The 72,089-nt window shown below is 34.6% G+C and overlaps 3 protein-coding genes, 2 non-coding genes and 1 pseudogene across 5 annotated transcripts; 2 read left to right on the forward strand and 4 right to left on the reverse strand.

The window, feature by feature from the left end:
* The first annotated feature begins 6,116 nt into the window (after positions 1-6,116).
* Positions 6,117-8,621, forward strand: LOC126726968 (uncharacterized). Its single transcript, XM_050432405.1, has 2 exons — positions 6,117-6,882; positions 7,753-8,621. The coding sequence occupies exons 1-2, from the start codon at positions 6,429-6,431 to the stop codon at positions 8,268-8,270; spliced, it is 972 nt and encodes a 323-aa protein (XP_050288362.1). The 5' UTR covers positions 6,117-6,428; the 3' UTR covers positions 8,271-8,621.
* A 12,703-nt stretch (positions 8,622-21,324) lies between these two features.
* LOC126728667 (uncharacterized) lies at positions 21,325-31,968 on the forward strand (annotated as a pseudogene).
* LOC126732035 (small nucleolar RNA snoR109) lies at positions 26,409-26,515 on the reverse strand. Its single transcript, XR_007659221.1, has one exon. It is a non-coding gene; the product is annotated as a small nucleolar RNA snoR109 (small nucleolar RNA).
* A 19,070-nt stretch (positions 31,969-51,038) lies between the features above and the next one.
* On the reverse strand, positions 51,039-52,376 carry LOC126728668 (uncharacterized). Its single transcript, XM_050434460.1, has 3 exons — positions 52,265-52,376; positions 52,068-52,138; positions 51,039-51,971 (listed from the first exon to the last, which is right to left on the reverse strand). The coding sequence occupies exons 1-3, from the start codon at positions 52,374-52,376 to the stop codon at positions 51,039-51,041; spliced, it is 1,116 nt and encodes a 371-aa protein (XP_050290417.1).
* Positions 52,377-53,560: 1,184 nt separating this feature from the next.
* LOC126728669 (uncharacterized) lies at positions 53,561-54,454 on the reverse strand. Its single transcript, XM_050434461.1, has one exon. It carries the CDS (start codon positions 54,452-54,454, stop codon positions 53,561-53,563), a length of 894 nt encoding a protein of 297 aa, XP_050290418.1.
* A 12,359-nt stretch (positions 54,455-66,813) lies between these two features.
* Positions 66,814-66,920, reverse strand: LOC126732033 (small nucleolar RNA snoR109). Its single transcript, XR_007659219.1, has one exon. It is a non-coding gene; the product is annotated as a small nucleolar RNA snoR109 (small nucleolar RNA).
* Between the last annotated feature and the right edge of the window lie 5,169 nt (positions 66,921-72,089).

Below are 72,089 nucleotides of genomic sequence, written 5' to 3' on the forward strand. Positions count from 1 at the left end.
AAAATTGACAAACGAAGTTATTGACGAAACTGAACTGTAACAAAGATGTTGGAAACAATGCCATTGAAATCATAGTAGGTTTTGTTATGGATTTACTTGTCACAAAACTTATTATTAAATTGGCTTTGATATATGGATGTGTGAGATTAATGATTATTTGGTGGAAAGTGAAAAATGAAGAAAAGAGCTCAAGTTTTAGCCATTTGGCATTTTCATGTTTCTTTGTTCCTGCTTTTGAAGTGGAGCGGGGCTGCCGAGAACACCCACCTCGCTCTCGGTCTCTCCCTCTCGATCTTTCATTTATGATTCTTTGGTTAAAATAGATTAAAAAAAAAAAAAAAAAAAAAACCTTCTTACATGTTTAAACTTGGTAAGTATCTAAGAGCATTTATACAAGCCTTCATTTACTTGTGTACCAATTTCTCAAATTTATTCATATCTAATACGTGTTAGAAAATAATATATATCCTTTGTCAATACAATTTTTTTAATTAAGTAAAACAATATTAATTATATATGTGGAACATCAAAAAAGAAAATTATGTATGTGGAGTGAACATTAAAATCAATTCTTTCTCATAAATGTTTAGACTATATATTTATATTTATACATATGTTTATGTTTATGATAGATATTACTTACGTTATGTAACGTTTAAGATAGATGTTTATCAAAACCAATTATCATAATCGATTATTACTAGAATAATGTTAATTAATCAAATAATAAACTCCTTTTAAGTTTCTTGAAACTTTTTGGCTATTGAGTTTTAATTGGATAGTATTTCAAATTTCTAGAAGCTTGCGGTTTAGAGTTCCACTTAGAATAGGATCTACTAATCATTCTAATGTACTTATTGAGTGCAAATAGAAAAAGTACATCAAACAATGTATAATGTGTAAGTCATATTATGCACGTGCAACATGTGATATGATACAAAATGGTGAAAATGGAAGATTGACATCAAAAGAATTATGGTATTCTATATTTTATTTGTTTTGGCTAAATTTTAATTTTGCTGTGTTACTAATTATTTCAATTTTAATTCATATTATTATTATCAAACAAAATTAATTAGTATAAACGTTCAAACAACCTATTTAAGAAGGGAACATGTACGAATATTTTGCGAGTAAAAAGAAAAAGACACAAATGTAGTATAAGTCTTATATATAAATTAAACTTAGCAATATACTATAATAATTCAAATTGATATTATAGAGTTTCAATTTTTTATTTACTAGTCAATGATAGGATCAGATCACCTGTAATTTATTAAGTAAAAATGTTTTTTATTTTATTTTATCTAAGATAAAATTCTAAAATATATATATTTTTTAAAATTTTAAGGCTTTTAAAAACTGATTCTCAAAAAATACACTAATGTTTTGCCCTATCAGTGTGGCCTGTGTAAAAAGTACTTAAGCAATGTTAAGTAGGGGTGTGCGCGGTTCGGTCGGCTCGGTTTTTTCTCAAATTTATCACCGAATTGATAGAGATCGGTTTTCTCATAATTAAAACTGACGCATACTGCTTAGGGTCGGTTTTCCGACACATAACAGTACGGTTTTTTGCGGTCGGTTTAATCGGTTTGGTCGGGTTAGAAACATTTTTTTTTAGACAACACAAACACAAAACTAAAAACTAAAAACAACATCACAAATAATTTTTCACAACTAACCTGCCATACACAAAAACATATTCCAACTCATACTGATACAAATTAAACTCAATTAGAAAATCGGTCCAACAATGAGAAAGCCAATACAATGAGAAAACCCCAGATTTAATTTATTAACTAAATAAAATAAATAAATAAATGAAACCAAGAGCAAAAGGTATAGTTCACAGATGCCAAAAATCAAATTGCTGAAAAATGCCAGAAACAAAAAAGGTTAGACAGATCATAGTTCACAGATGGACTTGGACGGTTGGACTCAAAGTGAGAGAGAATCTTTAAAATGGCAAGGTGAGAGATGGAGAGTGGAGACATGGAGTTATCGGTGGAGTGGCTAGCGGCCACGAGGCGGTGAGCTAGTGACTAGTGAGGCAATGAGAGAGAGACATGTCAGACAACAACTCAAGGAGAGCCAACACCCAACAAAGCCAAGAGGCAAAAGAGAGACTGAGAGAGTTAAGAAGGAAGGTCTGAGAAAATAATGAATTTATGACTCGCGTTTTCATTTTTTTTTTTTTTTAAACTAAGTGAAACAATGTCATTTTGTTAAAAAAATAAAAAGAAAAACTATGGTAAACGATTCCGTTCTGAGGGATATGTATATATATAGTAGATTTATCGGTCGGTTCGGTGCAAGAATCGGTTTCAGATTTGCTTTCCGACTTTTGTACCACACCGGCATCGGAATTGGGGTTCCCCTCCGTTCATCGGACTCGGCTCCATCGGTCGGCTTCAACGGCGGTGCAGTATTGTCGGCGCCGGTTGGTTGGGTCGGCCACAGTCCGGTTGTGCACACCCCTAATGTTAAGCTGTGGCCCAAAGCTATAAAGGAAATCTTTATTTTTTTATTATTATACAAACATGTGACCCAATTTCGTTCTGGGCCTAAGTATGAACCCAGATTTTTGGATTACTTTTTGGGTTTGTGAAAGAAATGCATGTGATCATCCAAAAATGGAAAAGGAATTCAATTTTTTTTTTTTTTTTTTTTTTTATGGAATTAAATAAGAAGAAGTGGACAAAAAGTATAGATTAGGAGGATGTTATATATATATATATATATATATATATATATATATCAATATTATAATTATGAAACAATGGCTTAATCATGGACTTCTTCCGCTGATAGCAAAGGATCAAGTCAGCCGCCAAATGAGTAAAAGAAGTGTTGGAATGTATCTAGCCCTAAAAATGGTTATATGCTCATTCTTGAAGCTGATTAGTTCATTGCAATTAGTAATTTGGAAAGTGTATTTTAAAGAAATTGACATGATTGATATAATTAAATAGGGATGCAATAGTTTTTAGAAAATTGACCTATTATTGATTCTAATTTTATTATACGTTAATAAAATACATGTAACAATTGCGTGAAATTTCGTGACAGCTAAATTTATTGTTTTTTTTTAGAAAGAGCTGAATTTATTGTTGAATAAGAATTTGAGCATATTCTATTTACAATAGAACAAATAACCCCATAATCTTATTCTATTGGTAGGATGTAAATGAAAGCTCCTTGATGATTTTCAGTATATGATAATGATATTGACCAATGGACAATTCACATTAGTCACTCTCACACAAGCTGTGCTGTGGAAACAATATATATATATATATATATATATATATATATATTAATAGACTTCCAATCCTAAATATGTGTATGTTAGTAGACTACAAAACAAAATTTTCTAAAAAAATAAAAATAAAGACTACAAAACAAATTATGTGCAATGTATCTTCATCGAGGTATCCTAGTCCCTAATAATATGAAGAGTGAATGTTTTCTCTTATACTTTAATCCCAAAAGAGAAGAAAAATTCAAAAAGGCTTGCTCCTTCTGGCCCCTAAACAAAAAACATATGCCAATTTTAAGAGTACATTTCACAGCCTTGAACCAAGCAATGCATTCTGTCTTGAGATATTTTGCAATAAAGTGAATCAAATTTTTTTTTTTCTATTTAATAATAATGACAGTATGGTATTTTACTACCTACTGTGAAACACATGAACCCTTTATAAATAAAGAAGGGGAGAGCCATCTTAAAGTTGAATATGTTACTATGAAAAGGACATTAACGACAAGCTTCTCATACTTATAACTTAAAGAAGTTATGACATTGTTACACTATGCTCGGAACCTTTCAGTTTCCTTTTCAATTACTTGTTCAAAAAGTCTAGTTATATACGATTTGACATATACTTTGCCACAACTTGCTATATGTGAATTAATAATTGAAGTGCTTTAAGTAGTGGACTAATGTGCAAGTGAAGCAGGGGTGGCTCCATGTTATGGTTAGGGTATTCATTTAAACACACTGACCTTGAAAAAAATTATATATAATTTTTTTGATTTTTTTTTACCATAAATAAAAATTGAACACTATAAAATGCAATTACAAAGACCAATAATAATAACAGTAACAAAAATCAATAAGTTGAGTAACAACAAAAATTCTTATCTATTTTAACATAAATTTTTTTTTTAATTTTACATAACCACTTTTCAAAAAAATCTACATTAAATCATCTATTTTACACTACATTTTATAAAAGTATTATTTATTTATCAATTTTTTACTACTCAACCAAATCATCTCTCTATATACGAGTAAAGAAAGTGTTAAAAAACAAATTTGTATATGAACAATTATTGTAACTACAAATACATTTTATACAATAATACACAAGTTGATGTGGATGATTTTTGTGGTTGGTTGTACAAAAGTTGGCCCTTATACCATTTTATAAAGATCAATATGAATGTTCTTAATGACTACATTAAAAAAAAATACTAAAGTTGTCACTGAAGTGAAGTAATCCAACCAAAGCTGATTGTGGCAAAATGTGTACAAAATGTTTTGTTACTAAAAAAAAAAAAGTCAATTATTTCCTTCTTAGGGGTGAGAGAGTGGCTGCTGGTTAGGACATAGCATAATAGCATTGCTAATTGTACACATTTTCAGCAAAAGTAATATTGACACAATATATAAAGGACAAAATTAAGATACAATATTTATATGTTGTTTTTTATATTTTCTTCTTAAGATTCAGCTATTTGGCTTTTATCTCATAAAATAGAAATTAATTTTTAGTCAAATATAACCACATGACTGAATCTTAAGAGTGGAACTTAAAGAACAATACTTAAGTTTTGCCACTTTCAACCGATGGACTGATAGGCTCACTATTATTTTAGTTTTTCTCACCCACTAAACATAATTTGTTATTCTCATACGTGGTGGAAAGTGTGTAAGATTTATTATTTAAGCAAAATTCATTCACAAACAATGTCTGTTTTTGGCGTAAATTATTCAATCAGAAAGAGGAAAAAAAAAAAAAAAGATTCAATGAACCTAGACACATACAAGGTACACTGAACCTGGTCTTTTTTTTTTTTTTTTTTTAACTCTAATAAACTCAAGGCACTTTGGACGCCAAAGCGGACTCCGCGACTATTTTCCACATCAAATCCAAGTCTAACTTAGTCAGTGTGACGTGGGAAAACCGATAAAAAATCAACCTATCAATTTAATGCAATCACCACGCGTAAGCCTGTGCTGGTGAGCTTAGCTCACGTTTGGTCACACATGCACACACATTCATGGCATGGCTTTCTTATCTACTTTTGCATTGGTTACCAAGTAATGTTGACACCGTTGAACAGCGTCAAATGGAACAAAGTTATTGTGTATCACCACACACAGATTGATAGCTGTGCACTACCCAAGTGACACACATCAAGAACCGTTAATCTTAACTTGGTCAACAAAATAATGATTTTGAATTCGAGTGGTTACTTCAAGTGACACAAAACCACAGATTCAGGTGGTTACTACTTAAATATGTGGTTTTGTGTAAAACTAATGGTTTTTAGCATAAAAGAGGTATATGCCAATCGTTTGTAACTGAATCACTGATAAAGTCTGGTTTAGTATTCTAAAAAAGAAACATAAGAGAATTATGCGAATCTTAGAGATTAAAATTCTTTAATTTTACAATCTATAATGCGCTTTTTCTTTTCTTTTCTTTTCTTTTCTTTCTTTTTCTATGTTGATGAGACAGAATTATTTAGGGTATATTTTAAATGTGCTAAAGAAGCCAATTCAGATAGCAAAAAACAATTTGTCATGGAACACTTAACCCCACCAAACAAGACCAATTGAGGTCCACTCAATTAGTGAAGCAGTATTAATTAATTAATTAGCAACATTTGCTTAACCGTACACAACCCCAATGTAATTCACAATAACCCAATACAAAAGCTCGAACCTAGACACAAAACCATGCCATGTTCATTTATAAGAATCTTAAACTAGCCCACATACATGTTAACTAAAAATTCTCACAACAACACTCGCTAGCTCACACCTCCTCTACCTCTCTCTCTATATATATATAACGCCGTTAACATTACAATTATACAATTATAACTCCATCTGTTGTCATCTCTCTCTTATTCCAAAAAAGAGGTTGTCTTTTATGTACACATCATATCGCCACAATCACAACATAGCCACACCATACTTCCAAAGCCTCATCTCTCTCTCTCTCTCTCATTCTTTGTTTTTCTATATATTTAACCCATTAGCCTCTTATATTCTCTGTCTTCTTCACATATCGTTCTCTCTCAAAAGAGCTTCTTATCGGTAGTGATCCATTAAAAAAGAGAAATTTTAGACAAAAGGGTATTGGATATAAGCAAGTGTTTGGGGGTTAGTTTTTTTTTTATCAAACACATTTACAATGGCTAGAATTCCTGTGAGGTTTGAGAGGGTAGCAGCTGCATTCAACGACGCGTCTTCACGGGTTAGACTCTGCGAGAGCAGTGGGAGCGAGCATTCACCAGCGGCAGAGAGTCTCACTGATTTATCAGATCTTGTCAAGTCGTTCATTGAAAGAGATGGCAGAGTAGTTTTTTATATGGATGATGATCAAGTTGATCATCAGCAAATGGAAAAAGACCAACATGAGCATTCGGATTGGTCTGATTCTGAAACAAAGGATATGCTTCAGAATCTATTTGGTTCCAATGATGATGATGATGATGATGATGATGATGATGATGACAGTGATCGTGATGTGAAGCAAAAAATTCGTGGTGAGGTTGAATTTGCTATTGGGCTTATCAGTGACATGTCGTCCACTGGGTTTAAACGACAACTGATGGCTCGTTTACGTGACAGCGGTTTCGATGCTGGTTAGTACCGTATGAAATTATGGATTTTCCTCTTGATTTTTCTTTTCATCTTCAATACCTCCATTGACACAAAAAATTTCAATCTTAACAAAAAAAATCACAACTCTTTTTAGGAACTATTGGAATAGTTTTTTTATTTTTTATTTATTTTAATTCTAAGATTATTATTTTACAATATGATAGTAGTAGCAAACGCATGTAAAGTAGAATATTATTAATCATAACTTGTTATCATTGCAAAAAAAAAGTCTTAGAAATTTTTTGTCTTCAAGCTACCTTTTTTAACTTTTCTCCTTTAGATAACTTAATCATGATTAATAAACAATTGCAAGTTACAGCTAAGGGGCCCATTAAAATCCGGGTTCTTAATTAGGTAGTGTTTACTTTTCAGGGATAATGTTAAGAATATTTGGATGAGTTGTCAATCTTGTGTATCAAGAATGGCATCGGTCTCGTGAATTTGTGATAGAATTTAGTAACGTTCTTAATTATCATGAGGCACAGCGCCATTTAGCATCATTAAATCTGGGCTTTTACTTATAAAAATAGTTTCATATGTACGCAGGAAAATCGCGCAAATTAACTTATGATTATGATTATATCAGCTGAGTTGTCTTTATGTATCATCAAATAGGTCTTATCTATGGTGATAAAATATTAAAATTTAGTGACTTGCTTTTCAAATTGATGAATTAACTTTTAAATACAAGAAAAACAAAACATTATTAAAAAAAATAGTTATTATATAATTGATTTGGCATATAATTATGTATGTTTTTAAGTCTTTACTCTTTAGTAGTATATGCACTATGCCGTATTGGTATTGCAGTGTTGTTATATGTTCTAATTACATGAACCCCATTTGTGCAGGCCTTTGCAAATCCAAGTGGGAGAAAACTGGACGATTCCCATCTGGGAATTACGAATACATTGATGTTAATGTAAATGGAAACCGCTACATAGTTGAAGTTTCACTTGACAGACAATTTGAAATTGCTCGTCCAACTGATCAATATGCCTCATTGCTCAATGTTTTCCCAAGGATATTTGTGGGTAAAGTGGAAGAGCTAAAGAAGATTGTGAAGCTGATGTGCAGGGCTATTAAAGAGTCCATGAAAGGCGTGGACTTGCATGTACCACCGTGGAGAAGAAACGGTTACATGCAGGCAAAGTGGTTTGGTAATTACAAGCGGACCACCAATGAAGTTCCTTCAAAAAATGCACAATATGGTGAGGCTGTTACTGGAAAAAGATCAGTTGGATTTGAGGCCAAGCCATCAATATCTTACTATTGCAGAGAAGATTTTGCAAGCAAGGTTGGTTTAAGAGTTGGACATTTGACTGCTGTGTTTAATGGCAATGTCAATGGCATGGGCTTGCAGTTGTAGCAATGTGAAAGAACTAGTAGGATTGCTTTCAATTTGGAGAGCGGTTTAGGGTGTTAAATTTTTTGGAAGAGATTAGATTGGATTTTGAAGCCTCCGCCAGCCGCATATATATATATGTTCTTAAATTATTCCATTTCCTTGTTGATTTTTTTGCACCCTTGTCTACCGAAAGTGGAACTTGTAGCATACAGTTGTAGTATATTTGGCCTTTTTGTTTATAGGCATGCATTTGTACGTAGGTAATTGGAACTTGTAAAGAAAATTTTGGAGGATTGAGGTTCTGACTAAGGACCAATTAAGGTTTACCTTATTTGAAGAAATCTCTAATAAAGATCAATTTATCATGTTGTACCGTGAGTTTGATCAATACATTATTTAAGTTTTAGCTTCAATCTTTGTGTTTGAATGCAGTTTGCGGATTGTTTATGTGCTGTAACCGAAACAGGATATAATTAAAAGTGCATTTGGCAAAGAAAAATAAGATCTGCTAAGCTTGAAATCTTCTTGTTTTAGTTGTTATTGTTCAAATGCAAACTTCTATTAGCAATCAAATAGAGTAGGATAGTGTGTATCTTTTGAAATTGTTCATAACAACTCTACTTAAAAGTCAGTTAGCCAAAGCTATTTCAATCAGAAAAAGAAAAAGAAAAAATCTAATTGTTATGAACAATTTATTATCAACTTTATTTCAGGACATGCTTAATAATAAGCTAAAAAGAAGATTGTTCTCTAAGTCAATTGAGAGGATGAAAACAATATATTACCATTGGAACCCATGTCAAAAAAAAAAAAAAAAAAAAAAAAATCATGTGTAGGTATATTTAATGATTGATTCTCAAACCATAACCATATAATTGGATAAAACTTAAGAAAATTAGCTTAAACAAAAGACAAAAGATACACAAAACCTATTCAATTTGATGGGAAAAAAAATTAGTATAAAAAAATACATACCTACAAGGTTGTAGGTAGAAGAAGAGAAGAATTATGAAAAAGAACTATATGGTAGGTATTCATTATGAATTATTTGATATATATATACACTCTACATTGAAGAAGTTGATATGAACAAAAGTCTTATATTAGTATAATTTGTGGAGTTAATGTTAGTCTAATTTGTGGAGTGTGAAGCTAAAATCTAAATCTTTAAAAATGTGGCATGTGAACAGGAAATCCAAAAAAAAAAAAAAAGAGTCACGTGTTAGAAGAGGAAATTCAAAGAATTTAGTGTTTCATTTAAACTCTAAAAGTAGTTGAATACATTTAGTAATGTAATTTTTTTTTAAATGGTTTGGATGAAGATTTTGGATTGTATTCAAATTTAGATTTTTTATCAATTTATAAATTATAATAATAAAGGGATTAGATAAAGAGTTTGGATTGTAATCAAATTAATATTTTTATCAACTTAGAAATTATAGGAGAAGAAGATAAGAACAAAAAAAAATTATATTCATTTAAAAAAAAAATCTTTAAAAAATTATACAAATTGGTGCAACCACTTGGTACAACCACAATATCTAAACCCAACTTTTATTATATAGTATACTAGTCGCTAACTCGTGCGATGCATGGGATAGTTAAATAGAAATTAAATATAGTTATATTTTTTAAGGTATTGAATTGAAATATATGAAAATAAAACAATTTGTTCAAAATAATAGTTCACAAATAAAGATAAACACTATAGTTTGTCACATTTTTAATCACAACACTTGTAGAAACCTAAAGCAATATAATTTCATAGAGGCAATAGATCGCAAAAGTAATACATGTAAAATTTCATAAGCTTAGAAGAGTAGGTGTTATCAATGCAAGTTGAAAATTTCTTTTATTATGAACCTGCTTGATCAACCTGTTTGAAGTACCAAAAATTACCTTCGTGGAGGATAGGGCCAAAGCACCTGATGTTGCATGTTCTTAGAATACATTTTTTGATAGCATTGGCTTCTAGTGCATCACCTGAATAAGGGGTTTAGAGACAGGGCCACATCCATTAGTTTGAGCAAATAACATTCTAAGCTAGCTTTATGGAATCAGAATGCAACAAGTTACGAAGGCCCATATGATTTACCCAAAGGTGTAGAAGTAGCATGGGCATTTACATAATCCACCTGGTTAGGATGAAGGCCAGACTGCAGATCATAAAAAAGTGAGCATATTATAACAAACCACAATTATCCTTTAATGCACATTGGCTTAAAATTTAACTTATTCAAAAGCATTTTGTTGAGGAAACTATTAGATCAATCCTACAAAAGAACTATTTTTAAGGGTCGTACTAAGATGGCAAATGAAAAGAGTGAAACAGCAATGAAGTTAGTCACCAAGACAATTAGCCCTGCACCCAACCATTATGACCATACATCCACCAAATTTTATGTATTCTCATGTGAAACTGATCGCATGAGATTTGGATGGGTTAAAACAATCATTTAAATAAATTTTAGGTACATAACAATTTATTAGATTTGAATACATATCCACTAATAGTCTACAACATCCTATATATGTGTTGCCACCACAAGAGAGTACCAAAATAAAAATAGAATTGATCTACAAGATATATTGATCTACATATATGTATCATTTGCACAATTAGCTAATGATAATATATGCATATACAAGAATACATGTGCATGCCAACAGTTAGTGTACATTACATAAAAGGTTCAATGCAATCAATTAGATTGTTAACTGACTTAAGGCATGCTTCATGGCAAAAATGGCATCTCTTCCATTAGTACGTGGCTGAGTAATGTGATATGCATCACCTACACTATATTATAATCTTCAAAACCCAATAATCCACAAAGTATTATAATGAGAGATTTAATAGTTATTTTTGTCCTTGATAAACAACTTGACATCCCATAGCCACAAATAGAAGCATAGATTTTTGCATCTCGGTTCTTTTGCATGCTCAAGTTCCTTCACAAAGAAAAAAGATAAATACCAAACCAAATGAAAAATAGTGAAAACTACTCGATAAGGATAGAAAGAAAGGGAAAAAAAATCTAAATGTTCAAAAAAGAGATGTTTCAACTCACTTCCAACACCAAGACTATGGAGCCTTCTCCTATCCTAAGTTCAATGTAAAATTTAGACAATAGAATGCAGGCATATCAAAACAAAACAAAGCATAAATTTCAAAAACAAAGAAGCAATCAGAATATGCTTACAAATAAAAGTCCATCATCAGTTCATTATTTAATTAGAGAAGTAGATAGACTCAAACAAATAAAGTCCATCATCAAAATGAAAATCTATCCAAAACTCAATCAAATCAAATCAAGATTATAGAGAGATGTAGCAAGTACAACAGGGACTCTACCCTCATACGTGAAAACAATAGAGTTAGCTCGTGTAATATGCAGCTGGCTTTGTACCTAATGAACTTAGCCAATGGTTCTTTTGCAATTCTTATGAATGTGTTCAAAACAAGATTTTTATGTCTTTGTACAATCACACGGGTTTGTTTAAACAAAATTTCATATACGCTCAAGGCGTAAACAAATTTTTGATAATTTGATCACAGCACGGTTGCTACAGCCTACATCAACCAACAGTATTCGAGTTGGACAAAAATCTTTTACACATAAAAACCACGAATAAAGATTCATGACAAAACCAATAACTCAATTTCCAATCTATTAAAGATATAAACCCCCTAAGAGATATCTTTACAGTTCACACAATCAAATCTGATTTTGCACGGCCAAACACAACTCTCTACTATAGAATCAATATCAGTTTCCTGCGTGTTTTTCATGGATGTAATTTTGTAGTCGGATTTAGTATTGGGTTTTAGAAATATAAAATCAGAATTTTTAGAGAGAGAGAATTTGAGTTTAAGTTGGACTTGTTAGAGAGATAAAGTTTCACTCTTTGTTAAGTTTGAACTAAACAAGAATAATTTTTGTAAATAAATGATAATTTTATTTAAATATTGTGCTGATGTGGAAAATTGTGAGAGTTTCAGAGGCTTCGGTTATATATATATATATATAATATTTTGTAAATTTATAAATTCATCAAAATTAATTCATAAAATACCAAGAAAATCCAACTAAATAATTAGAGTAAGGTTGATGAAAAAAAATTATATATAATGGGTCCAATTCGATTAGATGAGTTGAAAAATTACCAACATGAACCCAACCCAACACCAACTCAAATATAAATCCAATCAAACCCAACCCATCAACCCACACAAACCAACTCAAGAAGTTAGAGCAAATCATTAAAAAAAATACAGATTTTTGTGTGAGAAACCATCATAAGTGCAATTAAAAAAAAAACTAGGGAAACATTTTTTTTTTATAGGAAAAAACAATTAAATGGAGAGTTGGTATATGAATGACAATATATATACTAATATATCTTTCTTTCTTTTTTTTCCCAGGTTCTTTAACCCATAAGGCTCTTAGCTACATTATACATCCAATTTAAAACCAAATTTACGGGAGAAACCATTCTATTCATGAAAATTTCTGGGGCAAATTTATAGTTGAAATTTATGCAAGGAGTCCAAGGACACGACATGAGATTGCAAACATCCTAATAATTTCATAATCATCTTCAAAGAGGAAAAACAAGAAATCTTTAATAATTAAGTTTCAAATTAAGCTTATATGCCAATAATAAAAGCTGCCAGTTACACTCTCATACAAAAATAGCCTAACTACATGACAATAATTAGGTGTAAGGCGATTCAGCCTTACACAATGGAATAGAAACTATGCTAGTTAAAAATGGCTTCTGTACTCTTGTTCTTTCTTTCTTTTTGCTTTGTTTCACCCCATAATTAGCTGGGTACTTATTTTATCAATTTTAACACATCACTTTAAAATACACCCTACATCAAATGTGCTATTTTAACATTACAACAAATTAAAATAATAAAAACAACCCAAAAAAAAATCATTTAATTTCTATAATCCCAAAGCCTACCTCTTCTCGCTACTCTGAACTCATTCACCATAGCCTTCACAACCACAGCACAAATCCACTGTGACCACCACCCATAACCATCGTTCATCCACCGTGATGCAAAAAAAAAAAATAAAAAAAAAAAATCCAAATGCAAAACACCCACAAAATCAACCCAAGCACAAGTAACAAACATAAGCCCATCAAAGCACTAGATTGAAACACCAAACCACCACCACCAATTCAAATAAAAAGTGCGAGAGGAGAGAAACCATAACTCACCACTAGATCGGAACCCACCAATAATTTGCAAACCCAACACCATTGCCCAAAACCACCACCAATCAACACCAGCTTAAAACACCAAACCTACATAACTACAATCCCACTTCTCAGACCATATCCAATCCCCAAAATCAAACATAAACAACCAAACCAAGAGGGGGATTCGGCGCTTAGCGACGGGTGGAGTTCGACGAAGGCAGAGACAAGTGACTTGGCAAGATTGACTAGCGAGAGGCGGAGTTCAGCGCTTGGCAAAATCGGCCATGGGCAGAGATCACTGTTGGTGAAGATCAGCAACTTGAGAGAAAGAGAGAGGCAGGAATGTAGGAGAGAGAATAAGTATAATAAAATAATGACAAGAGAGAGAAAGAGAATAAAAATTGAATTTTTTTAGCATTTGTGTCAGTAACATTCCAAATTTGCAATGGTATTGTTCACTTAAAACACTCATGTGAGAGAATTTTTAGTGTTTGGTGGGCTAAATGCCAAATATTTTGCATTTAGCACATGCTCCTAATGCTAATGCTAAAAAAATGTATGCAAGAATGTGAGTAGAAGATGGTGCAATACTCAAAAGTCAAAAGTAATATTTGGAGACATGAGCGCCCCCCCCCCCCCCCAACCACCCCCAAAAAAAAATAAAAAGAGAAATATGACACTTCAAGTAAGAGAACATGGAACCACCTGTAAGGAGATTCTTAAAGGAACTTCATAAACACTCCAACAAAACCATAGCCAATAATATGCAGAAGAGAATTTTAGGTAATGTTATGATGAATATATACAATTACTGACATATAGTTGAGTAAATGTTATGGGTTAACCTAGTGAAGCTTGATATTTGAGAAATGATAGGTTATGAAAAAGGTATAGATATATAAATTTCATCATTCATTTTGCAATTTTTAAGTTATATTAGACAAAGAAAATTTGTGTTTGATAATTTGCTACTTTCAAATGCTGGAAAAGTACTTGAAAATGTTAATAAGGTAAAGTAATAGTTTCAAATGTATGAATTGAATCGGTAATCAGTCACTTTTTTTGTGGAAGACGCTTGTCATTGCTCAAAGATTCAACCTTTAGGCTCTACCAAGTACAAGAGGATGCTTTAACACTTTTTTCTTTAGAAGACTTTATCAATTATTTTATTGTGAAAGTAAGTACTTATAATGTTGACAATGGGGAGGGAATGGGAACCTTGAATTCAAAAGTGGCAAGTATAGACAACAACACATACCCTTTTATATCAAAAGCAACAAAGTTTTACCGGTATTACATACATTAGAGAATATGTGGAAAACATGTAATTGCCCAAAGCCAATAGCTGTAATATTATTATCATTTGTGATTGGGGCCATCCCTATCAAGAGATTCAAGACCATAGCAACATTACATTTATATATGCTATAAGTAAAATAAACAAATATGGTATTTGGGAATACCAAAAAAGGGTTGAAGATGTATTGAATTAAATTTAGGCTATCAATTAATTTGAACTAAAGCGTATGCATTGTATGAGAGAGATTTAATGTTCATGGCATAGTGAATATGCAATGTCTATGGTTAGATTTCTTTTTATTATTATTTTATTAATGTTTATACTTATGTTTATATTATGTTTTAGTTTTAATTTTTACAATCATATTGTTTTGTACCCTTATATATAAATAAACACATAATGACTCACATGTAGTGGTTTCTTTGTTAATAAAAATTAAAGTATTAACTTGGTTTATAAATGTGCATAAGTTGAATTAAAAGTAATCTAGCATTTATTTTTATAAAAGGTTTGCAAACTAATCTAGTCTTATAAAACGTGTCATTTTTGGCTAATGAGATGATGAGTCACCGGTAAAAAACTGCATGACTTCAAAAAGATTATAGTCATCTATAGTCTAATACGATCTTTTAATAGGGACATTGTTGAGAAGTAGTCGACGAGAAATCTTACCCGATAGTAGAGATTCTACTTGTATCTTAACTTAGAGCTATTCTAGTAGACTTCTTTTGTATCATGGGTTTGTAGGAGAAAGATGCCTTGGCTTTTATAGAAGGCTAGGATGTCGAAACTTTTCTCTTGTAAACCTGACTTTTATATATATATATATATATATATATAAATGATTATATTCCATAATACAACATTAAATTTGTGATATCTAATATAGACCATGAAATTGATCAATTTGAAGATGTATTGAATTAAATTTAGGCTATCAATTAACTTGAACTAAAGCGTATGCATTGTATGAGAGAGATTTAATGTTAATGGCATAGTGAATATGCAATATTTATGGTTAGATTTCTTTTTATTATTATTTTATTAATGTTTATACTTATGTTTATATTATGTTTTAGTTTTAATTTTTACAATCATATTGTTTTGTATCCTTATATATAAATAAACACATAATGACTCACATGTAGTGGTTTCTTTGTTAATAAAAATTAAAGTATTAACTTGGTTTATAAATGTGCATAAGTTGAATTAAAAGTAATCTAGCATTTATTTTTATAAAAGGTTTGCAAACTAATCTAGTCTTATAAAACGTGTCATTTTTGGCTAATGAGATGATGAGTCACCGGTAAAAAACTGCATGACTTCAAAAAGATTATAATCATCTATAGTCTAATACGACCTTTTAATAGGGACATTGTTGAGAAGTAGTCCACGAGAAATCTTACCCGATACTAGAGATTCTACTTGTATCTTAACTTAGAGCTATTCTAGTAGACTTCTTTTGTATCATGGGTTTGTAGGAGAAAGATGCCTTGGCTTTTATAGAAGGCTAGGATGTCGAAACTTTTCTCTTGTAAACCTGACTTTTATATATATATATATATATATATAAATGATTATATTCCATAATACAACATTAAATTTGTGATATCTAATATAGACCATGAAATTGATCAATTTGAAGATGTATTGAATTAAATTTAGGCTATCAATTAACTTGAACTAAAGCGTATGCATTGTATGAAAGAGATTTAATGTTAATGGCATAGTGAATATGCAATATTTATGGTTAGATTTCTTTTTATTATTATTTTATTAATGTTTATACTTATGTTTATATTATGTTTTAGTTTTAATTTTTACAATCATATTGTTTTGTACCCTTATATATAAATAAACACATAATGACTCACATGTAGTGGTTTCTTTGTTAATAAAAATTAAAGTATTAACTTGGTTTATAAATGTGCATAAGTGGAATTAAAAGTAATCTAGCATTTATTTTTATAAATGGTTTGCAAGCTAATCTAGTCTTATAAAACGTGGTATTTTTGGCTAATGAGATGATGAGTCACCAATAAAAAACTGCATGACTTCATAAAGATTATAATAATCTATAGTCTAATACGACCTTTTAATAGGGACATTGTTGAGAAGTGGACGATGAGAACTCTTACCCGATACTAGAGATTCTACTTGTATCTTAACTAAGACCATGGCTATTCTAGTAGACTTCTTTTGTATCATGGGTTTGTAGGAGAAAGATGCCTTGGCCTTTATAGAAGGCTAGGATGTCGAAACTTTTCTTTTGTAAACCTGACTTTTATATATATATATATATATATATATATAGAAATGATTATATTCCATAATAAAACATTAAATTTGTGATATCTAATATAGACCATGAAATTGATCAATTTTAATTAAATAGAAATGATTATTTTCCATATCATTAAGGGCAAATGATATATGCTACCCCTAATAAATAATGAAGGGAGTGAATTTTGTACTGAATGTCATTTTGGTGTGTCTAGGGGAATAAAATATTTTGATACCATTTCTAATATATATGTGTTTGTGTCTTTTTTTATGGTTATGTTTATGTTTATTGTTATTTTTATGGTTACGTTTATAAACATATAATTTAAAATCTCCAAAAATTTATAAGCTCAAATATTAGTTCAAATACATTAGTTCAACATCCAATCCTAGTTTAATAACTATGTTTTGGGCTAAAAAATGAATCTATATAATATATAATTTGATTACATTATAAAATTATATCTTGACAAATAAAAAAAAAAAAAAAAAAAAAAAAAAACTTATTGGTTTGTTTTAGAGAGGAATGCTACAACATAAACAAAAAATTCCACAACATTTTTTATTGGTTTTTTTTTTTTTGACTCACCACCAACATCACTTTTTTCTTTTCCACTAACAATTTGTCACATCAATAAGGGGTAAATTTTTTTTTCTCGAATTCGGTGTCTATAAACTTTCTATTTTTTAGATAGATAACAATTTAATTGTTCTTATGAACTTCATTATTTTGGATAAGAACAAAAACTAATTAATTTTTGTTAACAAATTTTTCCTTTACTTTTTTTTTTCTTTTTTCCTAGTACACAGCTTCTTGCTTTTGTTTTTGGTTTTTGGAGGTAAATTAAAAAGTTGGTCCCTATCTTTTATATTATATTTCAATTTAGTACTTAAACTTTTAATTGTGTCAATTTAGTTTCTAACACTTTCAGTGCAGTATCAATTTAGTATCTATCATTATCCCTTGAATATAAAAAACTAACATGTCAAAGGGAATAATAAAATTTATTTTCCATACCACATTAGCTACTAACCGTATTGTTACATTAGATAAAAAAAATTAAAAAAAAAAACTAGACTCATCATACACGCTTCACGCATGGGATGAAGCTTTTTATTTTTATTTTTTGGGTTTACATATTTTACTCATAGCAGTTTTATTTTAAGAAGAAGTTGTATTAGTACTTGACTACTAATGTGAGAGAGAAATGTGGAAGTGGAAAAAAAAGTTTAGTGATAAAAAAAATAAAAAAGAAGAAGTTGTATTAGTACTTGACAACTAATGTGGGAGAGAAATGTGGAGGTGAGAGATAAAAACTATTTTATTTATTTATTTTTAATTTAGCTAAAAATTAGGAGTTTTTAAATTACTAATTTTATATGTCTAACCTTAAGATTTAAGCCTTAGAAACAAATGAATTTGAGATTATTTTGGGCATCTAAATTGAGGGTGTCCCAAACAAATGAAGTCTCTTAAATAGTAGTAAAAAAAAAAAAAAAACAGCGGACGATGAAGTTTTTTTTTTTCTTATACTGTCATAATTTTTCATTCATTCCAATTTGAGATTTACACATTTTCTAATTAATATTACGCATGAGAGAGAGAGAGAGAGAGAGAGAGAGAGAGAGAGAGAGAGAGAGAGAGAGAGAGAGAGAGAGAGAGAGAGAAACTTTTTTTTTTTTAGAGAGTTTCAACCTATGGCATCCAATATTGATGATAGCTCTTTATCATCAGACCAAGACACCAATCAGTTTTTGGTGTAGGCGGGGATTGAATCTCAAATCTCTTATACAACCATCAAAAACTTTACCAGTTGAGCTAACTGAAACCGACGAGAGAGAGAAATATTTAAGTCTTGATAAGGGGAAAAATAAGTGAAAACATTGGGTTTAGTGGTCCTATTTTATAGCCCAAAAAAAAAAACTGTGTTTTTATTTTATATATAATTTTTATTTTGAGAATATAATTTATAAGTGAATAAAGCAATTTGAAAATCAACAAGAGAGTGACTCTATTTTTTAGGCAATGTCTTAGTAGAAGTTAAAGTTGTATTTTTACTAGATTGTTTTTCAGTTTTGTCTCTACTTAAACATAGAAGTATAGAGGCATTTTTAAACCAAAAAAATGAGAATCGCAAACAAAGGAATTCCATTAAATAATATTGGCTTGATTAGGGCTGTGGTCCTTCTGTCCTTCAATGCTCATCCACCAAGGCAGATACAATCATGGTGATTACGGAGAGAAATACGTCAATGCCCATCCTCTGAAGGATTGTGATGCCACCTTCTTTTCCTGGGATCCTTCGAAGAAATGGAACAACTATTCTGTCATAGATGGGTGTCCATATGCTCAAGCTCATCAAGAATACAATGTAGGATGTAGCTAGGATCTAGAAATTGCTTTTTCCAAGTTGTCTATTGGATTGAATGGCATGGAAGACTACAAAAGTATGTTGTTGGACAATAGCAACATAGTATGTGATGGATGCAGGCCATATGGGAATCACTCTCAACAAGCATTTAACTTCTTCCAAATGCTGCATTGTGCAAAGTTTCCATGGATTGGTAGCTGATCCATCTGGGTTAATTTGGTCTTGGGGCTCACAGTTTCTGCTTTGTCAAGGAATTTGCGAAAGTTATCAAGTTGACTGGTTAATTTTAGGCATAAATGCAATTTTAGTTCCTACATTCTGACTTTTTTCCATTTTAGTCTCTACATTTTATTTTTACCAGTTTTAGTCCCTAAACCAATTAATGCCCTTCATTTAAGTCCTTGAAGCACTATTCCGTTATCAAACTAACGGAAAAATTGACGAATCAATAAAATAATAATTTTTTTTACATGTTGGTCAATAAAATAATGAAAAAAAAAAATCAAACTTACCAAGCAATAAAATAAGAGAAAACGTTCTATCCGGAGCTGACAGAAAAGGGATTATTTACGCCACTAATCAAGAGCTGCCACGTAGTATATCCAATGAGGCCTCAGTACGCTCTATCACACAAGATTGTAGCTCAAATAAAACCAAAATCATCAAACATGGAAGCCCTTACCTGGAGAAACAGCACTAGCACCAACGCCTCCTCTCCTCTGACCAATGGAGCTCCTCCCCACTGCTAGAGCCGCTGCGGCGTCGTTTTGAGCCGGCGCCCACGCACCCAAATACTGCGTGGACAACCAAGTGACGATCCAGTTCGATGGTTGAACAACCAGTTCCTGGATCAGTTACTCCCTTTCCCTTCTCGGTTGTTTCCTCATCTTCGCCTTTTACTCAAGCTCATCTCCACTGCCAAAGCCTCAAATCCTCTTAAACCCCATATCGAGGACCCTTTACTACAGCAAGGCGATGGAAAGACTACCGGATTCAAGTGGTCCGCCGCGAGGTTCACCGGAGCCGCCCTGTTCGTGGCTATTGTGCTTGGTCTCGCAATTGGTTACTTGGTTTTCAAGAGTGGAGATGAGGATGTTGCCACGCTTGTCGTTGATAACCCTTGTGCTTGTTCTTAGATCATAAGAATTATTAAAATCCAATCATTTCCAAATTCTGTTTTTTATTTTTTCTTTTTGGATTTTTTTGGGGGGTTTTTACTTTTAATTTGATGTCCAGCGTCTTTTTTTGTAAATATGTCATTTTGCTTATGAAAGAAAATTATTGTCTGTCTTTTCTTAAATTTGTGCTTGTGTTCTTTTATTTTTTGGTTCTGTGTTTGGGCGAGGAAGGACGTTGTTAGCTACAACCCACAAAAATAAAAAAATCTGACATCTGAAAATATTGCATGGGCGCCAGCTCAGAACAACGCCGCGACGGCTCTAGCGGCGGGGAGGAGCTCCGTTGGTCAGAGAAGAGGAGGCGTTGGTGCTGGTGCTGTTTCTTCGGGTAAGGGCTTCCGTGTTTGATGATTTGGGTTTTATTTGAGCTACAATCGTGTGCAATAGAGCGTACTAAGGCCTCATTGAATATATGACGTGGCAGCTCTTGATTGGTGGCATAAATAACCTCTTTTCTGCTAGCTCCAGACAGAACGTTTTCTCATAAAATAATAATCTCACGTGAAGCACTTAAAGGAATCAAGCACACCCATGTGATTACCTCTCTGGCGCGCAGGTAAAGAAATCAAGCACACTGCAGTTGACACGTGGCTTTCCCGACCCACACATGTATAAAATTGCATGTACGTACTATGCTCCCTCCCCATAAGTAAGTCCAAGCTTAGAGCGTGCGTATCTTGACCTTTAAGATAAATGAAAATGGTGGGGATGAAGGTTGGAGAGCCATGAAGAGCTTTGGCTTGCATGTGCTCCTTGCTAGATGGTTCATGGCCTTTGCATCGTTGTTAATCATGTCTGTCTCAAGTTCAACGTACATACTTAGCGTATATTCCAACGACATAAAATCAACCCTAGGCTATGACCAGACATCGCTCAACTTGGTCAGCTTCTTCAAAGACTTGGGTAGCAACGTTAGAGTCCTATCTTGGCTTATCAATGAGATCACACCCCCATGGATGGTCCTCTTGATTGGGGCAATCATGAACTTGTTTGGCTACCTCATGATATGGCTTAGTGTCACTGGCCGTGTTTCCAAACCCAAGCTATGGCAAATGTGTTTATATATATGCATCGGTGCAAACTCACAAGCATTTGCAAATACTAGAGCTTTAGTCACTTCCGTTATGAACTTTCCCGAAAACCGTGGCAGTGTCATAGGCCTTCTGAAGAGTTTTGTTGGTATAAGTGGTGCTATTCTGACACCTCTACTATGCTATCTATGTGGATAACTCAAAGGCTCTGATTTTACTAATTGCTTGGCTACCGGCAACTACTGTTTCCATTGTCTTTCTTCGAACGGTTTGGATTATAAAGACAGCTCGACAATCCAACGAACTCAAAGTTTTCAACAACTTCCTCTATATTTCACTTGGCCTTGCCGGGTTTCTCATGATTTTGATTATCATACAAAACAGTCTCAGGTTTAATAGAATTGAATATATTGGAAGTGCTTGTGTTGTTGTTATTTTACTATTTCTCCCACTTGTAATAGTTTTGAAAGAAGAATCCAAACGTTGGAGGAGAAAGGAGCACCCCATAAATGATCCTATACAAGTGAAAGTAGTAGCTGAAAATCCACAAATATTGGAGGAACCTGTACTGCCCCCAATTGAAGCACAAGCAAGTGAAAGAAAGCCAGATTCTTGCTTCAGCAACATATTCAAGCCCCCAGATAGAGGTGAAGACTACACAATTTTACAAGCATTATTCAGCATCGACATGTTAATTTTGTTTGTAGCCTCAACTTGTGGTGTTGGTGGGACTTTAACAGCCATTGACAACTTAGGTCAGATTGGTAAGTCACTAGGCTATCCAGCTCACAGCATCAAAACCTTTGTATCACTCGTGAGCATTTGGAATTATCTAGGATGAGCTATGTCTGGCTTTGCTACTGAAATCTTCTTAGTCAAATACAAATTCCCTCGTACCCTCTTGCTTTCATTTGTCCTTCTTTTCTCCTGTGTTGACCATCTCTTAATTGTAAGATAAAAATTTAGAGTTTGCAACGGAAACAAAACAAACATAAACATATTTTCAGCTATAGTTGTTTAAGTGTTTAGAGAAAAAGAAGACTCACTATACGATAGTGTATATATAAAATGTGTCTTCTAGTCTATGACCTTTACCTCACATATATTCTTTTGATGGAGACAAGCTATATACATAGGCTAGATTATGGCCCTTTTAAATGAAGATTTCCATAACTCTCCTTCCATCAAGGAGCTTAAAAGTTGTAACTTCGTGGTGTTTATTAATCAAATGGGTTACACCATTTGAGAGTTACTAAAGGATGTTACATCTAACATGTAACTTTCACAAATAGGAAACTTAAGACATGAAATAAGAAACTTAAGACATGAGTTTCATCTTCACTCAAATGTGGGCCACATAAAATTCTCTTTAAGGAGATATAATCCTACATTAATCACCTTTCTAGCCCCATACTCTATTTACTTTGTGTCGGGGACGTTTTTTTTTTTTTTGCGACAAGGGCCAAGATTGTAGAGATGAGCCCAAAACTCCCCTTGGGTTCGTTAAATTCGTTAGTTATTTGGAGAGCCAAGCCCAAAATTCACAATGTGGGGTATACAAAGGCTAATGGTGCTTAATGGAAAGAGAAACCAACACAAAAATGAAAACACAAGAAAGTGCAGAAACTATATATTCATGAGTCAGAAATTTCAACCCGTAGTCACACAGAGGAAGAAATTGAAGGAGGTCTCGAGCAAGAGAGGGAGAGTTCCTCTGTCTCAATATTTTCACCCCCAGCCTTTCAAAATCGTCCATACACTAGGTAGCTGACTGGGCTTTTGTGTCAAAGTTTTTGGGTTTTTTTTTGTGTGGAAAACCTTCCTTTTCTTGTGGGCAGGTGATGCATATTTATACCAAGCTTTAGGGGATGCTTGTGACCAGCTCTTAGGTGGGAGGAAGGCCTTAGACCTTTCAGATGCTATCTTTATGACTTGGTGTGTTATGTTTTATGCTTAGGGAAAGATTTGGTTGCTTTTTGCATGATTTTGGAAAACAAAGTTGTTTCCTCTTTATAGCTGCTGTCTCTGGTCTTTGTAGGCCTTGGAAGACTACATTTGGGTGGCTGAGTGGGCTAGGCTGCTCAGCCTTTTTCTTAGAGTTAGCTGCCTTGGTGTGGGAAAATGGAGCTGGGCTGAAAATCAGGGGCACAGTCACACAAAGCATGGAGTCAAATCTGGGGTGGAAATTTCTGACATTGGACCTCCTTCATGGGCCCTAGATACCCCCAGTGTCCCTAGCCCATTTCGTGGCACATACAGGCTGAGCCTATGTAAAAGATCCAATGGGAACTAACTCATACCCACCAAAACCATTCCTACTCAATTCTCCAACCATTCGCATGGGCTTGGGCCACGCAACAGAGCAAGATACATTGACAAAATACATTAGTCGGACCAGCTAAGCAATTGGGCTTAGTCATTCCGTCGAACTATAAAATTTGTCGCGAAAATGACCGTTAACACTTTGCTTCAGTGATTATTGGGTTCTGCTTTGGTGCACAATTGCCTTTAATATTTGCTATCATATCTGAGATTTTTGGCCTCAAGTACTATTCCACTTTGTACAATTTTGGTGCCGTTTCAAGCCCAATTGGGTCTTACATTCTCAATGTGATAGTGGCCGGTCGTTTATATGATAAGGAGGCTTTGAAGCAACTAGAAGCTTTAGGTCTCACAAGGAAGGTAGGTCAGCAATTAACATGCACAGGCGCTCACAGAGAGGAAGCAAAGGCAGCAGCTAGTGAAATGGCTTCTAGGGAAGATGACATAGTATCGATGAGAGAAAGAGAAAGTGGAGCCAATTTCATTGCCTCATCTGATGCTGCCTCTTGCAGTAATACCACCAACACCAGTAGCACCATCCATCATTAAAGGTTAAGATACGTATGGTCTAGGCTTGGACTTACTTATGAGGAGGGAGCATAGTACATGCAATTTTATACACGTGTGGGGCGGGAAAGCCACATGTCAACTGCAGCGTGCTTGATTTCTTTACCTGCGCACAAGAGAGGTAATCACATGGGTGTGCTTGATTCCTTTAAGTGCTTCGTGTGAGTTTATTATTTTATTGCTTGGTGAGTCTGATTTCCTCCTGTTATTTTATTGACCAACGTGTAAAAAAAATTATTATTTTATTGATCCATCAGTTTTTCTGTTAGTTTGGTAACGGAATAGTACTTCAAGAACTTAAATGAAGGGCGTTAATTGGTTTAGAGACTAAAAGTAGTAAAAATAAAATGTAGTGACTAAAATGGGAAAAAATCAAAATGTAGGAATTAAAAGTGCATTTACGCCTTAATTTTAACATCCTATTGGTCCAAAATGACCATCAAATGCAAAATTCTTGAAGTTGGTCACCCAAATTGGCCTGTGTAAGGAAGCTTGGAGTTGATGGGATAGTTGAAGAGGGACAACCATGTTTGTTCTGGTAGCTTTAACATCCTTTGGTTGATGGGATCTCAAGTGTCTCAGTTATAATTTAGGTTTTTTTATTTTTTATTTTTTAATTTGACCTAGTGTTACAATTGGCAATTGATATAGCATGAAAAATAATTTTTATTGTTTTGTGTGAGATATCAGTTTTTTCCATTCAAGGAATAATAGTAAAGACTAAATTGTTACAGCATTGAAAAAGTTTAGGACCAAATTGACATAATTAAAAGGTTAAAGAACAGACTAAAATATGGTGTAAATGATAGGACTAACTTTGTAATCTACTTTTTTTTTTTTTTTTTTTTTACAATAAAGTGTCACTACCTTTTTTTTTTTTTTTTTGTCAATTTATTTCTACTTTTTTTTCTTTGTTTTTCTGCTTCTCATATATACCACATTAATTTTTCAGATGTACACGAAAGGCTTATTTACTTTTTCCTTTCCTATGATAATAGGAGTAACTATGTGATTGTGTTTCATATAAGCCATTGGTATATATCTAAAAAAAATTGTACTGAATGTACACTTTTACCATGAAAATGTACACTTACCCCCAAATCTATGTCTCCCTTTTAACATGACTATACACACCGGAAGGCCAATAACATGGACCAAAAGAACTAAATCAATCTTAATTTCTAGACCATTTAGCCATTTCATGTACGGTCTTTCCTAGACCATTTAGCTAATTCATAAGCAGCCATGTTAACCCAACTTAAAGAAATTGAGTGTCAATTTGGGAACAGTTTATCTAACTTTTTATCTAGTTTTTTGCTAAAAGTATACTTGTATCTTGAAAATTTTGAAAAAAATGAGAAAATATAGGGAAAAAAAGTTATATTTTAAAATTTTGTACATAAAAACTAAAAATGGCTAAAAGCTAATTCCAAAGGCACTCTAAATCCAGAGAGGATCATGCCAACAGCCTCTAAAAAATGATTTAGCAGCCAAGGAATAGTGTCCCTAATAGATAAGATGAAATCAATACATGTCTTAGAATCACTTTCTATAATTAAATATGAAGCATCATAACAAACATACTCTTGAAAAATTAAAAAGAACTGAGCTGAGATTTAATTAAAAAAATGAAGAAAAATATAATCTAAATCGAGAAAAATAAATATGAAAAGAAGAAAAACACTTGGAATAGTTTGAAAAGCTGAAGAAGATTTTAGAATGTACATAGGCACCGATAGACGCAAGCTTGCCGGAAAGGTGACTCTCTAATGATTGATCTTGGAGAAGGGTCTCTCAAAATGGTTAAATCCTATGCTATTTTCTTCTTCTCTCCCTTCTCTTTCAACTCCACAATTTTATTTATTTATTTTGGTTTTAAGAAAAAAAAAGAATGTGAGAAGTTCGGTAAGCAGATTAGATGACAGAGAGAAATCAAAGAGATTTCACAACAACCGGCCAGTTAATATCTCAAAGAAGCTTGATTTTGCTACAGCCACTTTGGCCAATTCAAGAACAAGGGTACAAATCGAAGTTTCTCACCCTTCTCTTGGTACATGTAGCCACTTTCCAATATATCAATATCACATATGAACAAAGGAAAAAGATTGAATGGAGTTCAGAGTTAGATAAGTTAGAACAAAAGAGCTAATGAAAAACGAGAGAGAGCGGCTGTGATAACTGTTAGAGAAGAGAAATGATACGATTATGTCGACACTTAAAGCCCCTAGTTGCTGGTTTTATATATGGGCAGGAATGATCTCAGCCGTTCATCTTCATGTAATGTGGTCAATGTTATAAAAATTTTGAATTTGACAAATCAAAAAGTTACTTTATTAAAATTGCAAATCCTACTGATCGATATGCCTCATTGCTCAATGTTTTCCCAAGGATATTTGTGGGTAAAGCGGAAGAGCTAAAGAAGATTGTGAAGCTGATGTGAAGGGCTATTAGAGTCCATGATAGGCATGGACTTTCATGTACCACCATGGAGAAGAAATGGTTACGTGCAGTCAAAGTGGTTTGGTAATTACAAGCGGACTACCAATGAAGTTCCTTCAAAAAATGCACATGATGGAGAGGCTATTGCTTGAAAAAGATCAGTTGGATTTGAGGCCATGCCTTCAATAGCTTACTATTGCAGAGAAGATTTTGCAAGTAAAGTTGGTTTAAGAGTTGGACATTTGATTTCTGTGTTTAATGGCAATCTCAATGGCATGGGCTTGCAATTGTCGCAAATGTGAAAGAACCTAGTAGGATTATTTATTTATTTATTTGGTGACTGGTTTAGTGAAAGAACATATATATATATATATATATATATATGTATGTATGTATGTTCATAAATTATTCCATTTCCATGTTGATCGAAGAAAGATCCACTAGTTGAAGTGGGATGAGATGACTAAGTCAGAGGGGGTATGGCTTTAGAGACTTGGCTTTATTTAATGATTCCTTGTTGGCTAAACAAACATAGAGGTTGCTGCATAATCAAAATTCCCTTTTCTATAGAGTTTCAAGGCAAGATTCTTCCCTAATTGTTCTACAATGGAAGCAAAAAATTCACGGTCTGAATCTTATGCATGGACTAGTATTTTGAAAGGTCCGGATGTAATTCAGAGAGGTGTTTGCTGGTGCATTGGGAATGGAAGATCCGTGAAGGTTGGCAACACCATTGGCTACCAATAAAATATCCACCGATGGTCTCTTCTCCTATAGTGGATTCGCTGGAAGAGTTGACAGTTGAAGAGAATTGATACTGAGCCAAGACGCTAGAATCACGAGCTGCTTGACGGAATTTTGCTCCCAAAGAAGCTAAGATAATTAAGCGGAAACCACTTGCAAGAATGGAAGCCGAAGGTACTCTCTATTGGCCTTTTTCTCAAGATGCCCATTACACGTGTAAGTCGGGTTATTGATTTTTGAAGTCTGATTCTGAACTGAGAACTCATGAACCTGAGCAGAATCATGACAAAGAACTATGGAAGGGAATCTGGTCCTTACATGTCCCTGATAAAGTCAATAATTTTTTGTGGCAGACCTGTCGCAATTCCATGTCTACAAAAGCTAACCTGTTGCGACGGACTGTGATCAATGACCCAGTGTGCCAGACAGATGTCGGTCTGCTTCAGAGGATCAGATTCACTCTCTATGGTCTTGTCCAGAGCTCGATGAAGTGTGGTCGGATGCTTTGCTATGGTCTTTTAGAGCATCATCTCAGTTTGGAACTTTCAAGGAGTTGGTAACGATGATTTTTCAGAAGTAGGAAAGAGCAGACCTGTTTGCTATGCTGGTATGGTCTATCTGGACCCAACAGAACCATATTAGACTCCATCAGCCATGTTGTAGTACTCACCAATTACTTCAGGTTTCGAAAGACCGATTACAGGAGTTTCATGAAGTTCAACCGATTCCCATCAACCTCAGGTCAAATGGAAGCCTCCACCTGCGGATTTGGCCAAGATTAATTTTGACGGGTCAAGATTAATTTTGACGGGGCTATCTTTCCCGACGTGAACAAGTCCGGGCTGGTGTGGTGATTCGGAATTCTCAAGGCTTGGCGTTTGCCTCCCTTTTGCAACAAGTCTCACAGGCATAGAGTCCTTTGGAAGTGGATACATTGGCCACCAAGAGAACTATTTAGTTTGCTTCTGAATTAGATATAATCTCTGTTGTTCTAGAGGGTGACTCACAGGTCTTGATTCAGTCTTTACAGAGTGGTGTTGAGTATCTGTCCCCCAAGGGTTTACTTCGTTCAGTTTCTATTTCGTTTAATCAATTAAGTTATTCTCATGTTAATAAAATTGCTCACAATCTCATTAGGTTTGCTATTAATGTTCAGAACTTTCCTATGTGGATAAAAGATATTCCTTCGCAATTTATTTCTTTTCTTCAAGCTGATTTAACTAGCATTTCCTAATTTTATGCAATTTTGTCTTCTTTCTCAAAAAAAAAAAATATATATATATATATATATATATATGCAACTTCTGTTCGCAATGAAATTCGACCATTTGATACTTTTTTTTTTTTATATAAAATTTATGTAAAAACTGTGGTTGTCTATAATTTAAAGAATAATATTTACAAATTTACATCATCATCAACAACAACAACAACAACAACAAAAAAAAGTAAAAATTGCAAAACTCGGATCAACAACAAGATACTAGACAAATCTAACAATATATATAGAAGAAGATTAAATCTACTCTCATACAATTTGAAATTATGAAACAAGATAAGATTTTTTAGAAAACATTTGATATTTATACAATATGAGAAATATTATCCTAATTAAATGGGATGATAAAAACAAACATACTGTAATTGTTAGTCTCCCACTAAATATTTACCTATAATTTTGTATTAAATTATAGATCTAAAAAGGCAATGATTATTATGTCTTCAAGAAGCCATTATTGTTGTAATTTCTGGGTTTTAACATTTGTGTCGAGGATCTCTTCTTTGGAAACCTTTGTTTTTCCTTTGTTTATGTTAGCCTTGGTGTTCTATCTACACTTTGCTAGTAAAAGAATAGTGCAATGACTAAATAAAGATCTAAATAAATAAAAACATAGATGTTGACATTTATCTAGTTGAACCTGTAAAATTATAAAAACAAAAACAAAAAAGGATGTAACTGGGGCATTAGAAATATAAAACATAAGGAAGTGTTTCTCTCGGCATAGAAGATAGAACCATAGTTCTTTCAACTTATCTTGAGATGATAGGTATACCATTATACCCTATGCAATTTGATAATGCTTCAATAGGTAATTGATTTTAGTTAATAACAATTCAAAACTAATATAATTAATTACTTAGGAAGATTGTTAAATTTTTTTTTTTTTTTTGGTTAATATAGAAAATACTGTTTAATTGAGAATAAATGAAAATATTATAACCGAAAGAAATTTATTTTAAAAGATTGTTATAAACTTCTTTGTAAACAAAAGTTTTTGTGTACCCTTGTGATTCTCCATCTTTTGTGCTCTATCAACACTTTTAGATTTTTAGTAGTTCAGGAGATGTCATTCAGGAAAAGACTACATATATCTATGTACATAGAGCTGACCATAGTTGAAAACTGGTTTTGACAAGTATAGCCCAACATATTTAAGTGTTTGATCTGGACTCTTGTTTAATATCATTGCAAAGCAAACTTTTACAAGAAATTGTCATCTCTTCAAGATGAATGGCCGTTTTGATTCAGATGGTAAAGGTATTATTCTTGGAATATGGACCTTCGTTCTAATTTTGAACCTATAATTATCTTTGCCTCAATTATTGATTTGTCCAAATGTGATAAATATTTGTCATTTAATAATAATATTTATCTATAATATATTTGTCACCATATTTACAAATATGTGGTACTTTATATTTTTCAACGTAATTGCCATGAGAGTATACAATTAGTACAAGAAATCTATAATCATGTTCATCAAATTATAAAATCACATAATGGAGCAAGATTCATAAGGACAATAATAACATACTAAAACATGTGAATTTATAGAATGAGAATCAACACATTTATAGTCAACCTCATGCATACACACACACACAAATACATACCTACATACATACATACATATATATTCATATAAGAATCACCAAGCATGTATAACTTCACCAAATGGACAACAGTATGGAAAAATCTTCATTCATAATCAACAAATTCAAGCACGAAATTTAGGGCGTTGTTAAATAAGGAACCCAACTAAAACATAAGAAAGGTAACAATCAGTTATACTAAAACGTGCGAATCATGATGCATGGACATGTGGATTAGATCATTATGTTCATAGATCACATTGAAATTCTCATCTAACATGCATGGCAATACCCATTTCAAAGTAAATTCAAAATTTGAGCCGAAATAACACGGGTAAACAAGCTAGAAACCAACAAGCATGTATCCACAATTCACTCTGCATGAACATATAAATTGAAGCACATTATTCATAGAATTAAAAGTAAACAATCTACTCTAAAGCATGCATAGCAATTCCCATTGATAAATCAACATAATACAACTCATACAAAAATGCATCTTAGTCGAGCAACATGAGCATAAGAATGTAAGAATCAAAGAGAAAGGATGAGAATTATACCCTTAAAGTTTAAAGATGGATTGGAGGAAAGTTTTCTGAGAGTTTTCTTACTGTTTAGGAGGGTATTTTACAAGGATTTTGCCTTGAAAGTTGAGAGGGGGGGGGGGGGGGGGGGGGTGTTCTATTGTATAAGTTAAATGGGGAATAAACTAACAACGCTAGGCGTATGTTAGTCCAGGTCTAGTCTTGTGCCTCAAGTTGAACACTTTTTTTTCATTCTTGCAATCGTTTGAAAGCTCATGCTACATAATTTCTAAAGGATCTAAATTAGAGTCATTTGGTGCAGTGTCCAATAATTTATTTGTTCGTTTTCCCTAATTTTGCATAGCAGATACCTAACAATTCGAATGTAGTCTTGAGATGTCATTTTTTCCAGGATGTAGATAATCACCTCTACTTCCAGGATGAGACCAGAGAGCTTGATAAATTTGCAATGGTTGCCTGGGCGTTATGGCAGCGTAGAAATAAGCTTCGGTGCAAGGAGGCTAGTACCCCGGTCCACAAAATTTATAAATCTGCCTTGACACTCTTGGCTGAGTTTCAGCAGAAGAAGCCGAGGATAGTTGGTCAAAGCCATGCCAGTCCGAACCATTGGCAGCCTCCTCCTCCCAACTCAGTAAAGGTAAACTTTGATGGTGCAGTCTTTGGAGATTCTCACGAGGCAGGGGTGGGGATTGTTAGGAACAAACGTGGGGAGGTGATGGCTTTTTTGTCTGAGAAAATAGTGATGCCAGTGTCGGTGGAAGTGCTCGAGATGCTGGCTGCTAGGAGAGCTGCCATCTTTGCTAGTAAACTGGGCTTCAAGAATGCTTGGTTTGAAGGTGATGCCTAGGTGGTGGTGAGAAGTTTAAGGGATGGGGACAGCTCAAATGCTTTTGTTGGGCACTTAGTGAAAGACTTTATCTCTATAGGTAGTTTGTTTCAAACCTATTCTATCTCTCATATAAGGCGGCAGGGCAATAGTGTTGCTCATGCTTTAGCTAGGAAGGTTAGAATGTCTTTTCCTTTACTTATTTGGATAGAGGATGTTCCACCAAATATTTTGATTTTTGTAACCAAAAACTTTCCTTGTAAATAATATTATCCCAGCAGGAGGGATTTCTCAAAAAAAAAAAAAAATTCTCTACTTCAAGAAGGTACCTACTTTCCGGACCAATTTTGTGTGAGCGATAAGAAATCAAATCTCAAAGAGGGTACCGAAACCTAATTTTTATGAGTTTCACATTATTTTTCCTATCATTGCAACCTTGCTTTTAGGCCTTTTCGACCTCTGTTTGGTTCAAATGAGGTGTGATTTAAAAGCTTTTGACATTTTATAACCAAGCTTAAAGTCGAATTTTTGCTTCTTCTTTTTTCAGTGGTATTCTTTGTGCTTTGGGCATTCCAAATTGAAGTTTGTCATAAAATCTTTCCAATGACTCCTTATTTGTACTAATCTGTAGTAGTTTGATTATAGTTTAATTAAGATTAAACTATAACCAAGCTTTTGGACACTTGTTCTCATAACTGTCTAAGAGTTTGAATTTTTTTTTTTTTTTTTTTTCAATATGTTACTTGTCTTGACTCTGAAGTAAAAAGATGAAATTTGGTAGTTGGATGAAACTTTGAGTTTATTTGACCACCAATCAACTCGGTTAAAATTTTGCCCACAAAGGGCATTTTGGTTATTTTGACAATTCATTGTACTGATTATTCTGACATCTGATTGAAAAAGAATTAATTTATTTTTATCATTACCATGATCCTAATGTGAAAACCCTTTTTTTTTACAAGAAGAAAAAGTCTGGAGTTTTCGAAGAATACTGTAGCAAAGTCTGTTTGATGGAAATAGAGTACACGACACTGCTTCAACGCTTAAGCGAAGAAGAAGATGAGTTGCATCGCAGTGTCAAAAAATTTAAGGAAAGTAATGGTGCAAGAAGCTTCTTGCAGCCTAGGAGCCTAGTCAGCTACAAGGATTGTCTCGTGGGAGATATCCCTAGAGCTTATGAGAAAGCTTTCAAGTTTGACAGAGGAGGGGAGGAAGAATATGAGTCAGATGCTGAACTGGAGCCTTTGACAGAAGGTATGGCTGAGGTAAGACTCACCAAGGAAACTAAGTTACGCATCAAAGCACCATGGACCAAGGCTTTGATTGTGAAAGTGTAGGGTAGGTCAGTTGGTTTTCACTATCTCACTTTCAAAATCAATACCTTATGGAAACCGGTGGAGAAGATGGATTGTGTAAATTTAGGTAGAGGTTTTTTCTTGATTAGATTCAGTAGTACTAATGATTATGATAAAGTGCTCCGTGTGGGACCATGGTTCATTGGGGGCCACTTTCTAGCAATCAAACCATGGGAGCCATATTTTAAAGCTTCTGAGGCTAAACTAACTTCTGTTGCGGTATGGGTAAGGCTCCCTGAATTACCAATTGAATTTTATGATACATCTGTGCTTAAGGAGATTGGGAGTGTCATTGGGCCGGTGCTTAGGATAGATTCTTACACAGCTTCTGAAACTAGAGGCGGTTCCGCTAGGCTGTGTGTTCAGATAGACTTGGAAAAGCCACTCATTAATTCAATCAGGGTGGGAAGACTAGTGCAAAGAGTATTGTACGAAGGCATATCTTCCTTGTGCTTTTGCTATGGAAGAGTTAGGCATAAACAGGAAAACTGTAGCTACTATGTGAAACAGATTGCTAAGGAGAATGATGGACAAGTTTCTCCTAAAGCTAACGAAGCTAACGAAACCAGGGAGGAAGTTCAATCCAATCCCAAGTATGGGCCTTGGATGGTAGTTTCAAGGAGAAAGAGTACTAATAAAGTAAGTAGAGCTAGTGGGCTAACTAATACTAATCAAGTAGCTCAGTCAAAGTTGAAGGGCAATTCGGACCTTTCCCAAACACGTGCCTTGGAGGCAAAAGGAGAAAATCTTGAGAAGTCAAATCCCAGTGATTTAGCTGACTCAAGAACTGAAAACACATGTATTGTAGCAGCCCAAAATCCGCAGCTTACCCTCGGGATGGAGAAAGATTGCGTGATGGAGGAAAGCAAAGATTATTCGAATAAGGATTTTCCATAGGCCCCGAGGCAGCATTTTGAGGGAAAAGGTAAGGCTTTACTCAAAAATAAGTCTAAGGGTAACAAAGGGTTCGGGATTAAGGGTACAAAAAATTTGAAAAGCTCAAAAAGTCAGTCACGGCTTACCTTCAGTTCTGGGGATAAGGGCAGCTAGCTTGAGTATGGAAAGGCTTTTGGTAGGGATGACCTCAATGCCAAAAACTGGGTGGGCCATGCGGTTCAGGAACACGGTGATTATGATTCCAGACAAGATAATAGCCCAGATAAGGGCAACGCCGATAGAAACTCCAGGTTAGTTCGAGGAAGAGCTGGGATATGCTTAGAAACACCTTTTTCCCATCACTCCAGTGAGCATCAGAATGGGGAAGCTTCCTCTAGATCACAATGCATGGAGTCTCACGCCCAACCCATGGTGGAAATTCTACACAGACATGCGGGAGATATCGTTGGAAGCAGTGGAGGAATTGAACAGGCAAAGACGGCCATCAGTCGTGCCACATTGGAACGAATCCGGGTGGATCATTCAAGAGAGGAAATTAGTGGACTTTAGGGGAATGGCCACAGCTCATTAAGGAAATCACCCAACCTTGAAGCTGATCCAACTCATGGCTCCAGTGATAAGGTGCGATGTACTCCTGAACTGCAGAGAGGAGATTTCGGGTATTCTGAAATACATGATGATTTGGAAGCCAGAATGTGGGGCGTCCAAAGACCTTTTGAGGGGGATGGGATGGAGTATGGTAGACACAGTCTCGATGAATACTAACCCGCCGGAGATAGAGGTACCCCTCAGTCAGTTTGTCAATATGAATATTCTACTCTGGAATTGTAAAGGAGCTTTGAATGCTGATTTTAAAAGAAGAATTTTTGAAATGGCTATAAATCATCGTCCGTCTATATTGGTAGTTACGGAGACGAAAGTGGGTGGAGACAGGGCAGCAAAAATAATAGAGGGGCTACCTTTTGATGGGTTTATAACTACGGATACTGTTGGTTATGCTGGTGGATTATGGGTTTTTTGGAAATCAGATGATGTTGAAGTGCTTCTCTTATCTTCCACAGAGCAGGAGATTCATGCCACTATTAAGGTGCGTTCTTCTAATTTTACCTGGCTTATTTCTGCAATTTATGCTAGTCCTAGGCTTGTGGAAAGAAGAATTTTATGGGAAAACCTTAAAACTGTGGCCCATCTCCATAATTAACCTTGGCTCATGTTAGGCGATTTTAATGAAGTATTGTGTGGGGAGGATAAATTTGGGGGGAATCAAGTAAATTTGAATAGAGCCTTGGAGTTCAAGGGTTGTTTGGATGAGTGTAATATGCTAGATTTGGGTTTTGCAGGTCCCAAGTTCACTTGGACAAACCGTAGGCCAATCTCTAATCTTATTTTGGAAAGAATAGATAGGTGCTTTGCTAATCCGGGCTGGCGTCTTCTTTACTCTGAAGCCATAGTTACACACCTGCCTAGAACCTTTTCGGACCATTGTCCAGTTCTAATTGAGTTGTGTAGGGCTACTGTGAACCACGTGAATAAGCCCTTTCGCTTTCAAACGATATGGCTTCTTCATCAGGATTTTCCAAGAGTTGTGCAGCAAGCTTGGGCAAAGAATAGAATTTTGAAGGAAGCAATTTTGGAATTTGTTGTTAGAACTAGAAGATGGAATACTGAAGTTTTTGGGAATTTATTTGCAAAAAAAAAAGGAGGGTGTTAGCTAGGATGAATGGAGCTCAAAAAGCTTTAGCTAATCATCCTAATGAGTTTCTTTTGGAGCTTAAGAATCAGTTAATTTCGGAGTATTCCCTAATCCTTTTGCAGGAGGAGGAGTTTTGGGCTCTTAAATCCAGACTTAATGCAACTGTCTTTGGGGATCGAAACACTTCTTTTTTTCATGTCTCCACTCTAGTAAGGCGACATCGAAATAAAATTAGATGTGTTAAGGACGATTCAGGGAATTGGCTGACTGGGGAGGATGAAATTAAGGAGCATATTAGGGCTGGTTTTAAGAAGCTTTATACTACGAAGCAGATTGTATCCTCCATGACTTCGGATGTCTCAAATTTCTCTTGCCGGTTTTTGGAGGAGGAAGATAGAGAAAAAATTGATGGTGTGGTGACAGAGGAGGAGATCAGATTGGGTTTCTGGGCTCTCAAGCCTTTTAAGGCCCTAGGACCTGATGGGCTTCATGCAGGCTTTTACCAACACTTCTGGCCAGATGTTAAGAATTCTGTTTGTATGGAGATTAGACAAACTTTTGCTCGAGGGGTTGTGCCGAACTATCTAAATGAGACATTAATCTCTTTGATTCCCAAATGCCAGAATTCGGAGTCATTGAACAATTACAGACCCATTAGCTTATGCAACTCCGTTTATAAAATTGTTTCAAAGATTATAGTTGGTCGCATTAGACCTTATCTTAATAAGCTAATTTCGCCAGTGCAGACAGCCTTTGTTCCTGGCCGTAGGGGCACTGATAATGTGCTTATCGCTCAAGAGTTATTCTATGCTTTGGATAGGAAGAAAGGAAAAACGGGTTATATGGCTGTGAAGTTGGATTTAGAGAAAGCTTATGACCGTTTGGAATAGAGTTTCATTCATAGAGTACTTCAAGCCTTCCATTTTCCCCATAAATTATCAAGGATTATCATGGGTTATGTCACTTCTTCTAGCACTTCCATTTTGGTTAATGGTGGTGCTTTGGAGTCTTTTGAACCAACAAGGGGTATAAGACAAAGGGATCCTTTATCCCTATATCTTTTTATCTTATGTATGGAATATTTGGGGCATCTCATTGAACAGAAATGTGTGGATGGTGTTTGGGTCCCTTTGAAGGCTTCAAAGGATAATTTGGGGTTCTCCCATCTTCTTTTTCGGATGATATCATCCTTTTTAGCAAAGTGGACCTTCGTGCTTGTGATGCAATGGTGGAAGTGCTGGAGAAATTTTGTTGTGAATCTGGACAAAGAATTAGCCAGGATAAATCACAGGTATATTTTTCTCCAAATGTTAATAGTGAATTAAAGGAGGAAGTGTGTGAGAGATTAGGGATCCGAGAGACTCATAACATGGGGAAGTATCTTGGATTTCCCCTTAGGCATAGAGGGATCTCTAGAAATCCTTATAATTTCATTGCGGAGAGGGTTATGAGCAAGCTTGCTGGGTGGAAAGCTAAATTCCTCTCGTTCGCTGGTCGGGCTGTTCTTATCAAATCAGTCATGTCCGCTATCCCAAATTATGTGATGCAAGGGGCAGCATTACCAGTTCATGTTTGTGAGAAGTTAGATAAAATTAATAGAGACTTTTTATGGGGCTCTACTAATGAAAAGAGGAGAATGCATGTGGTGGGTTGGAATAAAATTGTCAAATCCAAGGAAGAAGGGGGTTTAGGGATACAAGAGGCTAGAGCTAAAAATATCGCCTTGTTATCAAAGCTAAATTGGAGAATGTATCAAGAGCAAGAGGCTCCGTGGGCAAAGGTAATCCTTAGCAAATATTGCTCCTCATCAAGAGTGAGATCGAGAGATCCGGAGAAACTCCCTTCTTCTCCAAATTGGAAAGCTATTAATCTCGGTTTTCCCACCTTCAAAAAAGGAATTTTTTGGGGAATAGGAAATGGCTTAGGAGTTAGTGTGTGGGTAGATAATTGGATCAATGGTGACTCCCTTAGAGCAATGATTGAAGGGCCTCTAAGGCAGGAGGAGCAATCCATGAAGGTGGCTGATTTGAGATGTGGCCATGATTGGAATTGGGAGTGCATTTCTTTCGAACTCCCTAAATGTATTAAAGATAGGATCAGAGCTGTCCCAATACGTTTGTTTGGGGATGGGAAAGATACTATCATGAGGAAGTACTCTAAGGATGGGGAGTTCACCACTAAATCGACTTATCAAATTGCTAACCAAGGAGAGATCTTAGACATTCAGTTTCATGGGCAGTGGATATGGAAATTGGATATTTTACCTAAGATTACTAACTTTCTTTGGTTATGCTTACATGGTAGTATTCCTATGAGAAATGTCTTGGCATCAAGGGGTATTAATTGTGACAAGATCTGCCCAGTGTACAAATGCCAAGATGAAACAATTGTGCATCTATTTCGGGATTGTGGAATTGCCCGAGAATTTTGGAGGAAATTGGAGGTCCCTCCCTCACAGGTTAGTTCATTTACTGAAAATTTTGATAGTTGGCTAAAAGTGAACTATCTGAGCACGGTGGGGCATAAAAGTGCTGCCCCTTGGTCTACAGTTTTTTTGTTTGCTGTATAGTTTTTATGGAAGAACCATAACAATTTAATGTTTGATAACACCATCCCAAACTCGGTTCTTGATAGAGTCTACACTAGCCAAGCTAAGGAATATTTTTATTGCGTGAGTAGAGTCAAGGAGTTAGCACCCAAAGTTACTATCTCAGTCAGCTGGACCAAACCTTCATCGGGTTGGCATAAGTTAAACACTGATGGTGCATCCCTTGGTAACCCAGGTAAGGCTGGTAGTGGAGGTCTTATTCGGAATTGTCAAGGAAACTAGTGTGATGGCTGAGTTGTGGGCGTTAAGAGATGGCCTATACTTAGCCTTTCAGTTGGGAATTAATCTTCTTGAAATAGAGCTTGATGTCAAGGTAATAGTGGAGATGATCAATAGCACTGATTTTTCTAATAGAAAACATTCTCCTCTGTTACATGATTGCAGGTCCCTCTTGGCAAGGTTCACGCAGACTCGAGTGGTCCATGTTTTTAGAGAGGCGAACAAATGCGCCGATTTTTTGGCTAGGAGGGGCTGCTCTATGAGGGAAGATTTTGTTATTTTTGATGCCCCACCCTCTGCTGATTTGGTTAATTTGCTTGTTTCAGATGTAAATGGCCGGTCTGATATGAGGCTTGTAGCCATGACATTGGCCTCTGTGGCCAACTTGTAATGTTTCTCTATTTGTACAGTTGTTTTTATTAATATCAAGCCTTTTAACCAAAAAAAAAACCCTATTTTTTGGAATTTTTGAAATTAAATTGGGACTTTTACACATAAAACAAGGGGTAAGTTCTAAGGGATCCTATTTATGCATACATGAACATCCACTCCAAGCTAAAAGCTCCAATTCCAAAACCCTCTAAACTAGAACCAATAATTTGAGTTTTAACTGAGTCTTTCCAAATCCAACACATAAATGGGACCCCTGCTGCATGAGTGATGTCATAACTAATTCAACACAATAGAGTAGGCAAACATTAAGACAGAAACTATGATGAGTAGCGGTAATTTGGAAATGCTTACTTTGAGCCTTTTATCACTTTAATGCAGTGTCCCACAAATATGAAAACACTAGTGCTTAGCTTGCTTGAAAAAAAAAATTGGATAAATTGGATATGATGTTGTGATGTGGGAAAATTATTTAATACTACATGGGCAATGTTCACTCTTGTTGTATTCATGGTAGATTTCACCATAAATTTAATTAATAAAACTAACTATTATATAAAAAGATAAAGTAATTACTCGTGAGATGGGGTTGAGTTGATCTTGATTTTAGTATAAAAATTTTATCTAGTAAACAAAACTAAATAAGAAATGAGGAGAGAAAACTTGTAGAAAGATATTTCAAGTAATAGATCGAATAAGGAACCAGTTGTAAGGAGATTCTCAAGGAACACCATAAACATTACAATAAAACTATAGCCAATCATTTGTAGAAGAGAGTTTTATGATAGAAATATACAATTATTGATCTGTAATTAACCTAGTGAAGCTTGATATTTGAGAAATGCTAGCTTATGAAAATTTGTGTTTGATAATTTACTGCTTTCAAATGCTGGAAAAGTACTTGAAAATGCTAATAAGTAGGGTTGTGCATGGGTCAGGTTGAGGAGTTTTTTCAACCCAATCCACCATGGTGGGTTAAAAAAAGCCAGCCCATCACAGGGGTTCAACTTGATAGGCCAAGAATGTATTGACCCCTTTGGTAAACTAGTCAATTAATTAGCCAAGTGAATTAATTAAGTTAACTAACATTCAATACGTGTGGTAACACAAACAAATCACCAAATAACTAAATGCAGCAGAAATTAAATTTGACACCAAAGATTTGTTTACGAATAGAGAAAACCATTAAGGCAAAACCCCACCAAGTGAATTTAAGGTCACCACTCCCAAGAATTCACTATTATCAAAACAAGCAGTTACAAGTAAAGGAATCCCAATACCTTATACTAACCTACAGTTGAACTCTTACCCCAATACACAATTGGACTTGTAATGCAGTGACAATCTTTCCTTTCAATGCACGGCTCCAAGTACATGACTAACCAATCGATGCACGGATCCCAATACATGACTAACACACCAACTTGAGAAGGATGTTAGCTGCAAAGTTCTTCAATTCATCCACACAATGAAGATCAAAAAGCTCCTTGGTTACAAAACCCTACGGCGTACAAATGCAGCAGCTTCTTCAAGAGAAAGATGAACTAGGGCAAATTGTCTCTGGTCACAATATGAATATAACAACAAGTGCGACAACCTTTGCATCAACTGAGACGGCCCTTAAAATAATTCTTATATAAGTCTAGAGTTGTGAGAAAAGAAACCCTACACAAATAACTTGGATATGAGTGAAAAACAGATCTGGAAATCTGAATTTCGTAATACTCGATGGATACAGTTGTCAAGCTATCTATCGAGCTTCAAATATTAAATCTCGATAGATACATCTGTCGAGCTATCTATCGAGTTTTAATGAACAACACTTCTTCACTTGATTCTTGGACAAATTTGCATGGCTTCAATACTAGACTTAAACTCTTATTCCTTGAAGTATTAAACACATCCTAGATCTACCCAATTATAAATAAAGTGTGTTTTGTCAAAAGATTAGCCAATTCTATATGACATATGTTCTAACAAATTCTACATATGTCCTAACACAACCCAACCCATGTGGATCGGGTTGGACCCATGGATTGGATAGTTTTTTTTAATTACTATTATTATTATTATTATTAAATTGAGTATTAGAACAACACCACTACAAATAAGAGCAAATTTATAACCAAATAATTATGAGCATAACACCAAACAAACACAAACTATATAAAAAGAACTTAAGGTTTGGGTTTTATTTAGGAAGAAGGGCAAAAAAAGTAAATAACAAAATTATATAATTTATTTTTTTAATTTATTTTTTAAAATTTAAAAATATATTAAATATAGGTGAGTCGGGACTAGTTAGGCGGATTTGTAAATTTCATGACCTGAACCCAACCCAACCCACTTTAAAAAATAATTTCATGACCCAACCCCACTTACCAACCCTTAAAAACAGACTCAACCAATGGGTCGGGCCAGTTTTGATAGGTTGGCATGTTCGCTGCACACCCCTACTAATAAGGTAAAGTAATAATTTCAAATGTATGACTTGAACCTGTAATCTATCACTTTTTTGGTGGAAGGCACCCATCATTGCACAAAGATTCAACCTTTAGGCTCTACAAAGTACAAAAGGATGCTTTAACCCTTTTTTTAGAAGACTTTAACAATTATTTTATTGTGAAAGTGGGTTCTTATAACATTGACAATGGGGAGGGAATGGGAACCTCGAATTCAAAAGTGGCAAGTATAGACAACAAAACATACTCTTTTATATCAAAAGCAACAAAGCCTTACTGGTATTACATACATTAGAGAATCTGCAAAAAACATATAACCGCCTATAGCCCATCTCCATAATATTATTATCATTTGTGATTGGGGCCATCCCTATCAAGACCGTAGCAACGTTACATTTATATATGCTATAACTTGTAAGTTAAATAAACAAATGTGGTATTTGGGAATTCCAAAAAAGGGATTGAAGATGTATTGGATTAAATTTAGGCTATCAATTAACTTGAACTAAAGCGTATGCATTGTATGAGAGAGAGACAATGTTCATGGCATAGTGAATATGTAGTGTCTATGGTTAGTTTTATTTTTTATTATTTTAATAATGTTTATCCTTATGTTTATATTATGTTTATAGTTTTAATTTTTACAATCATATTGTTTCATACCCTTATATATAAATAAACACATAATGACACACTCGATAATAAATATAAATGTTGTGGTTTCTTTGTTCATCAAAAATAAATTATTAACTTGGTTTATAAATATGCATGAGTTGAATTAAAAGTAATCTAGCATTTATTTTTTTATATAAAAGGTTTACAAACTAATCTAATATTATTAAAGGTAGCATTTTTTGGCCAATGAGATGATGAATCACAGGTAAAAAAATGCATGACTTTATCAAGATTATAATTATCTCTAATCTCATATGACTTTCTACTAGGGATATCGTTGAAAAGTGGATGATGAGAATCAACAAGCATTCAAGGATCCATTGCATGTTCCAGTTGGGCCTATTACTAAGGCAAGATCCAAGAAGATCAAAGGAGCACTTAATGGGCTGATTCAAGAGATTTGGACTGATTCAAACGCAGGACATTCCAAGCTGGGCCCAAAGGAAGATGAATGTGTAATAAATTTAATTCAAGCTATTGAGGGCTGATTTGGCTTAATTGGGCTTGATTTATGGCGTGGATTAATGGCTGATTGATTTTCCAGCTCCATATCAATTAATAGATATTTTTCCTATTCTGGAGCTTCTAATTTCGGACCAAATCTACCTTAATTTTAGGCTTTTATTATTTAGAACCTTTTTTTAGCTATTTTCCTATTTTGGATTTGCTAATTTCAGACCAAATCAACTTTTATTTAGGGTTTTATTATTTAGTACGTTTTTAGATTTTCTATTTTCAGTCATGTCTTATAAATAGCATGCACTCATTGTAATAGAGATAATTATTGAATAAAAAATCAGAAAAAAAGGTGACGCTTTGCTCTTCTTTTGGTTCTTCAAGAACTGTGAACTTATCAGGGATTCTTTCTTATGGTGTTCAAACTTTATACCTTTGGTTTGTGATTCAATTATAATCATTGGGTCAAGGTGTTACACTTATACCTTTGGTTCGTGTTTCGATTATAAATGTTGGGTCAGGGTTTCTATCAAAAAATTTGAATTTTAGTTTTCTTGGACAAGTATTCCAATATTTTTGTTGGGTCTCAAAGCGTGTCGATTGAGGTTCGCATCAATGGAAGATGAAAGATTTTACGTACCAAGAAAGGCCACGTGCAATATCTATCTCTTGCATAATGGGCTTGAATGTCGAAGCTTTTCTTTTGGAAGCATGACGTTTATTTTTAGAAATGATTATACTCCATAATACAACATTAAATTTGTAATATCTAATATAAACCATGAAATTGATCAATTTTAATTAAATAGAAAGGATTATTTTTCATACCATTAAGGCAAATGATATATGTTACCCCTAGATGTTAATGAAGGGAGTGAATTTTGTACCGAATGTCATTTTGGTTTGGCTAGTGGAATAAAATATATTGGTACCATATCTAATGTGTGTGTGTGTGTGTGTGTGTGTGTGTGTGTGTGTGTGTGTGTGTGTGTATATGTTTATTTATAAGTTTATAAACATGTATATGTTTATTTATAAGTTTATAAACATATATATATATATATATATGTATGTATGTATGTATGTATGTATGTATGTGTGTATATATATATAGATATGTGTGAGTGTGTGTGGGTGTGGGTGTGGGTGTGTGTTTATTTATGTATATTTTTATTTATAAGTTTATAAACATATAATTTTAAATCCACAAATTAAAAAAAAAAAATCCACAAATTTATATGCTCAAATATAGTTCAAGTACATTAGGTCAACGTCCAATCCAAGTTTATTAATTACTAGTATTATGCCCGTGCGATGCATGGCTTAATAAAAAAAATATTTTGATAATATAATTAAATTTAATAACAAATAAAATGAAAAAAGAATTAATTCAAAATTTAATATTAAAAAATAAATTGCACTTGTACACTTAAAAGAAATTTAATTTTTATTTCTTATTTTGATATTTAAATCATTTGTTTTAGTGTTGATTTCATTCAAATGGTTATAAGTTATATCAACTCTAAACCAGCATATGTATCCATATGTAACATTCTAAATTAATAATAAATAAAAATATAATACTCTAACTTAATGTAACATTCTAACTTACAAATAAATAAATATAACATCTTAACTTAAAGTAATGTTTGTAATTGTATTGTGTTTTAGCCTTTAAGAACACTTTTTTTTTTATCATAAAAAAAACACAAATATTAATATTACACATGAAAAAAATAATGAATTCAATAATTGAAACGGTTGAAAACAAAATTAAGGCAAAACCTCAATTCATTATTGAAAAAATATCCAAATTTTTGAGCTTAAAAAAAAAACGGAGTTAAGTAAAGATAAACTTACATAGAATTTTGGACAGATGGATTCTCTTGTATCCAATTTCATGTTTGATAGCAAATTTTGCCTTTAATTAAAGAATATAGATTACATGGAACAAAGCACCAAACAAAAACCATAACAAATTAAATCCACTATAAAATATTGATGTCAACAACAAATAATCATGTAATAAGAAATTAAAAAATACGAATATATTGCTTGCTATATTGACTTTAAAAAAAAACACTAAAAAGTGTGATCAAACATAGAATTTCAGCCTATCTATAAAACTTGTTGATAAAAATCATATTATATATAATAAAAAGGGCAACAAATACACAAAATCTATTCAATTTGATGAAAGAAAAAAAAAATTACCTGCAAGGTTGTAGGTAGGGCAAAGGGGAGAAAGGAAGAATATAGCAAATAATTGTAAAGTACGTAGTAGAAATAATGAAACACCAAAAAACTCTGTGTATATATAGTGAGAATTTTAAGTTGTGAAGAAGATAATATGAACAAAAAGAAGTAGTTTAAGTGAAAGTCAAATACTTTTTTTTTTTTTTTTTTACTTTATTATTAGGAAAAAGATGACATAAGAAGTAAATTTATCACCAAAAAAAAAAAAAAAAAAGATGACGTGTTCCCTCCTTGGTGAGATCACTGGGCTACATTACGTGTTGGGGCCTATGATTTTAGGCTTGGCTGTACCAGATGGTTGGCCCTTAGGATCAGCAATAATTGATAAGCTTGAATCCTTCGTTTCGTTAATTCTCTTGCCAACTTATTATGCGCTCAGCTACCTGAGCTTGGTATGCAAGTTTATCTTCTTCTCTTTTTTTTCCTTTTACATTTTTTAAAGAGACGTATGAAAAAAAAAATGCAAATTCAATTTTTTTTTCTTTTACATTTTTTGATCTCTCTTTTTTTTTTTTTTTAATTCTATCCTTAGGTAATTTTATTTTATTGATTTTAGATTTTGTTGATAACATTTTAGATAGACACAACTATTATAGTTGTAAATGAAATACTACTTTCTTTCATTACTTGATTTATCATATTTATCCAAAAAATATGTATATATCTATTTTTAAAATCTAAAATTTTATTAAAATTTTTGCAATTTGGTGAAGCCACTTAGTGCAATCACGGCGTCTAAACCCAACTTTTATTTATCTCTCCTTTTTATTTAAATTCTATCCTTAGGTAATTTTATTTTATTGATTTTAGACTTTATTGATAACATTTTAAATAGACACAACTATTATAGTTGTAAATGAAATACTACTTTCTTTCATTACTTGATTTGTTATATTTATCCAAAAAATATGTATATATCTGATATCGCTCCGAATCAGTAAGGTGGATGATCTGGCTTCGGTGGGCTACTGAAGTGGTTGAAGGCCTACAAGAAACAAACACAGTCAAAGAGGAGACCGGAGAAGACCGGCCAAACCCCCTCCGATGAATAAGTTAGCCTCGTAGAGAAGGGAGTTCCAAGTATTTGGGAGTAGTGTCTCAGAAAAGTTCTTACCTTTCTCGAGTTCAGACCGGTCCTTTATATAGGGATCCTAGGGACGGTTATTTGTCCAAATAACCTCCCCAAGATTTGTGGAAGCCAACGAGTCTGGAGTTAACTTCCTCAACGGCTATTAAAATTGTAACCGCTAACGGAAGTTAACTTATTTGATGGATTCGTGGCAATATTTATGGGTTTAACAACCGCTACAGAGAGTCGAAAATCTTCCAAGTGTTGCGTATTCGTCCGTCTGGTGGAGGACTGTTTGGCCGTCCATGGACATCTGAAGGTCGTCCATGGACGACCTTCATGGACAACTTTATCATCCATGGGAGACTTCACTGATCAAGAGTAGTATTATTGTCCATGAATACTTTTACTTCTTCTGGGGTGATTCTTTTGGACGAACAGGAGTTTGACTAATTTTCTGCTCCCCTATCAGTTGCCCCTTTGTTCAAAGGGTCGTCCAGGATATTGTCATGATTTTAATAAAATTTTACTTTTTGTGAGCCATGTGTCGCGAGGCTATTGGTTAACCAGTTGTGTCGAACCCATTTCCCAAAGGAATCGCCACGTGTCAATTTTTGAATGGCGAACGTCGCTTCAGTGACCCTGCTGCTGGGGCCTATAAATAGTGCATTCTCATTCATGCCCCTTACTTTCCTCTCATTTTCCCCTCTGCCATCTCCTCCAAGAGCCTCGTCTAGCCCTCCTCCTAGTTCTATCAGGTATTTCTTCTTTCTTTTTAGGTTTTCATCTTAAATATGTCTTCGTCTAGTAGCATAGAGAGGGAGAGAGACGAGTACTAGGACGTTTCTTCTAGGAGTGAGGGTAGTGAGGATAGTGTAGGCAGCTCGTCCTGTAGTGATTTCTCAGACGAGCATTACTCGTCTGGGGTTCCTGGCATTCCCTTACAGGAATTCCAGGAACTACTACGTAGGATGGCTTCTGGATCTAGGGCTAGCTCGTCTAGACAGCCATCTAGCCTTCCTCAAGACGAGGAAGAGGACGAGGAAGACGTCATTTATAGTTGTGCCCCAGAGGTAGCATCCACCTTAGACACTGCCAAGTTAAAAACTCTTGTAGATAGATACCAAATTCTTAAAGAGCTTAACCCTCGTCTACCCAAGGCTGGAGAATGGTGTTGTTCTCCTTCCTCTGGTTTAGGGGTATATACTTCTTACCTTTTAGCTGGCCTTAGGTTTCCTCTAAATCCCTTCTGTAGAGACCTCTTCCAAAGGTTGGGTATTGGACCTAACCAACTCAATCCCAATGGTTGGAGGACAATAGTTGTCATGCAAGTGTTATGGCATGAGGCACTGGAAGGGAACCGTCCAATAACGGTGGACGAGTTCCTTTACTGTTATAAGCCCTCGGAGATAAAGAAATCTGCTGGTTTTTACCAGTTCTCGTCCAAGGGCTCTTATTACAGTTTAATTAAGGGTCGTAGCTCGTCTGACCGGCTTTTGGAAAAAGAATTTTTTATTATTTCTGGAAATTGGGCTGGGGACCCAGCTGATGTGGGTAGTTCCCCCTTCCCACCTTTTACCAGCCCTCTAGGTCGTCTTCGTCCTGAGGGTATGTTTTCTTTCCATTTTATTTCTTTTCTCCTTACTTTTTTTCCATCTTTCAATCGTCTAACTCTTTCTCTTTGTTGATGCAGCTGTTGTTCGTCCACGCTTGGACAAATTTTACCTGGACCAGATAGACGTGTTTCGTGCCTTCCCTGGGAGGACTTTCCACGATTTGGTTACTCTCAGTCGTCTAGCAGCTTGGGGACTTGGCCCACTGCCTACTGCAGAGAACCTTAGTCACGAGGAGACTACTCGTCGAAGTAAGTATCGTCCATTTCATTTCATTTCCCCTTTCTTTTTTTTTCTTTTTTTTTTTTTAAATTGGCTTTCCTCGTTGTAGGAATAACTACAATGAGGGAAAACAAGGAGAAGACAGTGACTAGTGGGGACGAGGATGTTGCTGCGCCTCCGTCTGTCCAAGTGGCTTCCGTCCAGGCTGGAAAGAGGAAGTCTAAGCCAATATCCAGTGCTGTGGACTTGGACGACCTCCCAAGTCGTCGAGGCCCTAAGAAGCAAAAGTTTGCTAAGACTTCCCTTCCCAAGGTCCCTAAGTTTGTACCTCCAACAGTGAACTTGGACGAACCTTTGGTGGATGTGGAGCCCGTCCAAACAGTCCATCCCGTCCAAAGCGATCCTCCCCCTCCACCCAAAGCTTCTCGCAAGCCTAGCTTGTCCGAGCCCTCTAATCGTCCTTCCAATTTGGTTCTGGACGAGGGTTATGCATGGAGGACGTTCAAAGGGATCATCATTGAGCGTGAAGTTAACGAATGTTACAACATGTCAGTGAAGGAATTTGAACGTTCTGGCATCCATGACCTTTTCAAGGTAAGTCTTTCCCTCGTCCTTGTGTGTAAAAAATTTTATCTTGGATAGAATGTCTAACTCCCTTTCATCCAAATGCAGGCTATGTCAAAATTTTATACAGCAATCTGCCAAGCTAAGGAACTTGCTGCAGAGGCTAAGACGGCTAAGGATAAGGCCAAGGAGCTAAACAATGAGGTTTTGCTCAAGAAGGGGGAGGTCATTAGGTTGATCGAGGATTTTAATCGTCTACAAGGAAGCGAAACGAAGCTGAAGAACGAGGTGGAAGAGCTTAAAGCTGACAACTTAGAGAAGGATACCCGCATCGTCCATCTCGAAGGACAAGTTTCAGAGTTTGCCTCGTCCTTGGAGAAGGAACGTGAAGAAGCTATTTCGGCCTTTAAGAAGTCTGACGAGAATAAGAATCGTCTAGACAGCCATTATGCAGCTGGCTATGAAGACTTTCGTGCTGATGCTAAGGAGGCATATCCTGACTTGGACTTCAACTCCTTCAAGCTTCCCCTTGCTACAAAGAGTTCCTTGTTGCAGACGAGTTCCGAGGACGTCAATATAATGGACGATGCTAATACTGAAGTCACTCAGGACGACCCCAAGGCTAGTTTGCCCAAATGATTTGCAATTTCCTTGGAAAATTTGTTTTACTTTTATCTGGAAGTGCCCGTTGTTTTGGGCTTTGTTTCTTCTTCTTCTTTTTTTATTTCAGTTCATATAAGTACAATTGTCTCGTCCAAGATTGTGGACGAGTTTTATATACAGTTTCATTTTCACAACTAAAGGGGTTTTTGGATGTGGGTCGTCCACCCTTCTTTAAATTTCATGAAAAAAATGAATACTTCTATTTTCACCTTCCATTGTGTTTGAATACATACATTTCCAGCTTCGTGTATGAAATTTTTATTTTCATCAGTCATATCATTTCAGACTGTGGTTCGTCCACCCAGGAATTCAGTTCGCCTCGTCTTGAGTATAGGGGTGAATTTTTTATTACATCACCAAGATAGAGCAAATTGATTCCTTTCAGCTTATGTATAGTTCTTCTATGAATGACTTCCTTTTTTATTAGATTTTATTCATCATTCAAAATTATGGACGATCATTTTGTCGTCCTTGATTAGACTTCCTAGCGATTTCTCGTCCAATGCAATGGATTGTTAAGCTGGTTTTGAAGTCTTTGTTCGTCCGTGTCTTGGACGGACACTTCTTGGATTTCATCTCGTCTTAAGCTTTAGACGGATATACCCTTAACTTAGGTTTCATCTCGTCTTATGCTTTGGACGGATGTACCTTTGCTTCATTTTTAGCTCAGGTTTCATCTCGTCTCATGCTTTGGACGGATGTACCTTGTTTCATTTTTTCTTTTGAGGAAAGCTTATGGACGATATATCCTTGCGTCCAAGGATTTCATTCGTCCATGCTTATCTTTCTTTTTTTTGGATCAATCTGAATGAACATACAAAGGATTCCAATAATATAATTGAAAACACATCATATATATATATATATATTTGAAAATCCAAACTTATGTAAACATTCGTCCACAGGCATGGCACATGCTCGTGAGCTAGTGCCTTATTGAATTAAAAATACAAACCAACTCGTCCATGAATAGCACAAAAGTGAAAACACTAATGTACTTTCTAGGGGATTATTAAAATACTTAAAACATACAATAGTAGTAAACAAACACTTCTGCTCGTCCAGGTATCTTGTCCAAGGACACTTTTGTCAAGAGTCAGCACTTATTGATGGTATTTCCTTAGGTGCTCAACATTCCAAGGGTGTTCCAGCCTCCGCCCATCCAAAGCTTCCAAATAATAGGATCATTGCCTCTTGCAGTTGATAACCCTATAAGGACCTTCCCAATTTGGCCCAAGTTTCCCGTAGGCCGGGTTTCTTGTTGCCAAGGTAACCCTCTTCAGGACGAGATCCCCGATGTTGAAACACCTAGGCTTCACCATGGCATCATATTGTCTTGCCATGAGATTTTTGTACCTCGTTGTCCTCTGTTCTGCATCCATCCTGACTTCATCCATAAGGTCAAGATTAAGACGGAGCTGTTCTTCGTTTTCTTCAGCTTGATACTTCCTCACCCTGTGGCTCATCATGTGTACTTCTGCCGGTATAACTGCCTCACTTCCATAGGCTAGTTTAAAAGGAGTTTCCCCTGTTGGAGTTCTCACTGTCGTTCTATAAGCCCATAAAACACCTGGTAACTCATCCGGCCATACTCCCTTTGCCCCTTCGAGCCGAGTCTTGATGATCTTCAACAAGGATCGGTTTGCTACTTCTGCTTGGCCATTGGCCTGTGGGTGGGAGGGTGAGGAGTAATGGTTCTTCATTCCAAGCTGTTCACAAAATTCCCTGAAAGGTGTGTTGTCAAACTGTCGTCCATTGTCAGACACTAGTACTCTAGGTACCCCGAATCTGCATACAATGTTCTTCTAGACGAAGTTCTTGACATTCTGCTGCGTAATTTTTGCTAAGGGCTCGGCTTCCACCCATTTTGTGAAGTAATTTATTCCTACCACCAAAAACTTCATTTGCCGAGTTCCAGTTGGAAAGGGCCCCAGAATGTCCAGTCCCCATTACGCGAAAGGCCAAGGGGCCATCATTGGCGTGAGATACTCTGCTGGCTGTCTGGGAATGTTGCTGAAGCGTTGACATTGATCACATACTTTGACATAAGCCTTAGCATCAGCTTGGATGGTTAGCCAATATAATCCGCTACAGATGACTTTATGGACGAGTGATCTGGCTCCCGAATGGTTTCCACATGCTCCTTCATAAACCTCCCTCAACATGTAGTTTGCCTCGTCTGGAGCCAAACATCTTAAGAGAGGCTGGGAAAAACCTCTTTTGTATAACACTTCGTCCATAAGTACGTACCTGGCTGATTTGACCCTGAGCTTCCTCGCTTCGTCCTTCTCTTCTAGAAGCCTTCCGTCCTTCAAGTATGACACTATTGGGGTCATCCAATTTCCGTCACCCTCTATCTGCAGCATTTCTGGAAGGTCTATACTTGGCATGTAGTGTACTTCATCCAACTTGTCCAACGCTTCATTCGCAGACGCTTCCTTCGCTAGAATATCTGCTTCCACATTCTTTTCCCTTGGGATTTGAATAAAATCAGCTTTTTTGAATTTCTTTACAAGGCGTACTACCTTCCTTAGATATTTCTTCATTCTGTCTTCCTTGGCTTCGCATGTCCCATTTACTTGGCCTATGACCAATTGAAAGTCTCCCAAGACAAGTACTGAGTCTGCTTCTACAGACTTGGCCAACTCCAACCCCTTTAAAAGGGCTTCATACTCCACTTCATTATTAGTAGTCTGGAATTGCAAACAGGCCTTGTACTTTAATTTTTCTCCTTCTGGCGATTGCAAAACAACTCTGATTCCTCCAGCATACAATGTAGACGATCCGTTTACATGGACGACCCATTTGTTATTGTACTCTCCTTCCCCAAGATCCTCGTGACTCGGAGTGAACTCTGCGATGAAATCTGCTAAGGCTTGAGCCTTTATTGCATTTCTCGGTTAGTACCGAATGTCAAATTCACTAAGTTCCACCGCCCATTGAATCAGCCGTCCTGCGGCTTCCAGCTTGTTCATTGCCTTCTTAAGCGGATGGTCCATCATGACATTGATGATATGAACTTGGAAGTAATGTCTTAACTTCCTAGAAGCTGTTATCAGTGCAAAAGCCAATTTCTCTATAAGCGGATACCTTCCCTCTCTCCTCTGAGTGCTCGGCTAGTGTAGTACACGGGTTTTTGTACTTTCCCTTCTTCTCTGATTAAAGCTGAACTTACAGCGTGTGGGGACACCGCTAAGTATAGGTACAATTCTTCTCCTTGCACGGACGGACTTAATAATGGGGCAGTAGTGAGATAGTCCTTCAGGTCTTGGAAGGCCCTTTGACATTCGTTCGTCCATTCAAATGCCTTTTTGAGGACTTTGAAGAAAGTTAAACATTTTTCTGTGGCTTTCGAAACAAACCTGTTCAAAGCGGCAACTCATCCAGTGAGGGATTGGACTTCCTTGATATTCTTCGGTGGCTCCATGTCCAATATGGCTTGAATCTTGTCTGGATTCGCCTCGATTCCTCTTTGTGAAACCATGAACCCTAGAAACTTTCCCGACGATACTCCGAATGCACACTTACTTGGGTTCAATTTCATCTTATATCGCCTAAGTGTTTCAAAGGTTTCCTGTAGGTCATCCAAATGGCTTCCCTCGTCTATGCTCTTCACAAGCATGTCGTCGACATAAACCTCTACATTCCGTCCTATCTGTGGACGAAACATGTGATTTACCAACCTTTGATGAGTTGCCCCTGCGTTCTTCAAACCGAAGGGCATCACTTTGTAGCAAAACAAGCCTTGGCTGGTAATGAATGAAGTCTTTTCCTGATCAGCTTCGTCCATCTTGATCTGATTATATCCCGAGAAGGCGTCCATGAAGCTCAGTAACTGATGGCCAGCCGTAGAGTCCACCAATTGATCAATGCGTGGCAAAGGATAACTATCCTTGGGACAAGTCTTGTTCAAGTCAGTGAAATCTATGCACATTCTCCACTTGCCATTTGCTTTCTTCACCATCACAACATTGGCTAACCAATCCGGGTAATAGACTTCCTTAATGAACTGTGTCGTGGTCAGTTTCTGAACCTCTTCCTTGATTGCCTTATCTCGCTCAGGGGCAAACACCCTCTTCTTCTGACGGACAGGCTTAAAAAAGGGGTACACATTCAATCGATGAGTGATTACACTTAGGTCGATTCCTGGCATGTCGTCATGGCTCCATGCGAAAACATCGATACTCTTTCTCAAGAACTAGATGAGGTCTTTTCTTGCCTTCTCCTTCATACCTGTTCCAATTCTGGTGAATTTCTCGGGATCATCTTCTTGCAAAAGAACATTTTCCAATACTTCTGTAGGCTCTGCAACAACCCTTCTTTCCTCAATGCTCATTGTCTGCACCTGTTCGTCCAAAGCCATCATGGCTAAATAGCATTCTCTAGCTGCCAACTGATCTCCTTGTGCTTGCCCTATCCCGTACTCCGTAGGAAATTTGACTGATAGATGGTAGGTAGATGTTATCGCCTTTCAACTGTTCAGAGTTGGTCTTCCAATAATGGCATTGTATGAAGAGGAACAGTCCACCACGAGGAAATTGACTTCCTTAGTTATCTGCTGCGGGTATGACCCTACCACTACTGGTAATGTAATGGTGCCTACGGGCTGCACCTTCATACCTCCGAACCCTATCAATGGTGAGCAAACTAGACGAAGTTGATCCCGCCCAAGCCTCATCTGTTGGAAGGCAGGGTAGTACAATATGTCTGTTGAGCTTCCATTGTCAACTAACACTCTTCTGGTTGTATAATCTGCAATAAGCAGAGTAATGACAATCGCATCGTCATGCGGGTGATGGATCCTCTCAGCATCTTCGTCGGTGAAGAAAATGGCTGGCTCGTCCATTGATCTCGTCCTTGGTGATCGTCTAGAGAGCTGGACGTTTTGCACCACTTTGAGATACGTCTTCTTCGACTTGAAAGATTGCCCCATCGAGTTTCCTCCAACGATAATCCTTATCTCTCCTAGTGGGGGCCGGGACGATTCCTCCACTTTTCCTTTCAACTTCTCATCTCTATGATCCCTTCCAACGAAGTGCCTCAGCTTTCCTTGTCTAATAAGATTCTCAATCTGCTGTTTCAGGTCATAACATTCATCCGTGTCATGCCCATGGTCCCAGTGGAAGCGACAATATGTACTCTTATTACGCTTATTGGGATCTCCCTTCATCTTCTCTGGCCATTTTAGGGAAGGGTCGTCTTTGATTTGCATGAGCACCTGATCAAGTGGAGCATTCAGGGGCGTATAGTTCTGGCTTCTTCCCAAAGGACCCGTCTTCCTGTTATCTCGTTCCTTCTTATCTTCTGTCCGTCCCTTCTTTGGACGAGGGCCTTGTTCTGAGTGGCATGCTGGGTGCGCTTCCATCCTTTCAGCTCTTTTCCTCTTCTTGGCTATGATCGCATCTTCTGCATTCATGAAGTTCTGAGCCGAATGGACGAGCTCAGCCATGGTTTGAGGCTCCTTTTCATATAGCTTGTGGATAAATAAATCAGAATTAATCCCGTTGTGGAAGGCCGCCAATAGAAGTTTGTCGTCTACCTTGTCCACACTAAGGGCTTCTCTGTTGAAGTGAGTGATGAATGACCGCAAGCTTTCGTTCTCCCCTTGCTCTATGGTCAGCAAGCTGGACGAAGAACGCTTGTGTCTTTGTCCCCCGATGAAGTTGTTAACAAACAATTTGCTTAACTCTTCGAAAGAACCTACAGAACTTAGAGGTATTTTGCTGAACCAAACTCGCACCGGGCCTTTAAGGGTGGTAGGGAAGACTCTACACATGATTTCATCAGGGACCCCTTGAAGGTGCATAGTTGTCTTGAAAGTAGCAATGTGGTCAAATGGGTCACGTGTTCTGTCGTACGAATCCAAGGAAGGCAGTTTGAATTTCGATGGTAGAGAATGACCGTTGATGGAAGCCGTAAAGGGAGAGTTAGTTCTGTGAACCAAATCTTCTATAGGATTCGTTCTTCTCATGTTCTCTTTCATTTCCTCCATGACTTTCTTCATTTGGTCCATTTCTTCTTTCAAGTGTGGTACTGTCCGTGAAGTGGTGCCTCTTAACTGACTTCTAATGTCAGGATTTTCTCTATCACCATGACCTTGTGTTTATCCTTCACGTTCCTCACGTGTCTATCTTCTCTGATTGATCTCCATTCTTAACTCTTGGTTTTAGCGAGTCAACTTCGCCATTGCAGCCGCCATAGATTGCACATGCTGAACAGACGATGTCTGCATGACTGGTGTAGATTGGCGATCACGCTGGGGATCACTTGAGGTGCCTCTGCTTCCCTGACGGCTTGGGCTAGTAGCCTTCGATCTGGTCCTGACCATCCTAACCCTTTGTCGCAGAAAAGAAAGTTGCAAAACAATCTGTTCCCACAGACGGCGCCAACTGATATCGCTCTGAATTAGTAAGGTGGATGATCTGGCTTCGGTGGGCTACTGAAGTGGTTGAAGGCCTACAAGAAAGAAACACGGTCAAAGAGGAGACCGGAGAAGACCGGCCAAACCCCCTCCGATGAATAAGTTAGCCTCACAGAGAAGGGAGTTCCAAGTATTTGGGAGTAGTGTCTCAGAAAAGTTCTTACCTTTCTCGGGTTCAGACCGGTCCTTTATATAGGGATCCTAGGAACGGTTATTTGTCCAAATAACCTCCCCAAGATTTGTGGAAGCCAACAAGTCCGGAGTTAACTTCCTCAACGGCTATTAAAATTGTAACCGCTAACGGAAGTTAACTTATTTGATGGACTCGTGGCAATATTTATGAGTTTAACAACCGCTACAGAGAGTCGAAAATCTTCCAAGTGTTGCGTATTCGTCCGTCTGGTGGAGGACTGTTTGGTTGTCCATGGACATCTGAAAGTCGTCCATGGACGACCTTCATGGACGACTTTATCGTCCATGGGAGACTTCACTGATCAAGAGTAGTATTATTGTCCATGAATACTTTTACTTCTTCTGGGGTGATTCTTGGTCGAACTTGCTCAATTGGCTCTGGACGACACTTTTGGACGAACAGGAGTTTGACTAATTTTCTGCTCCCTTATCAGTATCTATTCTTAAAATCTAAAATTTTATTAAAATTTATGCAATTTGGTGAAGCCACTTGGTGCAACCACGGCGTTTAAGCCCAACTTTTATTATATATATAATATAATATGATGTTTTAGGCTGATAATGATTCTATATTAAAAATAAAAATAAAAAAAATAAAAATAAAAACCTTATTTGTTTGTTTTATTTTTTATTTAAAAAGATAAGTATTGATGTGTTTTGTTTGAAAAATCTTCCTTCTCAAAAAAAAAAAAATGTATGAAAAATCATACACCATAAATTAAAAATTGGACCTTTAAGTAGTGGCTACATCAAGTGAATATTTAGTTTTTTCCAAGTTGATCTTTATCTTTTACATCATATTTCAATTTAGTCTTTAATCTTTTTAATTGTGTCAATTTTGTCTCTAACATTTTCAGTGCAGTGTCAATTTAGTATCTGTCATTATTTTTTGAATAGAAAAAGTTAATGTATCAAATGGAATAATAAAATTTTATTTTTCATGCCACACATCAACGGCTAACCCTACTGTCACAAAAGATTTTTTTTATAAAAAAAAAAATAATTAAAAAAAAAAAACCCAAATTAAAACTAATACACTGAGAATTCCTAGTGTTGGCTTGATTAGAGCTATGGTCCTTCTATTCTTCAACGCTCATCCACCAAGTCAGATACTATCATGGTGATTACGGAGAGAAATATGCCAATGCCCATCCTCCGGAGGATTGTGAAGCCACTTTCTTTTCCTGTGATCCTTCGGAGGAATGGAACAACTATTCTGTCATAGATGGGTATCCATATGATATGGTCAAGCTCATCAAGAAAACAATGTAGGATGTAGCTAGGAACGGGAAATTGCTTTTTCCAAGTGTCCAAGTGTCTATTGCTTTTTCTGGACCAATTTTGTGTGAGCGACAAGAAATCCAAGCTCAAAGAGGATTCTTGAACCTTGATCTTTATGGGTTTTGTATGATTTTCCATATCTTTGAGACCTTGCTCTTTGGTCTTTTTGAACTCTGTTTGGTTCAAATGAGGTTTGGATAGAAAGCTTGTGACATATATTTTCTAAATATGTACACACTCTGATATTTTTGAAATTCTTTGTAATCTAGACATTCCAAATTGAAGTCGTCATCAGACCTTTCCAATGATTCATTATTTGTTCTAATGACTCATTATTTGTACTAATTTGTGATTGTTTGGTTATAATTTAATTAAGATTAAACTATAATCAAGCTTTTGGGATAAATTTTAGTCTAAAAATTTAGAAAACCTGTAAAAAGATAATTCAAGTAAGAGAACATAGAACCATGCACTAATAGGGAGATTCTTTAAGGAACTTCAGAAACATTCCTGCAAAACCATAGCCAATCTAAAGTGACCTAGTGAAGCTTGATATGTGAGAAATGCTACCTTATAAAAAGGTATAGATATATAAATTTCATCATTCATTTTGCAATTCTAAAGTAATATTAAACAAAGCAAATTTGTGTTTGATATCTTGATGCTTTCAAATGTTGGAAAAGTACTTGAAAATACCAATAAGGTAAAGTAGAAATTTCAAAAGTATGACTTGGACCTATAATTTGCATTTTTTTGGTGGAAAGCACATGTCATCACACTAAGATCCTACCTCTAGGCTCTAGCAAATAGAAATATATAGTATTAACACAGAAATCAAGAGGTTTCACTTGATTTGTTTTAACTAGCAAAAATGATGCTTTAAAACTTATTTTCTTCTCGAAGTAAGCTCTTATGACTAATGACATTGCAAATTTGTGTTTGATATTTTGATGCTTTCAAATGTTGGAAATGTACATGAAAATGCCAATAAGGTAAAGTAGAAATTTCAAAAGTATGACTTGGACATATAATTTGCACTTTTTTGGTGGAAAGCACATATCGTCACACTAAGATCCTACCTCTCGACTCTGGCAAATACAAATATATACTATTAACACATAGAAATCAAGAAGTTTCACTTGATTTGTTTTGACTAGCAAAAATGATGCTTTAAAAATTATTTTCTTGTCGAAGTAAGCTCTTATGACATTGAAAATGGAGAGTGATTGAGAAGCCTCGACTCCATAAATGGCAAGTATAGACAAGAAAAACATGCTCTATTATATCAAAAACAACAAACCTTACTGGTATTTCCATAAATGTGCCAAGCGCATTAAGGCCATGTTTGATAATTATTTATGTTTTTTGTTCTCAAAATATGTAGTTTTCATGGTTAGTTTATTATTATTATTATTATTATTATTATTATTATTATTATTATATTTATGTTTATCTTATGTTAATATTTATACTTTTTACAATTATATTGTTTCATAAATAAACCCAAAAGGACACAAATGATTATAAATATAAATGTAGTGGTTTCTTTGTTCATAGAAAAAATAAATCGTTAACTTGGTTTATAGATTTGAATAAATTGAATTAAAACTAACCTATAAAAGGTTAAAAAAAAAAACTAATTTAGCATTCTAACAAGTTAATTTTTATGACCTACGGGTTTGGTTTCTCAAAAAAAAAAAAAAAAAAACAAGTTAACTTTGAGTTGACCAAATAAATCCAGAATGTCAAATGTTAATATGCATAGTATTTATTTATTACATATGCCTCCAACACCTTCTCTATTACACAATCTTGTTAAAATTTGTAAGTATATGTTTCATGCCAATGATTTTTTTTTTTTTTTTTTTTTTGTTCCCTAAAAACCATTGGCATGAAACATATACTTATATATTTTTCATAGGTCAAATTAAATATGTAATAATTGGAATTGAAAGGTCCAAGATTTGTGGAGAACTTAAATTTAAAACTAGGAATTTTGGCCACCATTTGCTTCCCAATAAATAAATAAATAATTTGTGTTAAAGGCTTGTATTTTCATATAGAATTAACTTCGTTTTATCTCTTATATTTAATGTGACATTGAATACACCTTTAATATCTAATATGAATCATGAAATGGTTCAATTTTAATTAAATGGAAAGGAAAATTTTCCACGTCATTAAGGCAAATGGAAAGGATCATATTAATTAATTTTCCATGTCTCCAATCTCCATCAAACTGCTTGTGCTCTTCAAAAGGTCGCTCAACTTCCGAGAGACAAGTATGAATTTCTGGCTTGTCAAACAATGCCGGCAGTATGTCAACCTCGAATTAGGACTTAGGAGTCGTTGGCAATCTCCTCCAGTAAATTACATGAAAATTAATTTTGATGGACTGTTTTTTCCAATGAGAACAAGATTGGGATAGGGGTGGTCATTAGGAACAACTTGGGCTTAGTCATTGCCTCGTGCTCTCAAAAGTTATCTCAACCCTATAGTGGTGAGGACATAGAAGCACTTGTAGCGGCCGGCAAAGGCCTTTTCTTTTGCTTTAAAGATCGGAATTTCCAAGGTTGTGCTGGAGGGCGATTTGTTGGTCATTTTTAAAGCCTTGCTTGATGAAGATGATTCTTTGGCTCCTTTTGGATTGCTGGTCGAAGATGTGAAGTTTCATGCTCAGTGTTTTGATCAATTACTTTACTCTCATGCAAAGAGATAAGGTAACTCAGTTGTTTATAGTCTTACTAGATATGTTATTGACATTCCAGATTTTTTAGTATGGATGGAGGATGTCCATCACAATTTTATTTTGTACTTCAGGCTGATTTAACCGGTTTTAATTAAAGTTTTCAGTTTTCCCCCTTAAAAAAAATAAATAAATAAAAAATAAGGCAAATGCTATATTGCATTTCATCAACGGAGTTTACCAAATGTCATTTCAATTTAGTCAGGGGAACAAAATATTTCGGAACCAGCTAATTATATTGATGTACTATGTCAAGATTATTGCTATGTACTTAAGACACGTTTGTGTTTTTTTATTTATGTATCTGTTTATAAACATATAAGTTAAAACCACAAATTTATATGTCCAAACATTAGTCCAAGTATATTAGCTTAATGTATTAGCTTAAATAACACGTTTAATAATTTTAAAAAAATTATTTATTTATTTATTTTTTTACAAATTCAAACACCCCAAAAATCTCTAAAATAGTTCGATATTTTATCCAATATGTTTACGGTATATACTATCATTACCGTCGCCAGTGCATTATTAACTCCCTTGTTTTTAATACCAATTACTTTATACCAAATTAAGAACCTTTACATTTCACTCGTTTTTTTATTGGTTAGTAAGTGGTTTGAAATATTCGGTCCATTCAAATAGCATTCTTACATGACTATATTATATTACAATAATTCTAGATATTAATCATACCTAAGCAGATATAATAGGAAAGAACAATTGACATTTTTTTTTTTTTTTTGATCTTTAACAATTGACATATTCAGTTAACAATATTTTTATATTTCTTTTTGGCATTCTAGTTTCTTAGAATTAGTAAAATAATAATAAAAATAAAAAGTAATTATATTGTCATTTAATACATTATTTATAGTATAGAAAAGAAATTTACAAATACAACAAGTGAAGTGTCAAGTATGTAATCCAAACTTTGTAGATGAAAAAAAAAAAAAAAAAAAAACCATGAATGCGTTATTTTATTGAGCTCAATCAAGTAGCCCAATAATTTTTTGTTAAAAATAAATCTAAAAATTTGTTATCCCCAACATAAATCCAATCAGATCTCATGTTATATATACATGTAATTAAATATTAAGCGTATAAAGCAATCAAGGATCATATGAATCAAAATGGGTATGTCATATTCAACAAATAACATAGATATTTGAGTTGAAACATGCTTATTTTTATTACATGAACATAATAATCAACATGTTAGATTCAAAATGGAAATCAAAAGTTTAATCCAAACAAACATAACAATTGGAATTCAGAGGAAGCAAAACATGTTATTCTATATATTAACACACATTATTTAATCAAACAAAGCATGTGAATGAAGAAAATAAATAAAATAAAATAAAGGTATAGGAATCGTATCCTTTAATCCTAAATTAAATGAAAAAAGTTGAGAGGAAAGAGCCCCAAACTATTTTGGGACATTCTAGGGTAATTTGCAGCTTGTTGAAGTGTGTGGAACACAAAGGGGCTGTGCTGAATTTAAGCTGGCTAGCCTAACTACCAAGCGCAACTTTTAGCAGAGCATGGTTATTTAGGCCAACATTTGTGACTTTCCAGTCTCCCACTTGCTCCAGATTTTCCAATTTTGATGAACTAAATTTTCTCACCTATTTGAAGGCTTTGTCAAACTCTGATTCTCGCATTATTATGTCTTCTGGAAATTATTGGCCTTGTGTCATTTGTAGCATTGTACTTGAAGTTATTGGCTTCTGAAGTTGGCTGGTCCAAAAAAGTGGTTGTACTATTGTCAATTTTCCCGATTCGATTTCACTCAATCCAGAGTCCCAGACGTCCTCTTGTCGAACCATTTGTTCCTAAATGTATAAAAATATTCATGGTTTAGGAAAGTACCTGTTTTTCAAATCCAATTTTCCTAGCAATTAAAAATTTGTGAGCTCATTCTCAAAAAAAAAAAAAAAAAAAAAAAAAAAAAAAAAAAAAAAAATTTTTTAGCAAAGTAAAAGCCAAAAATTAGGGGTGTGCATGGGTCAGATTGAGTCAGGTTAAAGGGATTTTTTTACCCAACCTACCATGGTTGATGGTGGGTTAAAAGAAAAATTCAATCTAACTCAACCCATCACAACCCAACCCACATAGGTCAGGTTGAATCCATGGGTTAGACAATTTTTTTTAGGGTAAACTGTGTATTTGGTCCCTATCCTATACATCATATTTTAATTTGGTCCTTAACCTTTTAATTGTGTCAATTTGGTCCTTAACATTTCAGTATCATGTCAATTTAGTCCTTACTATTAATTTTTGGATGAAAATTGATGACACGTCTAATGGTCAAAAAAAAAATTAGCTTTCATTGATGTGACAATATAATAAAATTTTATTTTATTCATTTGACATGTTATCAATTTTCATTCAAGATATAATAACAGGGACTAAATTGACAGGACATTAAAAGATTAGAGACCAAATTGACACAATTAAAAGATTAAGGACCGAGTTGAAATATGTTGTGAAGGATAGGTACCAAATATGTAGTTTACCATTTTTTTTATTACTATTATTATTAAATTGAACAGAAAAAAATAAATATAAATATATTTAAAAACCCAAAGATTAGTATCAATATAACTCCTTAAAGGTAAACAACACTAATGACTAAACAACAATAGTAATTTACTAGGGTTTGAGTGAACTAATTAGCTTTTATATAGGATAGGAAGAGCTGGTTATTTTTAAAAAAAAAAAATTATTAATTATATAATATATATATATATATATATATATTAAATATATGGGTCGAGTCGGGTCGGATTTGACGGGTTTGGAATTTTATGACTCGAACCCAACCCGACCTACTATCAAAAAAAATTTTGTAACCCAACCCAACCTACCAAGTCATAAAAACCGATCCAACCCAGCGGGTTGGGTTGGGTCGGGTCGATTTTGACAAGTTAGCGAGTTGGCTACACACCCCTACCAAAAATAAACTTTTTTGTGGGTTTCCATGATTTTGTCTATTTTCACGTTATCACTTTTTTTGACTTTCTAACTTCCGTTTGGCTCAAGTAATTTACCATTAGAAAGCTTATGATGTCTATTTTTTAAAGATTTCCTCTTTGTTACTCCAATTTTCAAATTGAGCAAGCTTGATGCCTTAGAAAGTAGGGTGAAACAAAAGGTTTGTTTGGAAAAATTCATCTTTGCTATTTTGATAACTTTTTTTAAAACCCAAATGAATTTTATGAATTCAAGCTTACTAAATTGAAAATAACCACAAGACCTTTTCAACGACTACAAATATGGGTTAATCCATGATTGTTTAATTATAATTCAATTGGGATTAAATTATAATCAAGCATGATGGGACTTTATAAGAGAAAAAAAGACCTAGTGTTGAACAATTTTTTACTAACCCAAGGGGTTGGCTGAGTTGGTTGGGCTCTCAGTCTCAAAGTGCTTGTACTAGGCTCAACTGGGTGTGCTCCCCAGTTCGAGTCTTGCTACCTGCACTTTGAAAAGAATTTTCTGGGCCAGCACTTTACCCCTTTGTGGGCCCACCCAGCGCGAACATTGATTAGTTTCTAGTTAAAAACTTTCAGGATACACTATGTGAGAGTAAAAAAAAAAAAAAAAACATTTTTTACTATTTTTGTGATATCTTACTCATAGTCAGTCACATTTACCATTCCCAAATCCCAAAGACAATGTCGCTTCTTCTACCTACCCTAACTATCAAGGTTTTTGTTTTGGTTTTGTTTCTATTATTTTGTTTTAAGTCATAAAATAAATATTCTCATTTCGTTTAATATTAGGTTTGTTTTTCTTCTCTTCAATACTCATTGTAGGGACTGAATTTGGATTGAACCCAATATAGTATTGGATTTCAGCCCAACGAGCCCAAACAATGAATTTGTAGAGCGTGGGTGAAAGAACTAGTTCTATTCAATAAGGAAGACAATAACAGTTGTTGATTTAAGAGCATCAAACACAATTAAGATAAGAAAAACTATCCTCGGCACGACTTGAGGAGCTATGTTATAATGTCTTATTGATGAACAAAGATACAAGAGTTCAAAGGATTATTACAAAGATTTCTTAGTTTTTCTGATCCCTTCTTTTTTGCCACCTCTCTACGCTATATACTATAATATTGGTATCATCTCTACCATACACGTGTAGGTTAGATTCTAGGAACTTCTTCTTGTCCCATCCAACACCTCCCAGAACCTTCAACTAGTAGCTGTAAGGCAGCTTAACTACTGTTCAGATATCACCTCCACATTAATACGGTCAGAGAGTTAGATGTGATGTATTTAATGTGGAGGTAGCAGCTTTTGAAGATATTTGTTGCCTCCCTTTACTCATCACTTATCTAATGTCTGACTTCTAATCGTGATGCAACTTTAAAGGATGTCTAGGATGATAAGACATCCTTACTAATCTCGGACCTTTGTTTCCAAGATGACTTTCCTCCTCGGACATATTTTGGACTATCACACACAATCCTTATTTTTTCTTATCATACCATTCCCATAATAACCTTATTTGACCATCCTCAGATTAGTTAATATCCTAGGATTGGGCCTTAGGCCCAATTCATACAGCTTTTAATACTACCTTCTGGTTAGCTGGCCCCTACACTTATGATAGAGAATTAATGAATATCTAAATCGACTGAATGATTGACAATATGTAGTGTGTGTATGTATCCATACATCAAGTTAATTAGGTTTTGAGCATAAGGTAGATCTCATGTAGTTTAAAATAATCTTTATAAATTAGTTAAACTTTCAAATTTGTTTTATGAGTAATTGCTCTTATGAGATCTTTATTATTACTTTTTATTTTGGTATTTTTATTTTTATTTTTTTCACAAATTTATATTATACCTTCTATTACATTTATTTTTCTTTTCTTTAGTTCTTTGGTAAGATAAATAAAAATAGTAAGTCGCCCAAATAATTAATGGGGTGAGTGTAGTATGGGTTAAATCCTCTTTGTAAAAGCTCACTTAAGGGAAAAGTTATTACATATAAATATTTACCCTAATCTTTAAGGTATAGTTTAAACTCATGCGAATTTGCATTTCTTATTAAGTTAGTAAATCTTAAGCTTTGATGCCTTGCACATTTAGAATACGTTAGCCAAGGTTTCTATTTCATATTTTGATGGAAAACAAAGATTATGAACAATTCAAAAACAGGTTGAGACTTGACCAACTTCATGCTTTAATAGTTTAATTGACAGAGATTCAATTAAGGCTATCAGAAATATTCCATTTTGGAGAAATGGTAAAGAAAATAGGTGGGCTTGGGTCAAATCAAAAAATGGTGCTTACTCTGTTAAGTCAGCATAAAAGGCAGGCACAAATGCAAGTATGGGGAATGAAGACCATCTAATGAGTAGAATTTGGTAGTCAAATCTTCATGAAAACTTGAAAAGCTTAAAATGCTGCTGTGGAGGACTGCTGCGGACTTGCTTCCATCCAAAGAAATGTTAAGCAGGTATGTTCCTAACATAGAATCAAATTGCCCCATGTGTGATTCTGAAGTAGAAACCACATTAGTCATTACATTATTTTCTCATTGCTAATTTGCGAGATCTATTTGGTTTGCAAGTCAATGGGGCATCAAAACAGATAGTTATCAGCTTGATGTTATGCAGAAAGAGCAATTCCTATTATTTGGTGCCCTTGCTCTTGATCTTGTATGGAAAGCTAGAAACCAAGTAATTCATAAAAATCTGAAGCCATCTCAAGAGGATTTGAGTAGGAAGCTGCAAAAATTATTTTTGGAACATTGTTGCTTGTCAAGTAATTCCAACTCTAGGCCTTTAAGCAGTGTGCCTAGGAGATGGAGAGGAAGCCTAGGCACGGAACCTTGAAACTAAACTGTGACATTGCTATGGGTGACAACTCGGCATATGTTGCGGTAGTTGCTAGAGATTGGAGAGGGGTTTTGGTGTTTGCCAATGTGAAAAAGGTCGATACCAACATCCTTGCCCAAGCAGAGGATGCAATTCACTAGGCAATTATTATTTTGGCAAGCCAATTGAATATACACAATGTTGGAGTGGAGGGTGATTCCAAAAATAGCATTGATACAATCAAAGCTCCCAAGCAACATATCTCCTGAAAACTACTTAATTTTGTATATGAAATTCAAACTCTTGCTATGCATTTCAGTTTATTAGATGTTAATTGGGTAAATCATGATTATAACAAGGCTACTCATGTTTTGGCTAAATGAGCACCTCTGAAGTCAGAACTCTGAATTTGGTCTTTTGCCCACTTGTGTTTGGTTTTTTTTTTTTTTTTTGCAATAAATCATTGTTTTTCTTTATGAGTCTACCTCTTAGTTGATTTTTTTTGTCGTTGCATTAAATCTTAGTACCTCTTAGTTGTTCTTTTTTTTTTTTTGTTGCAATAAATCTTTGTTTTTTTATCGGTTTCTATTTCATATTGATGGGTATAAACGCACTAATGTTTATATTTAAAATACATTTTTTTAATTGATAATATATTTTTAATAATTAAAATATTTTTCTTAATTCACATATTAATATATGATTCTTGATTGATTAAACTGCGCAGGGTCATAAATAGTAATAAAATTTAAAAGTACAATTTTAACAAGCTACATATAAACAAATATACTCTTGAGTTAAAAATAAATAAATAAATAAAATTAAACAAACATATTCGTAATAAAAAATTAAAAAGAAGTTGGCATTACATTCAATACAAAATAGTAAAAAATAAAAAATAAAAAACGAAGAAAAATATAACCTACATCCAGAAAAATAAATATGAAAAGGGAAAATTTGAAATAGATTGAACATTTTAGAAATCTTGAAGCAATTTTATGAAAAAAAAAAAAAAGGTTGTAAAACGCTGAAGAAGATTTTATAGTGTATATAGGCACCGATAGACGCAAGCTGCTGGAAATCAAAGCAGCTTGCCTGGAAGGTGACTCTGTAATGGTTGATCTTTGAGAAGGGTCTCTCAAAATGGCTAAATCCTATGCCATTTCCATCTTCTCTCCCTTCTCTTTCAACCCCACAATTTTTTTTTTTTTTAATTTTTTGGCTTTAAGAAGAAAAAAAGTGTGAGAAGTTCGGTAAGCAGATTAGTTGACAGAGAGAAATCAAAGAGATCTCACAACAACCGGCCAGTTAACTTCTCAAAGATGTTTGATTTAGCTACAGCCACTTTGGCAAATTCAAGAACAAGGGTATTGATCAAAGTTTCTCACCCTTCTCTTGGTACATGTAGCCACTACCAAATACATCAATATCAAATATGAAAAAAGAAAAAAAAGATTGAATGGAGTTCAGAGTTAGATAAGTTAGAACAATAGAGCTAATGAAAATTGAAAGAGAGCGGCTGTGAAAACTGTGAGAGATGAGAGATAATACAATGATGCCGATACCTAAAACCCCTAGTTGCTGTCTTTATAGATGGGCAGGAATGATCTCAGCCGCTCATCTTCATGTTATGTGGTCAGATCAAGATGTTGACACAGCAGATATCACTAGTATCATATCCTATAAAAAATTTAGCATTTAACACATTAAAAAGTTAATTTATTAAATTTAACATACAATTAACTTACTCAGTCACTTACATCACATCTCTTCTTTTTTTTCTTTTTTTTTTTTTAGAAACACTCTACACCACATTCACATCTCAAATTTATCACATCTACTCTTTTTTTTTATTCCTCTCTCTCTCTCTCTCTCTCTCTCTCTCTCTCTCATATTCTATAATAGTTCCACCCCAAAACTCTCCACTACCATAAACCCAAAACCTTCCACCACCACCACCAAAATCGCAACCCACCACCATAAGCCCTCACAAAACCCAAATCAAAACAAAAATTCCTTGCAAAAAACATAACTAAAAACCCCATCACCCATATCTGAAGATCAAGAAAAGAAAAACCAAACCACATATTCTATAATAGTTCCACCCCAAAACTCTCCACTACCATAAACCCAAAACCTTCCACCACTACCAAAATCGCAACCCACCACCACAAGCCCTCACAAAACCCAAATCAAAACAAAAATTCCTTGCAAAAAACATAACTAAAAACCCCATCACCCATATCTGAAGATCAAGAAAAGAAAAACCAAACCACTACAACTCGCCGAGAGAGAGAGAGAGAGAGAGAGAGAGAGAGAGAGAGAGAGTTGCGGGGAAAGGTCAATGCATGTCTAAGAGTGAGAGTGAGAAAGGCTGAAAGAGAAACTAGATAGACAATAGACTAGGTGAGAGCAAAGAGAATTTTTTTTTTTTTTTTTTAAATAGCATTTCTATCTATACCGCGCCAATAGTAAGACCAAATTTATTTAGCATTTGAAATATCTGATGTTTATGGGTTTTTGATGTATAGTATGTTAAATGCTAAAAATTTTGCATTTAGCTAACCTGGTGCTAATGCTCTACATTTAGTGGTTTAGAACACCCAAATTGCTATTAAAACATCAAATAAATAAATAAATATAAAAACTTCTCATAGCCGAGTTAGTATATCTAATATTTGTTTTACATATAGCTACAATAACTTGGTATCTGAAGCAATTACTGTAGCCAATTGCTAAAAATTAAATATAATTTTTTATTCAAAATTCTCCCTCTTCCTTTAATAAAATAATCTCTCTCTCTCTCTCTCTCTCTCTCTCTCTCTCTCTCTCTCTCTCTCTCTCTCTCTCTCTCTCTCTCTCTCTGATTTAGGGTTGCTATTAGTGGGTTATGACTTGCTTTGAGATGGTACAATCGTGGTTGGGATTTTCTTTTTCTTTTTTTTCTTTTTTTTTTGCTTGGTTGAAGTGGATTAGATTAGATGGTGGGTTATGAATCTGGTGTTGTTAGGATCGATGCGTGAGAGGCTAAGGGGGTAGAGTCAAGCAGAGAGAGAGAATGAGAGAGAGGTTTATGTGTGGTGATGGCAATGTGTTATGGATGTGAGTAAGGATGGCAAAATTTAGCACGACATGCGAAACTGACACGACTAACCCATTTATAAACAGGTCATGGGTTGAGGCTAAACGACTTTGGGTCATATTCAAGTCGACACAGCTGACCTGTTTAATAAATGATTCATGCTCGTGTTCAACATACGAACTCATCTAACCCGTTTAGCTTATAAAGGTATTAGCTTTTGACATATTGTTATTATTGCTTTTTTTTTCTAATTATATATTTGTTACTATATTTATTGTTGTAATTTTATTTTAATTTTAGATATATAGGAATTAATAACATGTTATTCAAGTAAGGTATGATCTATTAATCAAATAGGTTATTAAATAGGTCATTTGTATTGACTTATACATGACTTGTTAATTAAACGAGTTAAACGTGTCGTGTCGGGTTAACCTGTTTAATAAACAGGTTGTGTTAAGGTTGAGGATATTTAACACGTTTACTAAACAAGTTGGGTTTGGGTCAACCCATATAGTCGGATACTTATGACTCAACACGCCATGAACTTGACCTGCAAACACAAATTGCCACCACTAGATGTGAGTTTGTGGTGGTGGTTACTGGGCGATGGCCGATGGGTTTGTTAGGGAGTGAGCATCAATGACTATGTGTTGTAGTTGTTGGTTGCTTAAGAGGAAGAGGGAGAAAGAGACCAAGAGGAATAGGACAAGAGAGAAAGAGAGTGAAAAAAATGAATAGTATTGGGTGTGATGTGAAAAATAAGAAATGGATGTTAGGGTGAGTTGTCGAATAGAATCAATAGATTGTTAAAACACATAAAGTAATTTTCCAGAGTGTAAAATTAGGATTTTTTTTTTTTTTTTTTAAAGACTAACAACAACAAAGACACATACAAGTGCACAACACAATAGAAGAGGTGGGATTCTTCCACATTAAAATCCCTTTTCTAAAAACTCATAACCTTTTGCTTTAAAATAAGCTTTTGAGATACCCATTTTTCTAAAATAAGCCTTTTCAAAGAGTCATGAGATTTTCAAAAAGAAAATACTCATCTTGTCAAATGTAAAAAAGGTTTTCTTTTATAAACATAAGAAACTTTCTCATCTTTTTAAAATGAATAAAACCTCTTTTCCAAAGGAAAGTCCCTTTTCACACAAATAAAAATGCTTTCAAATAATCTTCTCTTAAGTGGCATAATTTTTAAAGAGGTTGTGATGTATCCATAATCCACTTCAATTGATGTATCCCCCTCTCCTACACTAATTATTTTGGTTTGTTGTGTTTGTGCATGAAAATTATAATTGGAGAATAAAATTGCTTATTTTTGCTTTTAAAGGCATAAGGTGACACTTTTTTCTCCCCCCTCTCTTTCCTTTTACATTGTCAAATAATAAAATTGCTTGTTTTTGCTTTTAGATATATAGTGAATAATATTCACATAATATATATATATATATATATCATTTCCTGCAACATAGTAAATATTTTTCAAATGATATTTATGTATATATTTTGCATGTTTTTTGTACATATTCTTTGCAAATCATATCACATGCTATTTACATATGTAAATAAGATATTAACACATTATGTATATGTATTGTTTGTACCAAATCACTTTTTTTTTTTTTTAAATGCCAAGTATTTAATTTATTTTTCAAAATATGAACGTTTTGATTAAATTAAAATGAGGTACTATCCTTTAGATAGACAATATTGGGTGCTTAACACCTTCCCTAACCATAACTGAACTTCTGAATCTAAGAATCTTTGATTCAAGACTTTGGTTACCTTAATTAACTTATGAACCCTTATGATTGGTTTTTAGTTAATTAGGTGATTAAAATTAATTAACAAATAGATGAACAATCACACCTAAAATAAAACCAATGGTTGGTGGCAACTCTTCCAAATAAAGTAAAAAGACACACACACACCTCACCCTAGTAACAACATACAGGCACATCACATTACCAAGCTCTAATGTGGAAACTAGAAAAAGGGAAACCGAGAAAAGCCTAGCGCCCACAACTTGGCACGCATCTCTATCTTTCACCACATCCTTCTTTCCCAAGCGTCTACAACTATCAATTAATTTGAACTAAAGTATATGTATTGTATAAGAGAGAGAGAGCAAATCCATGACATGGAGAATATGCAGTGCCAATGGTTAGTTTGTAATTATTTATTATTTTTATTTATGTTTATGTTATGTATATAGTTATATTATAAATGTAGTGGTTTCTTTGTTTAAAAAAATAATATATATATATATATATATTAACTTGGTTTATATATATGGATGAGTAGAAATAAAAGTAATTTAGCATTTTTTTTTTTTTTATAAAAATGTTTTAAAAACAAATCTAGTACTATAATAAGTTAACTTTTAGTTGATCAAATCAATTCAAAATATCAAATGTTAATGGGCATAGTATCTATTTCTTGCATATGCCTCCAACTCCTTGCTTAATAGTTGACATGAAACATGATTACAAATTCGTCTATAGGTCAAATCGAATATGAAAATTTTGAAATTGATAGGTCCAAGATTCATTGATAACTCAAACTTTGTACCAAGAATTTTTACTATTTTTGTAGGAATGTTGGCTGCCATTAGCTTAGAATACTTATTAATATAAAAACAATAATCATAAATGATTTTGTTACGATACTTCTACTTCATTGTTTGTTTGAAACGTATGTAAAGTAGAAGAGTTGCGGACACTTTATGCCTATATCTCAAAACCCATGGAGAGTCTATTAGAGAATTAACAGAAATTTATATTTCTCACTTGCTCAATTGGAGAGTCGATGATTTCACCTAAAATAATAATTCAAATTGAAATTCATCTTTCAAACATTTGGATAGACCTTTTACATTATGTTGGTGCAAGAAACATATATATATATATATATATACACACATATTGAGTAAAACTTCAAACTCAACCTACTATAACATATATATATATATATATATATATATGTTATTTGGAATAGAATCCAATCTTTTATTTCTTATATCTAATGTGATATTGAATACACCATTAAACTTGTTACATCTAATATGAACCATGAAATGGATTAATTTTAATTAAATGGAAAGGATATTCCATGTCATTAATTCAAATGCTATATGACACCCTAGATGTTTAATAAAGGGAGTCAATTTTGTACTGAATGTCATTTCGGTTTGGTTAGGATATTTTTTGATAATAAATATTCTCTCTCTCTCTCTCTCTCTCTCTCTCTCTCTCTCACACACACACACATATACATACATATATATATATATATATATATATATATTTATGTATATATTTATGTATATGTTTATTTATAAGTTTATAAACATATAATTTAAAATCCACAAATTTATATGCTCAAATATTAGTTCAAGTAGTCAAGGGCCTTGTAACTGAATT

Source organism: Quercus robur, chromosome 5, assembly GCF_932294415.1.
Source record: "Quercus robur chromosome 5, dhQueRobu3.1, whole genome shotgun sequence".
NCBI lineage: Eukaryota > Viridiplantae > Streptophyta > Magnoliopsida > Fagales > Fagaceae > Quercus > Quercus robur.

What these genes read in the sequence shown, in the direction of transcription:
- LOC126726968 (XM_050432405.1), top strand. Translation starts at nt 6,429, where the DNA reads ATGGCTAGAATTCCTGTGAGGTTTGAGAGGGTAGCAGCTGCATTCAAC. An exon ending in TGACAGCGGTTTCGATGCTG is followed by an intron (nt 6,883 to 7,752) that starts GTTAGTACCGTA and finishes CCATTTGTGCAG; the next exon opens with GCCTTTGCAAATCCAAGTGG.
- LOC126728668 (XM_050434460.1), bottom strand. Translation starts at nt 52,376, where the DNA reads ATGTCAAAGGGCCTTCCAAGACCTGAAGGACTATCTCACTACTGCCCC. An exon ending in TAGCGGTGTCCCCACACGCT is followed by an intron (nt 52,139 to 52,264) that starts GTAAGTTCAGCT and finishes CACTGATAACAG; the next exon opens with CTTCTAGGAAGTTAAGACAT. An exon ending in TGGACCATCCGCTTAAGAAG is followed by an intron (nt 51,972 to 52,067) that starts GCAATGAACAAG and finishes AATGCAATAAAG; the next exon opens with GCTCAAGCCTTAGCAGATTT.
- LOC126728669 (XM_050434461.1), bottom strand. Translation starts at nt 54,454, where the DNA reads ATGGAAGCGCACCCAGCATGCCACTCAGAACAAGGCCCTCGTCCAAAG.